Source organism: Coccinella septempunctata, chromosome 3 (assembly GCF_907165205.1).
Source record: "Coccinella septempunctata chromosome 3, icCocSept1.1, whole genome shotgun sequence".
In the NCBI taxonomy this organism is placed as follows: Eukaryota; Metazoa; Arthropoda; class Insecta; order Coleoptera; family Coccinellidae; genus Coccinella; species Coccinella septempunctata.
This window is the reverse complement of record NC_058191.1, coordinates 21,813,222-21,874,169: the sequence shown is the minus strand read 5'-3', so window position 1 is coordinate 21,874,169 and position 60,948 is coordinate 21,813,222. Positions and strand designations below refer to the sequence as shown.

General features: G+C 38.5%; 4 protein-coding genes and 2 long non-coding RNA genes across 10 annotated transcripts; 3 read left to right on the top strand and 3 right to left on the bottom strand.

Annotated features, from left to right (window-relative positions):
• Positions 1-757: 757 nt before the first annotated feature.
• On the bottom strand, positions 758-18,703 carry LOC123309610 (ectonucleoside triphosphate diphosphohydrolase 5). Of its 4 annotated transcripts, XM_044892809.1 has the most exons (10): positions 18,122-18,697; positions 17,952-17,973; positions 17,670-17,796; positions 17,377-17,615; positions 16,385-16,640; positions 4,956-5,222; positions 4,648-4,896; positions 4,531-4,587; positions 1,172-1,278; positions 758-1,094 (listed from the first exon to the last, which is right to left on the bottom strand). In XM_044892809.1, the coding sequence occupies exons 3-10, from the start codon at positions 17,767-17,769 to the stop codon at positions 1,014-1,016; spliced, it is 1,356 nt and encodes a 451-aa protein (XP_044748744.1). In that variant the 5' UTR covers positions 17,770-17,796; positions 17,952-17,973; positions 18,122-18,697; the 3' UTR covers positions 758-1,013. The 4 variants fall into 4 exon arrangements, with proteins under 4 accessions (XP_044748744.1, XP_044748743.1, XP_044748742.1 ...); XM_044892808.1 differs by lacking the exon at positions 17,952-17,973 and having other exon boundaries at positions 18,332-18,703; XM_044892807.1 differs by lacking the exon at positions 17,952-17,973.
• A 2,531-nt stretch (positions 18,704-21,234) lies between these two features.
• On the top strand, positions 21,235-22,162 carry LOC123309824. Its single transcript, XR_006537293.1, has 2 exons — positions 21,235-21,329; positions 21,413-22,162. It is a non-coding gene; the product is annotated as an uncharacterized LOC123309824 (long non-coding RNA).
• A 417-nt stretch (positions 22,163-22,579) lies between these two features.
• LOC123309485 (ufm1-specific protease 2-like) lies at positions 22,580-25,653 on the top strand. The gene is made up of 6 exons (XM_044892635.1): positions 22,580-22,742; positions 22,796-23,501; positions 23,559-23,816; positions 24,692-24,841; positions 24,904-25,278; positions 25,334-25,653. The coding sequence occupies exons 1-6, from the start codon at positions 22,704-22,706 to the stop codon at positions 25,543-25,545; spliced, it is 1,740 nt and encodes a 579-aa protein (XP_044748570.1). The 5' UTR covers positions 22,580-22,703; the 3' UTR covers positions 25,546-25,653.
• Positions 25,654-35,027: 9,374 nt separating this feature from the next.
• LOC123309710 lies at positions 35,028-36,422 on the bottom strand. Its single transcript, XM_044892936.1, has 3 exons — positions 36,381-36,422; positions 36,137-36,163; positions 35,028-35,812 (listed from the first exon to the last, which is right to left on the bottom strand). The coding sequence occupies exons 1-3, from the start codon at positions 36,420-36,422 to the stop codon at positions 35,525-35,527; spliced, it is 357 nt and encodes a 118-aa protein (XP_044748871.1). The 3' UTR covers positions 35,028-35,524.
• A 5,532-nt stretch (positions 36,423-41,954) lies between these two features.
• LOC123310020 lies at positions 41,955-49,915 on the bottom strand. 2 transcript variants are annotated; one of them, XM_044893377.1, is made up of 5 exons: positions 49,283-49,352; positions 45,597-45,754; positions 44,339-44,954; positions 43,847-44,037; positions 41,955-42,671 (listed from the first exon to the last, which is right to left on the bottom strand). In XM_044893377.1, exons 1-5 carry the CDS (start codon positions 49,335-49,337, stop codon positions 42,462-42,464), a joined length of 1,230 nt encoding a protein of 409 aa, XP_044749312.1. In that variant the 5' UTR covers positions 49,338-49,352; the 3' UTR covers positions 41,955-42,461. The 2 variants fall into 2 exon arrangements, with proteins under 2 accessions (XP_044749312.1, XP_044749313.1); XM_044893378.1 differs by lacking the exons at positions 45,597-45,754; positions 49,283-49,352 and adding an exon at positions 49,801-49,915.
• A 22-nt stretch (positions 49,916-49,937) lies between these two features.
• Positions 49,938-51,787, top strand: LOC123310021. The gene is made up of 2 exons (XR_006537314.1): positions 49,938-51,199; positions 51,383-51,787. It is a non-coding gene; the product is annotated as an uncharacterized LOC123310021 (long non-coding RNA).
• Positions 51,788-60,948: the final 9,161 nt, after the last annotated feature.

Sequence of the window (60,948 nt, the reverse complement as noted above, 5' to 3'; positions counted from 1 at the left end):
CCTAGTATCTATCTATCCACCGTTTTGATGGATAGATAGGTTATTGAAAACGGCCGTTAGTCGTTAAAACTTCGTATCTGACCGACACGAAGAGTTGCGGGTGGAGCCGAATGACTGTCCGAATGCAAGAATTCGCGGCTATACCATTCATCGCCCATGCAGGGACGAACTGCTAGATTATGATTGAAATAAACAAAACTGAAGGAGTCGCATGAAAGTTATACATTAATAAATCATATAAATAACCGTGGAATGTAATATTTTCATTAAAAATCGTATGGGAAGGTAAATAACATAAAAGGATTGATTTCTTGTATGGGGGGCTGTAGCCCTATAACCCTCAAAGACCAGCCGCCACTGACTGACGAAACACTTCGAGATCTATCAGTTATAAAATTGTCCAAATTTTTCAAATGAAAAAAGTACATGATGGGACGGCAATAGAAGCTTCTGTCTGTTCCTCGTATTACTTACATGCCCGTCCATTCCGTGTCGTTTTTCATCGGGGTGGCAAACCATGGTCAGCATCTAGTCTTCTTTGATGAAGTGTGGAGTGTAGTGGTCTAGTTCTATTCAGATCATAGCATTTGTTGATATATCTATATTGACGGATGTAAGGCATCTTAATTGATTCTGATTTCCATTTTATGTCATAATTATTATTATTATAAAAAATTTCATGCTACTAAGATGAAATTAAAGTCCTTGAAAAGGCCAATGTAATAAATATAAGGGGTAAAGAATTAAAATAAATAAATTCTCAACAAAACATTTATTGGAAATTCAATTCAGCTTTCGTTGTGATTCTTTGCAAAGTGCATGGAATGGAAAGGCGTTGGACTAGGAAATATAAAAATTCTTGTATTCCAAAATTCACATTGACACTAACAAATTTTGAACTATTATTCAAAATTTTTCCTTTAGGTATTCACAATCCTAACACACACAGTCTTCGGAACTACAAATTCTATGAAGGCACATTGGTTGACAAAATGTGCGGAGAATCAGAATCTTCAAAATTTTCTTTGTTTCAATAAATCATATGCAGCACCTAGTGCCCAACTAATTTCATGACCATTTATTTTCTTGAAAAGCTGAAATAAAGAATATATACTCCTTGTAATCACTGAAAGGTATTAGTTTCATGTTATTAAACGTTTCAGGAACTCACATTAATGGGCGTTTTCAATTGAAGCCCCAAACCATCTTGAAGTAGTATCCAGATAAAAGATAAGTCAAGGCACAGGAATGGCTGTTCTGTATTTGGAGTCCTACAAGCTGAAATCAGATCAATTTTCAAATAGTCCGAGTTCTGGCACTGAAAATAATTTCCTCATAATAAACAAAGGTTTGATTCAGCATGTCGGCTCTGAATGTAAATTTAAGTTAAGACTGCTGTCTGTTGAGCGTGAATATCGCTTTATTAAATTCAAAATTGAAGGAAAAAATTTTGAAAATATATATCTTAAAACTACCAAAATGTATGTTTTGTGAGAATTGCCAAATATCTTAATCAATATCGAATTCCGCCATTGACAAAACTGGTGCGCACTGAGTGCATATTTCAATGGCATCATGTCAAAAAACGCCAACAACTTCCGCACAGAGGTTATGAAAGTTATTTTGAATGTAAACTTATGTTGCCTCCTGAATTTCCGGAAAAAAAATCCCAGCGCTTTTTTACGCTCCATTTGTACTGACTAGTGCCGATTACCAGAACAGTTTTCAATATTTCCTACCAATGGTTGAAATTAGAATAAGAACACTTGTTGATATTCATATCAGCGGGTGGTATGCATCTGAATTTATCCTTATTATTGTATTCATTGCCTCACCGTTTAGGCGTGATCTTTCTTATTATTATTATCATTATCATTATATTTTCCTGATTCTCCATAGGTACCGAAGTATCACTCAGAAGCTCTGTGAGCTTGTACGAGTTCGGAGAACTAGTTGTGTTTTCTGTAGGCTTTGTTACTGTGTCCTTTGCACGTACCCGTATCGACTACAAAATTTCTTCCCTATTCAAAAATAAGTTTTCAAATGACATCCCCACGATTCGTTTATGAGAATGAAATTGAATTTTTGTACATGAAAGTTTAAAGGCAACTTATCAAAATCTTAATATTTCGAAAAATTTGTAGGATTTTCGATAAGATTTTAACGGTACAAGTTAGCACAATTTGATGCATAAGTTTTCATTGAGAAAAACGAAACGAATGTGTTGAGGAAGCTATTTTCTTTATTATTGATTTTCAACAATCCTGATTAGAAAATAATTTTCCGAACAAGGGGAATGCCACAAGAAAGAAGAGGACAGGAGGAATACAATCGCGCACTGCGAAAATGATTTTCTGCAGGGGATAAATAATCCAATATTCCACTGGACCGCTCCCATATTTGATTTGCCCCACTTATTTTCGAGTGGGCTCTGCCTTACACATCAGTTACGAGGTACAACCTTACCAGATCCAACAGCCAGTATTAATCAGGGAACTCGATAAAGGGAACTCTTTATTGATACATCTGTGAAGTTTTTCAGTCATAATCTTTCACCACCCTCGAATTCGCGGTCTCCACTTTAGTGACAAAGAAGTGGACACTGATTCAGAGAGCGGTCCATATTTACATTCTATAATTAATCAACTGTAATAAAATTATTCCGGCACTGAACGATTGCATTTCTTTTGTTGTATTCTTCCTCATGGCAAACCCTGAGATTGTAATTATATTTTTCGTAATCTGTATTCTATGTCTATTTCAGATGTTCAAATCCACTTTTTCAAAAATGTTGTAACGGGGTTTTCCTCGGCGGACTCGAGCGCCAGCTATTCTTTAAGGGAGAATAGCAAACCTACCCTGGCAGCTGCTAGCCGGAGACAGGGCTCCCTGGTGTCTAGGGTGTTAGCGACGCACAATGATAGGCAGAATCAACGTATACAACTTTTATTCGTCGAAAAGGGGAACACAAATAGCACTGCTACTAAATTTTACAGTGATTCGAAAGACGGACGGAATAGCACGGGATCCGATCTCAAGCGTTATACGGGGGTTAACGGACTTGTTCGCCAGCCAGAACCTGAGACGTACACTTGACGGACAGATATCGGGTCTTCAGCCAGGTGCGGGGATGAAAGACGGCACAGATTCACAACAGCTCACCCCTAGTTGCGCTCTTCGCCCCCTGAGTGTCCACGCCAGCGGGGTTCTTCGATAGCAACTGAAGTGAGCGTCGAAACAACGGGGAAGGGAAGAGGGTTCACCACTCCAAAGTGCCTCCGCACCCCCTGAGTGTCCACGCCAGCGGGGTGCTTTAGCAATAGGGGTGGAACTTAACCCGGGTTAGGAAGGGATGAAAGGAGGCTGAAGTTCCAATATAAAAGCAAATAACGGCGTGTCGTCTTACACTTGCCACTTGCACTTCGGGCAATCACCCAATACGGTGAACAATAATTATAAGAAAAAAAAAACTAAAGAAAAATTCTATCCCGGATGAATGAACTTAAAGAGAAAAAAATTCTGAACTCAAAAATACTTTTCTAATACTTGGAGGCAACGGCGGACGGTAATTAACGGCAAGCGTACTACTTCGGCGAATAATTAGTCAATCGTAAGCGAACAGATAGAAAATAAATCGTAAGTGAAGTGGCCTGCGGGGGAACATCTGATTTTATACCCACAGGGGGGGTGCGGAAATCAGATGTGCCCGACAGTCGAAATTCGGTAATTTTGCGTCGATGAAAACGTCTTAATTTCGACTTATCTGTGCTAGCGAACAAAAAAACTCGGTTATCTTCCAATTCAGGATGTTTTATACGGTGCGACATCGTTTTTAGGAAATAAAAACGGAATAAAAACGGTGCGGTATGTTTACAATTCCGAACGATGTCGGAATCCTGAATTGGAAATTCGAAAAGATTTCTCGGAAATTAATTCGAAACAAAATTATTTAAAAAGGAAAACTAAAATGATTATTCTAAAATGAGGGAATAGGTTGGAAAACCCATTTTCTCATTACAATGTTATATTTATAGTTTGTGAAATTTCTTGTGAACCGTAACTGTAAGCAATGAAAAATATTCAATTTTCAGCGGCACAAACCCAAAAGAACGGAGCACCAACTCTCCAGAATGGAGATTCTGATATCTCATTGAAAAAGTGAAAACAAAAATGTTTTCCAAAATTTAAAAGAAACTAACTTAACCTCAGCAAATAGAACAAGTCTGGCTATACGCGATACGTTCTCCGCTAATGAAAAATTACCTCCGATTGTGAACGAAATCCCCACACATTGTCGGTTTGGAACTAGAACAGATGAACCGTCGTTCCAAAAATCAAGCTCCGACAGGTATTTTAACCGACTATTCGGCACGCCGGTTTTTCACCACACACATCGGTTTTTGGCGCTTTTGGTACACGAATATTTTTGTCATATTATTTGGCATGGTGGGAAACGGCTCTAAGAGAATTCATCAGATTAAAAATTTGGAATTTTTTTTCGTGGACAAAATCTTTTATCAATAAATTTACCTTCTGTAGCTGCATTCTTGAAGTCTTCTAGTTCTATTCTACCACCTGTATAAGGATCTAAAAAACAAACATAATAAGAAATGACAGCAGAATGTTGTAGTTTTTATATAAATATACCAATTAATCCAGCTTCAGCAGCCTTATCGAAGTAATAACTGAAGGCAAATATGATTTTATTAGGTAATTCTTCGGGGGGCTTTGAATTATTTTGTATAAAAGATTTAATAATGGGTAGGCACTTATCCATATTAACAATAGGTACTTCGGAGCTAGTTAGGTAACCAACAGATTCATCCACCATTGTCAAGTAGTTCCATTGTGGCCCACTCACATAATACACTTCAGAACCATATTTGAATTTATGACCTATGAATTAAGGAGAAAATTAAGAGAATGAAAATGTAAAAGTTCACAAAAGTCCTGACCGTTTATAATGTGATTCACACATTCACTGGTAATGTTACTTGTATTATCTTGGCCATATGTCAATATAGCCTTTCTTGCTGCTTTCAATCCTAAACCAAGGAAACTATGTGTGTATACTGGTATGTTACCAGTTGGTGAGGAAGCCAAATGTATCCTGTCTCTGTGTTTCAAACTGGAGGGAGCGAGAGCAGCAAATGTGACTTGAGTTGAGCCACCCCCAAGATCAAGGGCGGCAACTGTATTTGCCGGATTTCCATTTATTCTACCTAGGGTACAAAATATATAAAAATAATTAGTTGAATTACATAACAAGATAATTTTAAAAAAGATGAGGTTCTTGCTTATGATGAATCCTGAAGAATTTCAAATGTCCTAAATGTTATAAATTCTTTACCACGACCATGTATACAGGATACAGGTCATATTCTTTATGTCGTTTATAGGCACTTCGAAAACGGTAAATTATACGAAGTTGGTTAAATTAGACAAAAGTTGCATACTACTAGAAATATGAAAAATTGCATCGATGCAAGCAAATATTGTCTAATCTTTGGATGCAAGCTGACTGCTCTTGAGTCCGCTTAGCGATCAGTTGCGTTGTTGAGAGTAGCTATTATAGATAATATTATATGTGGAACGGAAAAATTTTTAGAGCGACATAAAAAGAAGTTGGGATGTTAAAAACATCTTGTTTTCTATCAGTATTTTTTTACGTGTAAAATGTAAGGTATTGTTTTCTTCAACAAAATAATTGAATTTTCAAATACAATTTCAAGGGGAATGACAAAAAAGAATTATGTAGTACTCTCAATACCTCATAAACGAATATTTCGCTAGTTGACTGTACAAGGTGGGCAAATTTCGATGTTTTAGCACTACAGTTTTTAAACCAGAGGAGATAGACAAAATCTGATACCCCATTCTCTTTTTCTGAGAAACTAACAATAGTAGTAGTCATTTTTGGCCACTTTCTCTTGTTTTCGAGTTATAAGCAAAAATTGGAAAAATGGCGATATCGAAATAAATTTATATCTCCGCTAATACTGATTATACAGCTCTGAAACTGAAACATTATACAGGCACTTTTTTACGTAGAATCCAGTGGCGTGCTCGCCTTTTTAGCGGGATTTTAAATTACGAAGCTATGACCCAAAGTTATGTTTTTTTAAATAGGAACACTTGTTTTCTGTGCAATTCTTTGAAAGCTTAATTTTTACTGATTTCAAAAATATAAAACATCATATGGTTTGTATCACTTCAAATAATAGAAAATGGTCAAAAACCTTTTTTTCTCAATATTTCTATGGTTTCAACTTTTGATGAGCATAGAAAAATATAGCATCGTATGATTACCACTGTCTCCTTCTATAAGTCCTTTCATTATTATGAAAATTTATGAAATATATCTTGATTCTAATTTTGTGAAAATTGGTAAAAAGCATGAAAAGAATGACAGTGCCGGAAGGAGACTGCTTTTGTTATAGGAAAATCTATTTTTCAAAAGTTGAACCCATAGAAATATTGGGAAAAAGTGTTTTTGACCATTTTCTATTATTTATATTAAAACAAACCATATGATGTTAATATTTTTGAAATCAGTAAACATAAAGCTTTCAAAAAACTGCACAGAAATCTAATGTTCCCATTTAACCAAACATAACTTTGGGTCATAGCTTCGTAATTAAAAATCCTGCTAAAAAGGCGAGCACGCCACTGGATTCTACGTAAAAAAAGTTCCTGTATAATGTTTCAATTTCAGAGCTTTATCATCAAAATTAGCGGAGATATAAATTTATTTCGATATCGCCAAAAACCCATGAACCCATAGAAATATTGGGAAAAAGTGTTTTTGACCATTTTCTATTATTTATATTGAAACAAACCATATGATGTTAATATTTTTGAAATCACTAAAAATAAAGCTTTCAAAATATTGCACAGAAATCTAATGTTCCCATTTAAGCAAACATAACTTTGGGTCATAGCTTCGTAATTTAAAATCCTGCTAAAAAGGCGAGCACGCCACTGGATTCTACGTAAAAAAGTGCCTGTATAATGTTTCCATTTCAGAGCTTTATCATCAGAATTAGCGGAGATATAAATTTATTTCGATATCGCCATTTTTCCAATTTTTGCTTATAACTCGAAAACAAAAGCAAGTGGCCAAAAATCACTACTACTATTGTGAGTTTCTCGGAAAAAGAGAACGAGAATGGAGTATCAGATTTTGTCTATCTCATCTGGTTTAAAAGCTGTAGTGCTAAAACATCGAAATTTGCCCACCCTGTAAATCCACCTATAGAAGAATGCATTTTGATGATCCATGAGAAAAGTACCGCCGTGAACCGAAGGGCTTTTGCGCTGCTTCGCTTGCAGAAAAAAATAAATTTTTCAATATTTCTAAAAATGGTTATTGTTTTTAGACTACCTATCGCTATCGGGCTATCGGATTATTTTTTTATATTTTCTATTGACACGATTTTCAAGGAATTGTGCACAGGTTTGTTTTAAAATATTAGAAAAGAATTTAGATGCCTATAACCCCGGAACCATTGGGCGCATTTTTCCGATTATTACTAACTAACCCATTCGGACTCCATAACCTATACTGAAAATGTATAGTACGTAGTTACATTGTTCTCGGACATAATTAATTATTGTTGCTTGGAGCTAGCGTGCACTTGGTGACGTGAAGGTGTAGAAAACATTTGTATTTCATGCAGAATTTTTTTCATCAATTCATAGCAGGGTAGTTTCGACTATTCAATATAATTATCATAAATAAATGTCTGCAGGTAAGTGAGTTATATTATACATTTTTAAAAACTTTTGGTGATATCATCAAATTGAATTAATTTTTGAGGCTACTTGCTCATCAGATAATGCAATAAAAAGTTCATCATGTATATTAATAAAATTATTAAAGTATAGGTATTACAAAACCTCTTGATATTCAGCTACAAGGGTTGGGTTAGGTGAAATCTCTAAGATTCTCCGAAAGGGAGAATTGCTCTTAACTGATCTTCAGTGGTTAAAGATGAAGTGTCGGGAAATTACAGTATTTTTGACACTTGCCGTTGATTTTGACACCGAGTTTTTTATCATCTTGCATTGTTTGTTTTCTTAGAGGTGAAATTCGCATATCTTCTTTCCTCAGACTCGTGTCGCGTCGACGGTCTGAGTTGATTTCAATTGTTCCCGCCTCCATTAGTGGCCGGCACTGAAACGCTTGTTCGTTCGCTGTACCTGCATCTTGCACGAGATCAGTACAGCGTAAAACCCGTTCTTGCTCTGTATTGGGAGCAGAACTTTGAACTTTGTGTGGATTCAAATTGTGCCTCGCTCCTCCTCCTTATCCCTATTTTTTTTTCACGATCATGAGTAATTCGTCAAAATGCCGAAGTGTCATGTATGTTCCAAGCAGACAGCATCCCAGCGCTGTGTGAACTGTTTGAAATGTGCTTCCGGTCCGCCTACACTTTAGCGGAAGTCGATTTTTTGTAATTTTTTGATTTTATTGTGTATATTTCGACGAACTGAGTTCAAAAAAAGCGGTTTCACTTTTAGGAAACCAGTGGCTCAAAGGTTAAGCCACTTTGAAGGTTCAATGTTAAGTCTGACCTGAATGACATTTGACAAAATAATGTGAACCGCATCGAATGAATTTAAAAACTTACAATTCAGTTATTTGGTGCCTTGTTATTATGGTCTATAATATTTCACAACTGATGGTCATACACGGCTGAAAATTCATCAATCACTTAGTAGACGACGAATCCGAAGCTCAATGATCAACCAATTCCTATCAATGTATTCACGTTACTTTTTCGATACAACACTACAGTACAATTCTTTTCACTTTTTCATGAACGAAAATGATCATGAATTCTTTATAATTGACTTGAATTTGCTCTTTTCATTCCAAATTGTGTACGAACTTCTGAATAAGTTTTGGCATGAATCAAAGTGACAGAGACTAACTCGAATTCATGTTATCCATTGACATAGATTAATCTATGTCCATTGATATATTTTTCGACAGATTTGGAATGAAAAAAAAATCATATTGGTTGATATAGTTCATGCAAGTTGAATTTTCATGTGAATAAGGACTTGACTCTATAGCACAATCGTAATACATACTGTTTTTACCGTGCTTTCCCTATTCATTAGGTTTGTTCCTCAACTTTACCTTGTATAAGAATTCTAAGGTACCTAGTAAATTCTCCGAGAATTGAGATTGAAATGCCGATCATTTGATAATGAACGTTTACTGTATAATGTTTTAAATATAATCTATATAAATATACCAGCTATGACGCTAAGAAGTGATAGCTTAAGAATGGTGGTTTCAAAATGCAATTTACGACACCAGCCTCCGCGTATAAATTCTTAGAAACTTAACCCTAAAAAAACGACAACTTTACCAAATCATAATAAAATACTTGGTTTTTTGCTGTTACATATCATGGCTAACCTATGCTAGCCTAACGTAACCTAACCCAAACTAACCTAAAATAAACAAACGAGAATGAAGAATTGTATCAAAATGAATAAAAGTATCTTATTTCATTTAAATCTTCCATCGTGTGAATATGACGGTGCCAAAGAAATCTGACGTTAATTTCCCTGAAAAATAATTCTGTCATCTAATATTTTTCATTGTATGCATACAAGTGACAAACATAAAATAAGAGTATAATGAACATTACCCAGAATACTCTTAAGATTGAAACTTCAAGGTGGCGTTACTTTTGAACAAATGGTTTCCTAATGTTGATGCCACATTTATTGAACTCGCCTCGTCAAATTTCATAAGATAGGACTCCTCCTGAAGTCAAAGCAGCAAATAGAATACACTTAACATTGAAACTTTAAAATGGCGTAACATTTGAACCGATGGTTTCCTAACGTTGAAACAACTTTTATTGAACTCGCCTCGTCAAAATACATAAGATAGGACCCGTCCTGTACAAAAAATCGACTTCCGCTAAAGTGTAGTCGAGCCTGGCTGGAATATTGTTGTTGGTGGTTTTCAGCCTTTTCCACTCGACCCAATAATCAATTCGCTTTACTCATGTCCGAGCTTAACGAAATATCATCTGACATTTCCACTATCAAAACCACTCAATTGACACTCCGGTCTGAAATATCTGTGTGCTAGTCTATTTTACAGAGGCATTCCGCAGAGATTAGTTCTCACAGCAGGGTTCTGGTCGATCACTCGCTGATCCTTTCCAAACACGACGATGAGATTCTGCAGAGCAATAATAAACTTAGTATTTTGTCTGCTGATAACGATCTTATGAAAGCAGGCTTGGACACCGCATCCTCTTGATTGTCAATAGTCGAGAAGGCCTCCAGTTCAGCTACTCGGGATCCAGCGCTGGCAGGCTCTCTACCTGGACCTGCCGAGGTGCTCGATCGCATAACATTCTGGTCCGTAACATCCCTGAATCGGCTTTAGAAAGCGACACCGCACTCGTTTCACGAATAATCTATTACATTACTCCAAAAGCTGATGCTCATCGTGTCTCTCTTGAGAGAATTGGTCGTGTCGGGAGAGATCGCCCTAGGATGCTGGGGGTCACTTTCAGCAACCCAATCACTGTTACCAAGTTGCTGCGGAATAAAAAGTCTGTAAATGATGTGCCTGCTTGGAAGTAGTTCAGTATTTCGGATGACAATACACCTTCTCAAATTGAAGAACTATGCCAGCTGCGTGAGGAACTAAAACGTAGAAAAAAATGCAGGGCAGTCCAACATCGATATCAAATATGTTTCTGGTGTTCCTTCAATAGTAAAAACTTCAGCTCCAGAGAACCCGAAAAACTAAGCAGTCTTTACGAGTGGTCAGTTTCTTGTACCAACTCCCAGTCTCTCCGCTCAAAATACTTGGAACTACTTGCGTTTGCTAAAACTTACCACCCACCATTTATTCTTGTTGCTGAATCTTAAATCGATTTCAAGCGAATAACCTGTAATAACCGAGGTTATTGCTGGTTTTGCCCTTGGTTATGTCCCTTCACTACTTCTAACCTCACTTCAATAACCCAGCTCTCGAGTATGGTTATCTCCGGTTATCTGCGGTTAAAAATGAATTATAACCAATAATGACCAAAAGCGCTTGAATGCAGTTGGTTATTGTTGGTAATTACCAATGATAACCAGGTTATTCGCTTGAAATCGATTTTGGTTGCAACCTGGGATCCCAGATAGTTTGGTCGTTATACCTGGCTACTCCATTTTCAGATATGATGATGAGACAGCGATTGGTTATGGGGGAGTATGTATTTATGTCGTGGATGATGTTCTTGACTCCTTCTCTGTTCGTCCCTTTAGTCCGAGCTTACCTGGTGTTGATAGTCTATTCATCGACCTTCAAAACGGGAACAACTCACCCTTCTTCACCATTGGATGTGTCTATAGGCCTCGAACTTCCAACTCTGACATCGACATGGCTGCCTTTCTGGGTGATCTGTCGACGACGAAACGAAACCTCTATGTTGCTGGTGATTTCAACCTGGCCGATGTCGACTGGCCACTCTCTGCCAGGGTTTATAATTCGCTATCCAGTCCATATAGTCTAAGATCCCGCTGCAGAATCCCTACGTTCATTACGTACAGAGTCAAACACACATTTTTACATACGTTTATGGATAGGAGTATACACTGATAACACCGCAGCCTGTCAAAAGTGGCCGCAAGTAATTTTATTTAAATTAATGTTAGTCAATATTCGAAGAGAAATTTCGTTCACTCCGTATTGAAATAAAATATTATCCACATCATAGCAATGCATGTAGAGTTGCACACTTGGCCGCAACTACCTCGCAGCCAGGTGTAAGCAGGTAACATTTCGAAGTATTTCTACGTTCATAACGTACACGGATGTTTTCGATATCAAATTAAAGCTAATTTTTTTTCGAATTTGATGATATATGGCTGCCTGTGAAAAAATGGTCGCAAGTTAGGTCTGCCATCTGTTGAAAACGCGAGATATCCGAAATAAAGTGAAAGAGATGGCGCGCAACGCCACTCGTTAGATTAGGAATGTGTATGCTAGCCGTGTAAGTATTTAAAGCCATTGCGCATATTCATATTTATATATATTCATATTCATATCATCCGGATTCTCCATAGGTACCGAAGTACCCCTCAGAAGCTCCGTAAGCTTGTGCGAGTTCGGAGAATCAGTTGTGTTCTGTGCGTCGATAGATAGGGTTTGTAGCAAGGGGTTCAAACAATAGTAGAAACGACTTTACATTTAATCCAAAATTATAATTACCTAATGGATACTATGAAAAAAACTTAAAGTATAAAGAGATTTATTTTATAACAAAAATTGTTCATTCACTAAGTATCACTTGAATCAAGTGATATTTCAAATCAGTATATTACGTTTTCCTCCGATTCCTCGCTGCTTTCATAATCGCAGTTGTCATTATCGTCGTCGCCATCAGACTTATCTTCATCATCTGAAGATTTGTTAGCTGAGGTACGTAATACATTTTCAACCTGTATGGGAGTTGAACTTCCCAGAAACCGAGTTTTTAGCGGAAAACAACCGGATGACAAATTATTCATCAGGTTTTATCCGTACGGTGGAAATCTCGCGGCCATAAGCGCCGCCGAAAGTGCAATCCGGTTGTTTTCCGGTGCGAAACTAAACCGGAACACGTGTGAAAGATCCCATTATATCAGTGTTAAAGCGGCTACACACTACCCAACTCGGTCGGGCTAACTGTCGGGACGACCAGATTGGGCGTTGCGTACAGACGGCACGACCGCCGTCCAACTTGGTCAGTTGAATTTCACGATCGCTGGAGTATACATCGCTCGGATCAATGGTGACGGCAATTTTTGCAGCAGCGAATACCTCTCCAGTCAACATCTGAATACAGAATGAGCTCGTTTGCCTCGTTTCCACACGATCCAACTTGGTCGGTCGGTCGTGCGGTTGGATCCGACAAGACCCGACAAATCCTCTGTCGGCGGTCATAGCTACACACGGACCGATTTCACATCCAACCCAACCAAGTCGGCTTGTCGGCCCGACCGAGTTGGGCAGTGTGCAGCCACTATAACTCGGAACATCGGGTAAAAACCCGATGGTGTAGAATGAGTCCAACTCTCTCTTACTTTATTTCGGATATCTCGCGTTTTCAACAAATGGCAGACCTAACTTGCGGCCATTTTTTCACAGGCAGCCATATATCATCATATTCGAAAAAAAATTAGCTTTAATTTGATATCAAAAACATCCGTGTACGTTATGAACGTAGAAATACTTCGAAATGTTACCTGCTTACACCTGGCTGCGAGGTAGTTGAGGCCAAGTGTTCAACGGCAGCCATGGATTTTAGTATTCTCTACATGCATTGCCATGATGTGGATGATATTTTATTTCAATACGGAGTGAACGAAATTTCTCTTCGAATATTGATTAACATTAATTTAATTACAATTACTTGCGGCCACTGCAAATGTTCTTGATGGCACTTTTGCTCCAGATTTCACCCAAGAGACTGGTTTACCTCCTAGAATTTCAACCAATCGTGTCAACACTGGTTTAACGAGCATTGATTTTCCCCCTTCCCCTGTTGGAAACATCTTTCGGCTCTTGACGCATCTTCTGCGCCTGGTGGCGATGGAATTTCATCAAAACTCCTCAAGAAATGTGCCCATTCCTTGTCTTTTCCCCCTTCAAGAATATTTACAAAATCTTTTGAGACATCTTCTTTACCTCTATCATGGCGGAGTGCTCTGGTCACTCCTATCTTCAAGAAGGGTGGCAAGCTGGATGCATCAAAATATCGTCCCATTTGGTTTCCATCGTAGCCGATATTTGCGAGGGATCATACTTGATCCGCCCTAAAGTTTGCTTTAGAAAATAAAATCATTCCCGACTGCGAACACGGTTTTCTTCCTGGTCGTTCTGTAGTAACAAACCTACTGGAATGCATTGGTTGAGAGCACTCGTCAGAAAGGATCCCATAGACGTGGTATACCCGGATTTTTCCCGTGCCTTTGATCGTGTCCCCCACATGCGGCTGTTGTACGTGCTTGAGCATTTTGGATTTCGGGGTAACTCATTTGCATGGATTGCGGCCTTTCTCTCAGAACGATCATTCCGGTTTAGGGGAGTCAACTCCTTATCATCTTCTAAGTCGGTCACCAGTGGTGTACCACAGGGCTCAGTTCTGGGACCATTTCTCTTCCTTATTTATAGAGCCGATTTACCCAACCGTATTGAATCTCAATGCGCCCAGTTTGCGGACGACACGAAGATATACGCCACTCCGGGTGAGGACAACAGGACTTGGTTTCGATAGCACGTTGGTGCGAAGATTGGCAGCTACCTCTATATTTCGAGAAATGTTCAGTCTCGCATATGGGTACTAACAATCCTCGACTCCAGTACAGTATCTGTGGTCGACCTGTCTCTTCTTCCAGCGGCCACTCTGACCTCGGAGTTGTCATAACAAAAAATCTAACCTGGTCCGAGCATATACTATCTGCAAGTAACAGATCGAGAACATCCCTTGTTTAATTCAGAAGACCTTCGGTAGGTGTGATCCAGCTGCATGCAGTGTTCTTTATAAGACGTATATTCGCCCCATTCTAGAATTCGCTGGACCAGTTTGGAGCCCAGTGTTGTGCCGTGACCGTGACATCCTTGAGAAGTTTCAGAGACGGGTTACGCGGATGCCGTGCGGGGTGGTTCGTCCTGACTACGTGACAAGTCTCGCGATAATGGGTCTGTCGTCGTTTAAAGCCTGTCCAGATGCAGCGAGAAACGCGCGATTCACTACGCGCGTTTCGAAACGCGCGTGTCGAGATACTAGAGCACAGTAGATCTCGTCCACATGCACACGCGCGTGCAATAAAATCGCAAGTTCGACGCAAGCAATCGCAGGGATCTCGACTCGCGCGTTCTACACGCGTGTCGAGATACTAGGGTCCCAATGGTAGCGTCACTAGCGTCCAGTACACATGCGTTGGTTGCTGCGTGAGGACGGATTAAGTGAAATTTCGAAATGGAACTCGATAACGATATTGAACTTTTTATCGATGAAGTTGAAAGGCGAATTCTGTTGTGGGATATGGAATCACCCGAATATTTCAATCGTATTCGGAAAAAATGTTGGGAAGAAATTGTTGATAGATTTTCTGAAGAAGGTGATTCAGAAGAGAAAAAAGAACTTTGGATAAGTAAACCATTTTTATTAGTGCGCGAAGTAAGATTATACGGAATAAAAAAGTACTGCGTTACTTGGAACAATACATAAATTATTAAACCATTTGATTTTGTCAGGGCAGTTGACTCGTTTACAAAATATTCAGCAAATCGGTGTCTTGTATTACGTTTCAAGCGTCAATGAGTTCTGAAAAGTGCCACTATATATGTCAGAATTGCAAAAAGATAATTCTGTTGTGGGATATGGAATCTCCCGAATATTCCAATCGATGAATACCTACTAAAATTACATGTTGGGAAGAAATTGTTGAAATATTTTGTGAAGGAAGTAATTCAAAAGAGAAAAAGACCATCCACAATGGAAACCGAAGATTCAATAATAGGGAATACTGGACTGGAAACTCGCGTTTTGACGCGTAGACAAACACTACATGTGGACGCAACATGAAATGATACGCGCGTAGTCAATCGCGCGTTTCTCGCCGCATCTGGACAAGCTACTGTCCGTTGCACGCGCGGCGATCTTAGTGTCGCTTTCCGGTGCATCCGTGGACTTTTTGGCGCTGATTTGCGGGACCTGTTCGAGATTAATCGAGACGGAAGATTGCGTTGTCAATCGCTGAAACTGAAGAAAGAAAGTTTTTCCTCGGTCTGCAGGCAGCATTTCCTTCCAAACCGCGTGTTTGACTCTTGGAACCGCTTGCCTGAAGGTTTTGTCGGTTTTGGCACTGTGAATGCGTTCAAGAAGTCATATGATCGATTGCTTGGGCAGGGATAGTGTAGTTTAGTTAGTTCAGTTTGTACTTTAGTTAGTTTAGTTAATTTTTTTTTTTTTGAACACTCAAATTTGTTTTTTGTTTGTGAGTTTATAGGTTTTGCCTGAACTCTTGTTAATGTTATAATAATAATAATGAATAGTATAACCTATCAATAAATCTGATATTCTATGGTATCAGTACACAACCATAGGTAGCCAATGTGTTCATCTCATATTGGTGTTTCAACAAGAATTCGGAAATGTACTTAGTATTCCTCCGAAGTACTTGGGAGATCTTGAGCTTTTTGATAATAATAAAAAAACTGCTATAATATTTTCAGCACAGCACTGATATTTGGCTGTGAAAAAAGCTGAGACATTCCCTGAGCTTGCTGAAGCATACTAACTAGAAATACCAATCCAACATCCAGGTATATCACACCAAAATATTTCATCAGATTTATACATACCTAACAGAAAGTTTACAGTGAACCAAGAATATATTCCTTCATCTGTCCCATCCATTATTTCCACAGAGTCTTTTCTGGTGAGGAAAGGAACTTTCTTAAATAAATTCCTAACACTGTGTAATAGCTTTTCAGCCTTGTCGGTAGGCAGTAATCGAAGACCTGCAGTAGCTTTCAAAAGAAGTGAAGTATTTGTCCAATGTTTTTGTGGTATCTCATTCTTAGCCTCTTCAAGCAAACTTTCGATAGATTTTGCTCCCTTAAAATTGTGAGAAATTGAGAAACAATGAATAACCAACAATTACTGTACTGCCGTCCTAACATGAAAGGTCCTATCTGCAAAATTTAGGTTTTGAGAAAATACGGGGTTTTTGTTTCTTTTCCTTGTATAAAACACATATTATTTTAACAAACTCTTTATGCTTTATTTTAGATATTATGTCGAAGAATAGAACTTGATTGCAAAACATAATTTAGATTTATCTCTTCCCGGTTAGTAGATGTTTGATTATATTATATTACATTCATCACATTTTGCAGATAGGACCTTTGTTGTTAGCAAGGCAGTGTAGTCTACCTAATCTGGCACGATTAAGAGTGGTGAAGAATTAATTATATTGGAATATTTTAATTATGTACTTGATTGCATCAAAAATTTAAAGCAAATGAAGCATTTCACATGCGGTAGTAACAAATTTGTTTATACAAGATTATAATACAAATACAAAGGTTGCTATAAATGAATCAAGGGCTCATTTAGAATGGATGCAATATTTACATCTCTAAACTAGGGCTGCCAGATTTCTATGAATGAAAAGTGGGAGAAGGATTTCATAATTCCATTCCACAATAAAGTAATACCATATCATATATTAAAAGATTTAATTATCTAAAATAAATCAAGACTTAGGAAATGGTGCAAAAAGAGACATTTGAGGGGATGGAAGAAACAACAGAGTAGAGTAGTGTTGGATTTGTCATTTCACTGTACTTACATCCTCAGGATTCTCAGCAAATGAGGACAACCCTTCTTTGTTATATTTAAATAGTTCTTTATCCAATACCAAATGTGAACCTATATATGATTCATGGAATGTAAATGCTAGTACTCTAGAACCAGTACTTCCTGCATCTATAACAACAGCATATACTGGTTTATGATAGCCAAAATTTACAGCTAGTTTATCAATTGCGAGGGTTCCTATATGCCATGGAATGTTGTCCAAATATAAAACTGAAAAGAATTCAACTTGTAGTTGCACACAATGATAGAAAATACTCAACTCACTTCCAAAAAGGGTCAATATTGATCCACTGAGGATAAGACATAGTAAAGAAGTATGTATAGAGAATCCTTTCCTCGAACTCTTATGTCTTCTAGTATGCATTTGTGAATGAACATTTTGTTCTTTGAGCTGGAAGTATGAGAATTAAAGAAAACTGAAGAGAATAATGTATATTTAAACAAACTAAAACCAAACCAAAATATTAATGGTTAACATCATATAAATATAAATAAAACATCCATTATATTTGGAGGTTATGTTGATCAAAAATTAAACAGACTTACTGAAGAGTACTCTTGTAATTCCCTAAAATTGAATAAAACCATGAAATTAATAATAAATGACATGTAAAAAAATTACATCAATAACACTGAAAACAGATTATACTGGGTCGAGTGAACAGAAAAGAGCGGTGAAAACGTAAAATACATATGAACGACAAAAAAAATCATACCTTTGTACGTCTACGGAGTTCGCTAGTCATGGTTATTCAGGTTATTTTAGATTGGAATATAAGCTATAATTTGTCGGATATTCATTCAAGACACTTGGCTTATCGCAGCTAAGATATCGATTATATAATATAAAATAAAACGCAGGTAGAAAGGCCCTCGTTAAAAAAATGTCATTTTCAAAAATTCCTTCCTATTAATTGACTATTTACCATTCTAATTTGCATCTTGAGTCGATTATTCGAATAAACATATTAACCATATCATTACCAACAAAATTATTTTCGATAATTTTCATTTAGAGCTGAATTGTGGATTGCGCGACTCGTCTACATTATTGGTTTAGTAAACAATTATTGATAAAAACATTTATCAGTAGAGATATTGTAGATAAAGTGGAGCGTCTGCAAATATAATAATGAAAATAATAATTCATGTTATTCAAGGCAAAGATTTAAGAGGATATCAGAGACATTGTCTCTGATAATTATAATTTTTGATTCAAGGATGACTGTAGACTTGAGGCATTGTATCAAAGAGTTTTGTACGCTTTCTTCGGGTTAATAAGGACCAAGATTAACTCCAAAGTTTATAGATCTATATTATTAATCTTTGATTAACTCTATAAGGCTATAATCAGAGACTCTGCTAAAATCTTGGGTATGAGCCAGAGACAACTGTTGTCTCTGGATAATCTAGAATCGATTTCAAGCGAATAACCCGTAATAACCGCGGTTATTGGTGGTTTTGCAGTAGATCCTCTATCTACGGGTTTTGCCCTTGGTTATGGCCCTTCACAACTTCTAACCTCACTTCAATAACCAGAAGTTTAACCCAGCTCTCGAGTATGGTTCATGGACCTATAATACCAACAGGTTAGTATTATACATCTATGGTATGGTTATCTCCGGTTATCTGCGGTTCAAAACGATGACGTTGAAGGGCTAGTTCATGACGTCACGATATTATAACCAATAATGACCAAAAGCGCTTGAATGCAGTTGGTAATTACCCATGATGATCAGGTTATTCGCTTGAAATCGATTCATTTCGAGCGAATAACCGATAGTTGGTAATTACCGCGGTTATTGCTGGTTTTGGTTGCTTTTGTTTTTTTAATTTTTAGTGTTCTGTGGTTTTGCCCTTGGTCGATAGACTAATATAATAGGGAATACTCCTTTTCTAAAGAAAATGATGTATTTTTTGTGAAATATCTTTAAAACGTCACATTTTGAAATCACCATTTCAACCGTTCCCCAAATAAAATTATTTGAAGTACTTAAAAATTAAAAACAAAAATGGTAGTTTAAAATTGTGAGTTTCGTTTCTATTGTACAAGTTGGCAACATCGACTGAAATATGCGTTGATAATAAAGGACAACAAATACACTATGCAAAGATTATAGAGTTACTCTATAATCTATACTATATATACTTTACACTATATATACTATACTCTATATACTATACTATATATACTATACTATATATACTATACTATATATACTATGCTCTATAATCTTTGCATGTATCTATGTTCTAAGGTCAGCACAGTTTGGAGAGTAGAGAGAAAGCAAAGATTATAGAGAAAGCAAACCTAAAGTCGATTTAATTTTAAAGCTTCCTTTATCCCTACTAAAAATGACACTAAAGAAAGCTTAAAGTGACTTTAAATTGGATTATGAAACTGGACGTAAGACGCCAAAATATGGCTATGATAATCGCCAAAATATGGCTAAAATTTTGCCATCCAGTGGTCGCCACTTTTTATTTTATTAGGTCTATGAAGTAAACAAACAAATGACAAAAGTGCCTTAACTTTTTATTTGCAAAAATAGCCACCAGAGGGCGTATCGCTTATTTTGAATTCCCAATAGACAAACTAGCACATATTACCAAAGAGGAACTCTTTCTCTGTAATCTGTGCATGTCAGTAGGATGCATAGACTATGGAGGGTATGGGTATGGAGTATGGATATGGCATTGATGTTTATGTTCTGTGGGGTATGGGTATGGAGGTCTCTACCCTCCATAGCATAGACCCAATAAAATTGTATTATTGTATGTATTAGAGGGATTTTTAGCCAGATATCGTTAGTAACCGCCAGTAACAGGGGGTGGGTAGTCTGTAGACTCTATGACTGTATAGTAACCGAGCGGTTACTTCCCTACTATTGTCATTCTTCACCACCTACTCTGTAATCTGTGTTCTTCACCTCCCCCCACAAAAATGAGTTAACGGTTATAGCTCTCAATAAAATCCTACGGTTACCTTTAACTCTACCTTCTACCCAAATATTATCAAACATTAACCTCCTCTTTGTAGTTTGTAGACCCTATGACTGTATAGTAACCGAGCGGTTACCAGAGACAAGAGAATTCCTTTCTCCTCCTCTCCTTTCTCTATGTGATAACCGTTTCTTCGCTGAAACATAGCGGTTATTAGTGTTCTGTGGTTATTACTTTACAGTTACCGTTTATGAAACGGTATCTCGCTGAAAAATCCCTTAGATCATAGAGTCATAGAGAAAGTCTCTGATATTAGTGTTCTGTGTTATTAGGTCTATGGACGAGGAGCTAAATGCTCATATCCGTACCGACGTTGCCACGTCTGTCGTCTACTTTTTAAGCCACAGAACATTTGAAAACTGTCAACTGTTCATCTCTGACAGCCTGTCAACTCATTTCACATGTCTTATTTATTTTTATTTTGTTATGAGAGACCGTTTATTATTTACATTTTTCATTAATATTCTTTGTGAAATTGTGGTAATAGTTATATCAGAAAATCTGTATTGAATAGATGACCAATGCAACACAAATAACAGGGTTGCAATCACTTACAACATGATTAACAACAAGAAGTTTTGAGCGGAACGTTAAATTAAACTGATATATCTACATATAACAACATAAGGGTCCTGTAACGTTCCTCGAACAACTGAAGAACATTAGAATCATTACTTGGAAGACTGAACCTGGTCGAAAGACCCTCTCGGTCAAAACAAAGATTTGGACCATTATAGGCCCCTCCAACCTTCTAGCCTAACAAAAATTGTGGAGGCAAGCAAAAGCGTCATTACAAGTAAAACTCCTCACTTGACGAATATTTTCGTTGTTCCAAGGTATAAAAGAGTGGTATTTTACTTCATCTAGAACTCTAAGAATATTTATTTGGCAATCTGTAATAGATGAATAGATATATGAAAAGTAAGTTGATATTAAACTTTTGATATGATAACTATCATCATCATATATCAAGATTTCTGAATTAACTATAAATTTTCTTTCAGTGAATACAAAGAGTACCTAATTTATTGAAATTTTGAAAACAAATCAAGAAGTGGCGGATTTTATTCCCAGAAGATAAGCCAGATGTACGAAAGCATTCAGAGCATAGCAGCCTACAAATACTTTATAATTAGCCTTTTACCTAGGTTACTCTATAAAATATTTGGAACAAAATATTCGAGGAAAGTGTTTCACAAAAGGATTAGCACAGATGAATTGATGTATATTTAGAGAAGGAAATAATGACCAACCTGTAATAAAATACTGATATGAGGATTGTGAAACTCTGGATCCATATGGAATGCGTCTGGTAGACCATTGTTCCTGGCCTTTATTTCTACAGCGTTTGTACGGGTAAAAAGAGATGGAATGAATATTTTCTCAAAATGTAAATACGTAATATTATGTAATTTAGTTGTATTAAATATTCTTGAAAAGATGCACTGTTTCATTGAAAAGGTGTATTCAATATAGGTATATCTAAAACAGGAACACTATAGTAGTAGTAATAAACTTTATTGAAACAATGTTTCCAAGGGTTAACAACTCAGGTCTTCCTGCCCAGGAACACTATAAAAATATAATCGATACAAAATAGAACTAGTTAGAAAAACAGCATAAATATAATGAGTATAAATAATAATATAACTAGTATAAGTCAGCTCTCCTAATAATAGCAGTTTTGTTGTCTCCTCGTCAAGTAATTTAAGTGAAGCTTCTTATGCTGAAATACAGAAATTTCTTCCGGAATAGGAACAAAACTTAACACTGTTTCCTCGGCCTCCACATCCAACAACACAACGAGAAAATGGCATAATTATTCACTTCCTGCTAAAATACTGTGTGACTTTCCCAAGATATTGAATACTTTCATTACCATTACTGGCATTAATAACGTACATTTAACACTAAAGAATGACTAGGATTAACACCACCATCAAATTAAAAACAAAAATAATGCATTTCAATGTACGTATTTTAACTAAAAGTAAAATAATATTCCAAATTATGTGTTATTTTTGCCCACACAACACCTCACAATTTTATTTTGACATCTATCTGACAGCTGGTTGAAGTTTCAGTACTCAGTACCGAAGTTGACAGTTTCAGAATGAGAGGTAGACGTGGCAACGTCGGTACGGATATGAGCATTTAGCTCCTCGTAGGTCTATGGTAGGGTAGGATGTTAGGTTAGGAAATAGGAAATCATTGAAATCGAGTGTAAAAGGGAATACATTATTTTATATTGTTAATTTTTATTATTTTATTTAAATATCTAACAAATAAAGCGAAATGAAACCTACGTTGCAAATTTCCCAATATCTTATTGAAGTGAGTATATAAATAGCGAAAAAAAATCTGAAACTTATCCCTTATGGTTTCAGAAACTTTCTAGGATAACTGAACCAAAATTCGCAAAATTGTATGGAGTTTTCTTCGATAACATGACTATTCTTTTGGCAGTGCAAATGGATAGTATGCTCGTAAATGATTTAGAGTATTGTCTGCCTACAGAATTTGATTTATATGGAATTGTTGAAATTAGTAATAAAAAAATAAACCAGAGTGAAATAGTGAAAAAATTGCAACAAGAAGTAGATGTTACAGATAATCCAATATTTTTATCTTGTGGCGTGGAAAACATAAATGAAATTACTGCATATATCTTAATTCATGGACAGTTACAGGAAACATCATTCAAAGTCGTTTCAGAGAAAGAAATTTATGAACACCTAATGTATGTCCGCTTAACAGGAACTCTTCCAATTACATGTAATGCAGAGAGGTCCAGTTATGATGAGGCAATTCTAGATTTGAGAAATACAGTAACTTCTGGAAAGTTGGCTTTCAATATTGTAGGATCTCCAATTTATTTGCTCGGCAATGAAACTGAAACAGGAAACTCAAATGGTGAACCTACCTTTTCTGATATTTTCAAACATTCTAATGAGATTAATGCATGTGAAAGGAAAAAAAATAATTGGTCTTCACCTTATATAATCAATATGAAAATAATGAAAAAAGTCTCAAAGGATAATACATTGAGTGGTGATAAAGAGCAGCACGCCCCAATTTGTTTTTTGACTAAAAGTAAGCTACTCTCAAATGATGATGCATTGTAAAGATCTAATATTTCATTCATTGCAGAACAAAAAAAAACTGCTTTCATTCCTGTTAAAATTGACGTATTATCTCTTATAAGCAAGCAGACAAGCTTGATAAGATTGTATGCTATTCTTGTTGAAAGCATTTTGAAAAATCTAAAAGCATACCACTTGACACTTTTGAAGAATCTAACAGAGAAAGATGCCCTTGTGGTGCCTGAATGTTATCATTTTTATCCAATAAATTGTGGACATTTCATATCTGTTTGGATGCCAACAGGAGTGGACCAAGGAAAATTTGGTGAGTCATCATGCCCTTAATTTATTACATAAGGTAGGATTATCTGATAAAATATAGGTGAATATTCCCATTTTCTGTATTGAATTGATCATAGGGTGTTAAAACAATTTGGGAATATAGCCACAAGTTTCTTTATAAATTAGCCAAAAAAATTCACCTTCTAATTCACAGTTTCCTACGAAAATACGTCAAAAATATTGAAATTAGTGGCATTCCCAGTATTAATGAAAAATGCCTTGAAAAAGCACCTTCAACTCATGAATGGGCAGTGCTCCACATTTAATTCAGTGGCATAGCATAAGATTTTCTTCAGTCTGCCACTTCAGTGATATAATAGTAACTTTTATTTTTTTAAATAAACACTTTGCTTGGGTTGCAGTCCCATATTTTTTTATGTTTCCAAATATTTATTGTGCCCTACCCCCCTATACACAACAATAATTTAATTATTCAATATTATGTAAGCGGTCTGCGTGCGATCCCTTATACCCCCTGCAGTCTCTCAGCGAATAGTTGTACTATCGTTGACTGCAGGCCACGTGGTATTGTTTGTGAGTCATGCATGTGTGTAGGATTCTACATAGTAAGCTAGGCTTGGTTTAGCCTTGGTCGGACAGGTGTCGCGTCGTGATGATAATTGAAAAGTATCCCTCATTGCGGGCCTCTTTTCTCGCTTAGGGACGCCATCCTCCGGTTGAGATGTGTCTCACTGTACTGATGAGGGACAATAATCCCGAAACCAGTCTACAGTTTGTGTACATATGTTTTAGCCTCTGTGGGAATTTCTTCGCTGATTCATGACTAGCAAGCCTTGCTAGTGCATTCTTTGAATTGTTACTGAAATTATCAATTTTCATCCAAATTATTTTCTTCAGAACCAAGCAGAAGGGCTCTACACAAACAGTTCCTCCTCCCAATGCAGAGACCATTATTCAGGAGAGAAAATCGGTATTCATTCCAGAATTCAGCACTTGAAGATGGACCTTTAGTTAACCCTCATGAAGTATTGAAAAATACTAACAACGGTAAGATGTGACTTGTCATGGATCTTTGGATGAGGATTCGATAAACGTGTAAAAATTTTCAGATGGTAAAGTAGCTCTTGTCAAAGGAAAGTATAGCTACTATCATTATAATCAGAATAACATTAATGACAGTGGTTGGGGTTGTGCCTATCGCTCCTTACAAACCCTAGCATCTTGGTTTAAATGGCAGGGTTATGTAGATAGGGAAGTTCCAACTTTTGAGGAGATTCAGAAGTGTCTTGTAGATATTGGAGATAAACCAGTCAGTTTTATTGGTTCGAGGCAATGGATTGGATCTATGGAAGTGAATTTTGTGCTGAATTCTTTATTAGGAGTGACTTGTAGGATTATAAATGTTAGTAACGGTTTAGAAATGGCTTATGAAGGTCCTCAACTCGTTAGACATTTTGAAGAGTATGGTACCCCCATCATGATAGGTAAATAATCTACTATGATCTAAAAATTGTTATTGAATTGAATTTTATTCTTCAGGAGGTGGAAATCTTGCACACACAATTTTAGGCGTTGATTATAATGAAGGCACCGGTAACATCAAGTTTTTAATATTAGATCCACATTATGTGGGACCCGAAGATTTGAATGTCATACAAACGAAAGGTTGGTGTGGATGGAAAGGACTGGAATTTTGGAGTAAAACATCATATTACAATATGTGTTTACCTTTGGTGCCTACTGGCATTTGATTCGTCAAAATATGTGATAATCTGCGGAGTATGGGTTTCTTATTACAGTTTCGTCGTAATTTTAAGTGGATAAAATATATTGTTTTTGCCTAAAAATGAATTCTTCACTTTTTTATTCGTGATACCCCGAGTTATGGAGAGAAGAGATAATGAAAACGATCGCTGTTCATAAAAGTGTCCGTAAAAATTTGGCGGTGCGGTCGCTAAAGACCTAGGACGGCCTTCGTCCGTTGCGTCGTGTTACCCGATTCTCAAATGTCAAGTTATTCTCGCATGCGGCATTCCTATGTTGTCGAACGAAAGCAATAATCGGTAGATTTTATTGGTCAATGTTGTCCCGTGTAACACTAATCTAATAGATATTTGAGAATTCTGGCCTAGGTCTATAGGTTCGCTAGAATTAAGAATGATTAGTTTGGCGGCTACATGTGGAAGGTTCGCCGTTAATTTTGTGAGTGGAGATAATACGAATAGAAAAATCACAGCCTTCTCTATAGACGGCTGTGAAGAAATTGATTGTTCTGTAATTGCTGAAAGGAGAAGAAGAGGAACTGGTACTGGCAACCCCCAAAGATTCAAAACATGAATTATTTTTGTAACGCCATACAGAAGGTGTTTTCAATGTCACGGTGCACAAGAAGCTTTTTGGGAATAAAATTAAATTCTGGGAGTATTCCGTTCAACTTTACTCGAAAAAGAAAACTTAAGTCGACAAAGGCATTTTTAGACTTGTGACATATATAGTAAAAGTACAATCATAGTCAAGATGGCTGCCGAGAGTGAAACGGGCTCACAGACTGTTGAAAATGTTGGTGTTTTCCAAAACTCAATTATTGAAAGAAGTTTTGCTTGCAGTTCCAAAAAGTGCAGGGTATTCGTATGTGCATATTGTTGAAAAGTTTTTCATAAATCATGCACAAGAAGAATGGAAAATGTGAAGCATATTGACAGTTTTTATGTGAACTGCTTTCGAAGTCAAGAATTTGTTGAAAGATTACCCAGAGTATCTGATGGCGAAATTCTATCAAATAATCCCGAAAATTTCGATAGAAAATTAACTAACTCATTACTACTATAGATAATCAACATTTGAACAGACAACAGATTTGCAGAAAAAACTTACAAATAAACAAAGGTAAGGCAGGAGATCTCGCACATTGTGATAGACACAAATAATCAGGAAGATGTAACGGAAGATCTCACGAAGGCGAAAATGATAAATGAAATTTTCTCAAAGAATGCAGATCTTGATGTAAATAAGACGTACCCAACCAAGAAGCTCGGACAGGCTTGAAGACTGAAAAGCAATGAAACAATTACTGTCGAACAGGAAAATGAAGGCTCATTAACTAATTCAAATGTCGAACAACAATGAGGTCCAACGACGTTTCCTCGGGTACTCCAGCACCAGCTATTCTTTCGAGGGAAAATAGCAAACCTACCCTTCAAGCTTCGAGTCTAAGACAGGGTTTCGCGGTGTCCGGTGTGCTAGCGACAACCAGTGAAAGTCAAAATCAACGTAGACAAATTTTATTCGTCGACTCGTAAAAACAAACACAAAAGGAACTATTACAAAATCCTTCAAATGAAAAGCGCAATACAAAGGGTTGAATAGAAACAGTCTACTTTATACACTTGAAAAGGTTTTCCTCGGAATGAAATACAAGCAACAATATTAGGTAGTGAATTCACGGAGTGAAAAAAAGGGTGGGGGGATCTAATCTCAAACGAGATACGGGGTTAACGGACTACGGACTCGTTCGCCAGCCTGAACACAAGACAGATCTCCGACTGATGTCGGAACTCAGCAAGGTTAGGGTTTGAGCAAGACGGCGTAGACATACGACGGTTCGCCCCTAGGTGCTTTCTGTTCCCCCCGAATTTTCATATCAGCGACATTCGTACTAACAGTGAGGGTGGATACTGGGAAATTAGGAAAAAAGAGGAAAGGCAGTTCACCCCTTAGTGCCTGCACCCCCTGGGTTTCCACACCAGCAGGGTATCATACTAATGGTAGGGGTAGAACTAAAAGTGTGGCACAAGATGGGTGAGGGTGGCGGCTGAGGTTCCAAGAGAATAATACTCAGTGTTGTCTTACACCTTGGAGTGTAAGGGGAAAGGATGCGTTTCATAGCCTTTCCTCTCAAATGCCAACCTCACATACTCGCGGTGCACCCTGTTATTACGAACGAGGCTCTGGCGACCGAGCATGAGCGGTATAACTCTGTTTCCATATACCTAGCCTAAGCATTGGCTTGAGCAGGAAATGGCTCTCTGCGTTGCCTTAAGTTACGTCTGAGACCTTGTCGTCTCAGCATACAGTGCCACGAGATAATCTAGTCGAAACCGCAACCAAAGTTGCACTGATAGCGTTACCAGTGCAGCTTTAAAACACCTTCTAATGCAGCTCCTACAAAAAAAAGTATCAGTCGAACAGGACAAAATTTGTATCCGGAGGTAAAATACCCTCCCATTCGGATCTCTGGGGGAGGGTGCCTGAGCGAGTGAATCATCGTACAACAACCAATGAGAAGCACGTAGATTTTGCAGCATGCAACGTAAGAAACTTGTTAGACAACCCCAAGGCCGACCGACCAAAGAGGCGTACTGCCCTAATCAATAAGGAACTGCAATGAAGTAGATGTCAAGACATAGAACTGTGGCCAGGAATAATAGGGAAACACGGCACAGACTGCATAAATTCGGAGAAAGTCTGCTGGCTCTTTGTGAAAAACACAATCTATGTATAAAGAACAACTATTTTATTACGACATCCAATTCAAGGGGAACCTGGCGCTACCTGCGCACAGGGCATTGGCGTACTCTCGACTATGTGGTCGTCAGAATAAAAGATCTCAAAGAGGTGTTGGTCACTAAACCTAGAGCAGATCTGGAGTGCTGGACTGATCTTGACTGGTAATCTCGAGAATGAAGATCTCAATGCTCCCAAAATACCAACGCAAGCCAAAGTTACTAAGAGAGCGCCTTCAAATCTCCAAACTTCAAAACTCTTCTACAAAGGAAATATTCACAGCTGCCGTCAAAGATAGCCTAACACCACCGGATTATAATGACGACATTGAGAGCGAACATCGGCTCTGCTTCAAATAATCTCTTACAAATACAGCGAAAGAAATACAGGGCACATAACGTTGCCGAAAATCCTCAGACTGGTTCGCCGACAGCAAAACTCATATCGAACCCCTTTTGGAAGCAAAACACAAAGCGATGAAAGCAGCAATTAAGAAGCCTGGCGATGTTGCAGCCCAAAAAAGCCTTATAAACATAAAACGCGAGGTCCGTCAAGAAATAAGAAAAATCAAATATAGCTGGTGGTAAGAAAAAGCTAGGGACGTATCGGTTGGCCCCTCGACTATTTTGGATGAATGTGTGGCAACAGCGGCTGATGTCGACGACAGCGCCGGTTCATCGGACGTATCGGTTTGCTCCTCCACTATTCGGGATGGATGTGTGGCGCCAGCGGAGGACATTGACGAAAGCGCCGGTTCATCGGACGTATCGGTTGGCTCCTCCACTATTCGGGATGGATGTGTGGCGCCAGCGGCAGACATTGACAAAAGCGCCGGTTCATTGGACGTATCAGTTGGCTCCTCCACTATTCGGGATGGATGTGTGGCGCCAGCGGCGGACATTGACAAAAGCGCCGGTTCATTGGACGTATCAGTTGGCTCCTCCACTATTCGGGATGGATGTGTGGCACCAGCGGCGGACATTGACGAAAGCCCGGTTCATCGGACGTATCGGTTGGCTCCTCCACTATTCTTGATGGATGTGTGGCGCCAGCGGCGGACCTTGTCAAAAGCGCCGGTTCATCGGACGTATCGGTTGGCTCCTCCACTATTCGGGATGGATGTGTGGCGCCAGCAGAGGACATTGACGAAAGCGCCGGTTCATCGGACGTATCGGTTGGCTCCTCCACTATTCGGGATGGATGTGTGGCGCCAGCGGCGGACATTGACGAAAGCCCGGTTCATTGGACGTATCAGTTGGTTCCTCCACTATTCGGGATGGATGTGTGGCGCCAGCGGCGGACATTGACAAAAGCGCCGTTTCATCGGACGTATCGGTTGGCTCCTCCACCTTTCGGGATGGATGTGTGGCGCCAGCGGCGGACATTGACGAACTCGCCGGTTCATCGGTCGTATCGGTTGGCACCTCCTCTATTCGGGATGCATGTGTGGCGCCAGCGGCGGACATTGAAGAAAGCCCGGTTCATCGGACGTATCGGTTGGCTCCTCGACCATTCTGGATAGATGTGTGACGCAAGCGGCGATAATTGACGAAAGTGCCGGTTCATCGGACGTATCGGTTGGCTTCTCCACTATTCGGGATGGATGTGCGTCGCCAGCGGCGGACATTGACGAACTCGCCGGTTTATCGGACGTATCGGTTGGCATCACCACTATTCGGGATGAATGCGTGTGGCGCCAGCGGCGGACATTGACGAAAGCACCGGTTCATCGGACGTATTGGTTGGCTCCTCCACTATTCGGGATGGATGTGTGGCGCCAGCGGCGGACATTGACGAACTCGCCGGTTCATCGGTCGTATCGGTTGGCACCTCCACTATTCGGGATGCATGTGTGGCGCCAGCGGCGGACATTGAAGAAAGCCCGGTTCATCGGACGTATCGGTTGGCTCCTCGACCATTCTGGATAGATGTGTGACGCAAGCGGCGATAATTGACGAAAGTGCCGGTTCATCGGACGTATCGGTTGGCTCCTCCACTATTCGGGATGGATGTGTGTCGCCAGCGGCGGACATTGACGAACTCGCCGGTTTATCGGACGTATCGGTTGGCATCACCACTATTCGGGATGAATGCGTGTGGCGCCAGCGGCGGACATTGACGAAAGCACCGGTTCATCGGACGTATCGGTTGGCTCCTCCACCTTTCGGGATGGATGTGTGTCGCCAGCGGCGGACATTGACGAAAGCCCGGTTCATCGGACGTATCGGTTGGCTCCTAAACTATTCGGGATGTATGTGTGACGCAAGCTTCGATAAATTGACGAAAGCGCCTGTTCATCGGACCTATCGATTGGCTCCTCCACTATTCGGGATGGATGTGTGGCGCCAGCGGCGGACATTGAAGAAAGCCCGGTTCATCGGACGTATCGGTGTGCTCCTCGACTATTCTGGATGTATGTGTGACGCAAGCTTCGATAATTGACGAAAGCGCCTGTTCATCGGACCTATCGATTGGCTCCTCCACTATTCGGGATGGATGTGTGGCGCCAGCGGCGGACATTGAAGAAAGCCCGGTTCATCGGACGTATCGGTTGGCTCCTCGACCATTCTGGATGGATGTGTGACGCAAGCGGCGATAATTGACGAAAGCGCCGGTTCATCGGACGTATCGGTTGGCTCCTCCACTATTCAGGATGGATGTGTGGCGCCAGCGGCGGACATTGACGAAAGCGCCGGTTCATCGGACGTATCGGTTGGCTCCTCCAATATGCGGGATTGATGTGTGGCGCCAGCGGCGGACAATGACGAAAGAGCCGGTTCATCGGACGTATCGGTTGGCTCCTCCACTATTCGGGATGAATGTGTGGCGCCAGCGGCGGACATTGATGAAAGCGCCGGTTCATCGGACGTATAGGTTGGCTCCTCGACTATTCTGGATGTATGTGTGACGCAAGCTTCGATAATTGACGAAAGCGCCTGTTCATCGGACCTATCGATTGGCTCCTCCACTATTCGGGATGGATGTGTGGCGCCAGCGGCGGAAATTGAAGAAAGCACGGTTCATCGGACGTATCGGTTGGCTCCTCGACCATTCTTGATAGATGTGTGACGCAAGCGGCGATAGTTGACGAAAGTGCCGGTTCATCGGACGTATCGGTTGGCTCCTCCACTATTCGGGATGCATGTGTGGCGCCAGCGGCGGACATTGACGAAAGCACTGGTTCATCGGACGTATAGGTTGGGCTCCTCCACCATTCGGGATGGATGTGTGGCGCCAGCGGCGGACATTGACGAAAGCGCCTGTTCATCGGACCTATCGATTGGCTCCTCCACTAATCGGGATGGATTTGTGGCGCCGGTTCATCGGACGTATCGGTTGGCTCCTCCAATATTCGGGGTGGATGTGTGGCGCCAGCGGCGGACATTGACGAAAGCCCGGTTCATCGGACGTATCGGTTGTCTCCTCCACTATTCGGGATAGATGTGTGGGGCCAGCGGCGGACATTGATGAAAGCGCTGGTTCATCGGACGTATCGGTTGGTTCCTCCACTATTCGGGATGGATGTGTGGCGCCAGCGGCGGACATTGACAAAACCGCCAAACCGCCGTTTCATCGGACGTATCGGTTGGCTCCTCCACCTTTCGGGATGGATGAGTGGCGCCAACGGCGGACATTGACGATAACCCGGTTCATCGGACGTATCGGTTGGCTCCTTCACTATTCGGGATGGATGTATGGCGCCAGCGGCGGACATTGACGAAAGCCCGGTTCATCGGACCTATCGATTGGCCTCTCAACTATTCGGGATGAGGGTGTGGCGCCAGCGGCGGACATTGATGGAAGCGCCGGTTCATCGGACGGATCGATTGGCTCCTCCAATATTCGGGGTGGATGTGTGGCGCCAGCGGCGGACATTGACGAAAGCCCGGTTCATCGGACTAATCGGTTGGCTCCTCCACTATTCGGGATGGATGTGAGGCGCCAGCGGCGGACATTGACAAAAGCGTCGGTTCATCGGACGTATCGGTTGGCTCCTCCACTATTTGGGAGGAGTGTGTGGCACCATCGGCGGACATTGACGGAAGCGCCGGTTCATCGGACGTATCGGTTGGCTCCTCGACTATTCTGGATGTATGTTATGTGTGACGCAAGCGGCGATAATTGACGAAAGCGCCTGTTCATCGGACCTATCGATTGGCTCCTCTACCATTTGGGAAGGGTGTGTGGCACCAGCGGCGGACATTGAGGGAAGCGCCGGTTCATCGGACGTATCGGTTGGCTCCTCGACTATTCTGGATGTATGTTATGTGTGACGCAAGCGGCGATAATTGACGAAAGCGCCTGTTCATCGGACCTATCGATTGGCTCCTCCACTATTCGGAATGGATGTGTGGCGCCAGCTTCGGACATTGACGAAAGCCCGGTTCATCGGTCGTATCGGTTGCCTCCTCGACTATTCTGGATAGATTTGTGACGCAAGCGGCGATAATTGACGAAAGTGCCTATTCATCGGACCTATCGATTGGCTCCTCCACTATTTGGGAGGGGTGTGTGGCACCAGCGGCCGACATTGACGAAAGCCCGGTTCATCGGTCGTATCGGTTGCCTCCTCGACTATTCTGGATGTATGTGTGACGGAAGCGGCGATAATTGACGAAAGCGCCTGTTCATCGGACCTATCGATTGGTTCCTCCTCTATTCGGGATGGATGTGTGGCACCAGCGGCGGACATTGACGAAAGTCTGGCTCATCGGACGTATCGGTTGGCTCCTGCACTATTCGGGATGGATGTGTGGTGCCAGCGGCGGACATTGACGAAAGCCCGGTTCATCAGACGTATCGGTTGGCTCCTCCACTATTCGGGATGGATGTGTGGCGCCAGCGCGAATCAAGATTCTTTTTTATGTAAACTGATAGTCTGTAGAATTGAATTAGAAATTTACTTTTCAGAAGTCTCAGAAACTTGTCCTTGTGGTCGCGATTCAAAATTCATCTTAAATGAATTTTATTAATCAATAACTATGTTAAAAATATTAATAATGAAAATCATTTCTGAGCAACCCGAAAAGAAACGGAAAAATTGGAATAATTAGAATAGAATCAAAGAATAACTCTTTAGTTACTCTTAGATAGAATTGCGGACCGTCTTTAAATAAAAGCATAAAATTGGAAACTTCGATATGAAGGACAATGTCAAAATTTTCATTCGTTAGTTTTATTTCTGTTATCGTTGAGAATTATTTTATATTTGAAAATCTTTTATAGATAATACATATTATATTATTATATTAAGAATAATGTTATGTTTGAGTATACTTTCTTAATTAGAAGTAGTTTATTGAGATTATTATGAAAGATATGCAACTGAATTTGTTCGACCGAATAGGCCGATTCATTTATGCAATAAATTCACATTCTTATTAGGAGTGTATTTCGAGGATGTATTGATATATTTATCCTAGACCGGTTGTCTTGGTTTCCACAAACATTGCACAGTTTATGTTGTTGTTTTCTATATATTGGCGTATCAATGCTTTTTTGTTATTGATACTGTTTATATTACAATAGACTGCTTTAATCATCAATAGCTTAATGGAGATTGACGAAAGCCCGGTTCATCGGACGTATCGGTTGGCTCCTCCACTATTCTTGATGGATGTGTGGCGCCAGCGGCGGACCTTGTCAAAAGCGCCGGTTCATCGGACGTATCGGTTGGCTCCTCCACTATTCGGGATGGATGTGTGGCGCCAGCAGAGGACATTGACGAAAGCGCCGGTTCATCGGACGTATCGGTTGGCTCCTCCACTATTCGGGATGGATGTGTGGCGCCAGCGGCGGACATTGACGAAAGCCCGGTTCATTGGACGTATCAGTTGGTTCCTCCACTATTCGGGATGGATGTGTGGCGCCAGCGGCGGACATTGACAAAAGCGCCGTTTCATCGGACGTATCGGTTGGCTCCTCCACCTTTCGGGATGGATGTGTGGCGCCAGCGGCGGACATTGACGAACTCGCCGGTTCATCGGTCGTATCGGTTGGCACCTCCTCTATTCGGGATGCATGTGTGGCGCCAGCGGCGGACATTGAAGAAAGCCCGGTTCATCGGACGTATCGGTTGGCTCCTCGACCATTCTGGATAGATGTGTGACGCAAGCGGCGATAATTGACGAAAGTGCCGGTTCATCGGACGTATCGGTTGGCTTCTCCACTATTCGGGATGGATGTGCGTCGCCAGCGGCGGACATTGACGAACTCGCCGGTTTATCGGACGTATCGGTTGGCATCACCACTATTCGGGATGAATGCGTGTGGCGCCAGCGGCGGACATTGACGAAAGCACCGGTTCATCGGACGTATTGGTTGGCTCCTCCACTATTCGGGATGGATGTGTGGCGCCAGCGGCGGACATTGACGAACTCGCCGGTTCATCGGTCGTATCGGTTGGCACCTCCACTATTCGGGATGCATGTGTGGCGCCAGCGGCGGACATTGAAGAAAGCCCGGTTCATCGGACGTATCGGTTGGCTCCTCGACCATTCTGGATAGATGTGTGACGCAAGCGGCGATAATTGACGAAAGTGCCGGTTCATCGGACGTATCGGTTGGCTCCTCCACTATTCGGGATGGATGTGTGTCGCCAGCGGCGGACATTGACGAACTCGCCGGTTTATCGGACGTATCGGTTGGCATCACCACTATTCGGGATGAATGCGTGTGGCGCCAGCGGCGGACATTGACGAAAGCACCGGTTCATCGGACGTATCGGTTGGCTCCTCCACCTTTCGGGATGGATGTGTGTCGCCAGCGGCGGACATTGACGAAAGCCCGGTTCATCGGACGTATCGGTTGGCTCCTAAACTATTCGGGATGTATGTGTGACGCAAGCTTCGATAAATTGACGAAAGCGCCTGTTCATCGGACCTATCGATTGGCTCCTCCACTATTCGGGATGGATGTGTGGCGCCAGCGGCGGACATTGAAGAAAGCCCGGTTCATCGGACGTATCGGTGTGCTCCTCGACTATTCTGGATGTATGTGTGACGCAAGCTTCGATAATTGACGAAAGCGCCTGTTCATCGGACCTATCGATTGGCTCCTCCACTATTCGGGATGGATGTGTGGCGCCAGCGGCGGACATTGAAGAAAGCCCGGTTCATCGGACGTATCGGTTGGCTCCTCGACCATTCTGGATGGATGTGTGACGCAAGCGGCGATAATTGACGAAAGCGCCGGTTCATCGGACGTATCGGTTGGCTCCTCCACTATTCAGGATGGATGTGTGGCGCCAGCGGCGGACATTGACGAAAGCGCCGGTTCATCGGACGTATCGGTTGGCTCCTCCAATATGCGGGATTGATGTGTGGCGCCAGCGGCGGACAATGACGAAAGAGCCGGTTCATCGGACGTATCGGTTGGCTCCTCCACTATTCGGGATGAATGTGTGGCGCCAGCGGCGGACATTGATGAAAGCGCCGGTTCATCGGACGTATAGGTTGGCTCCTCGACTATTCTGGATGTATGTGTGACGCAAGCTTCGATAATTGACGAAAGCGCCTGTTCATCGGACCTATCGATTGGCTCCTCCACTATTCGGGATGGATGTGTGGCGCCAGCGGCGGAAATTGAAGAAAGCACGGTTCATCGGACGTATCGGTTGGCTCCTCGACCATTCTTGATAGATGTGTGACGCAAGCGGCGATAGTTGACGAAAGTGCCGGTTCATCGGACGTATCGGTTGGCTCCTCCACTATTCGGGATGCATGTGTGGCGCCAGCGGCGGACATTGACGAAAGCACTGGTTCATCGGACGTATAGGTTGGGCTCCTCCACCATTCGGGATGGATGTGTGGCGCCAGCGGCGGACATTGACGAAAGCGCCTGTTCATCGGACCTATCGATTGGCTCCTCCACTAATCGGGATGGATTTGTGGCGCCGGTTCATCGGACGTATCGGTTGGCTCCTCCAATATTCGGGGTGGATGTGTGGCGCCAGCGGCGGACATTGACGAAAGCCCGGTTCATCGGACGTATCGGTTGTCTCCTCCACTATTCGGGATAGATGTGTGGGGCCAGCGGCGGACATTGATGAAAGCGCTGGTTCATCGGACGTATCGGTTGGTTCCTCCACTATTCGGGATGGATGTGTGGCGCCAGCGGCGGACATTGACAAAACCGCCAAACCGCCGTTTCATCGGACGTATCGGTTGGCTCCTCCACCTTTCGGGATGGATGAGTGGCGCCAACGGCGGACATTGACGATAACCCGGTTCATCGGACGTATCGGTTGGCTCCTTCACTATTCGGGATGGATGTATGGCGCCAGCGGCGGACATTGACGAAAGCCCGGTTCATCGGACCTATCGATTGGCCTCTCAACTATTCGGGATGAGGGTGTGGCGCCAGCGGCGGACATTGATGGAAGCGCCGGTTCATCGGACGGATCGATTGGCTCCTCCAATATTCGGGGTGGATGTGTGGCGCCAGCGGCGGACATTGACGAAAGCCCGGTTCATCGGACTAATCGGTTGGCTCCTCCACTATTCGGGATGGATGTGAGGCGCCAGCGGCGGACATTGACAAAAGCGTCGGTTCATCGGACGTATCGGTTGGCTCCTCCACTATTTGGGAGGAGTGTGTGGCACCATCGGCGGACATTGACGGAAGCGCCGGTTCATCGGACGTATCGGTTGGCTCCTCGACTATTCTGGATGTATGTTATGTGTGACGCAAGCGGCGATAATTGACGAAAGCGCCTGTTCATCGGACCTATCGATTGGCTCCTCTACCATTTGGGAAGGGTGTGTGGCACCAGCGGCGGACATTGAGGGAAGCGCCGGTTCATCGGACGTATCGGTTGGCTCCTCGACTATTCTGGATGTATGTTATGTGTGACGCAAGCGGCGATAATTGACGAAAGCGCCTGTTCATCGGACCTATCGATTGGCTCCTCCACTATTCGGAATGGATGTGTGGCGCCAGCTTCGGACATTGACGAAAGCCCGGTTCATCGGTCGTATCGGTTGCCTCCTCGACTATTCTGGATAGATTTGTGACGCAAGCGGCGATAATTGACGAAAGTGCCTATTCATCGGACCTATCGATTGGCTCCTCCACTATTTGGGAGGGGTGTGTGGCACCAGCGGCCGACATTGACGAAAGCCCGGTTCATCGGTCGTATCGGTTGCCTCCTCGACTATTCTGGATGTATGTGTGACGGAAGCGGCGATAATTGACGAAAGCGCCTGTTCATCGGACCTATCGATTGGTTCCTCCTCTATTCGGGATGGATGTGTGGCACCAGCGGCGGACATTGACGAAAGTCTGGCTCATCGGACGTATCGGTTGGCTCCTGCACTATTCGGGATGGATGTGTGGTGCCAGCGGCGGACATTGACGAAAGCCCGGTTCATCAGACGTATCGGTTGGCTCCTCCACTATTCGGGATGGATGTGTGGCGCCAGCGCGAATCAAGATTCTTTTTTATGTAAACTGATAGTCTGTAGAATTGAATTAGAAATTTACTTTTCAGAAGTCTCAGAAACTTGTCCTTGTGGTCGCGATTCAAAATTCATCTTAAATGAATTTTATTAATCAATAACTATGTTAAAAATATTAATAATGAAAATCATTTCTGAGCAACCCGAAAAGAAACGGAAAAATTGGAATAATTAGAATAGAATCAAAGAATAACTCTTTAGTTACTCTTAGATAGAATTGCGGACCGTCTTTAAATAAAAGCATAAAATTGGAAACTTCGATATGAAGGACAATGTCAAAATTTTCATTCGTTAGTTTTATTTCTGTTATCGTTGAGAATTATTTTATATTTGAAAATCTTTTATAGATAATACATATTATATTATTATATTAAGAATAATGTTATGTTTGAGTATACTTTCTTAATTAGAAGTAGTTTATTGAGATTATTATGAAAGATATGCAACTGAATTTGTTCGACCGAATAGGCCGATTCATTTATGCAATAAATTCACATTCTTATTAGGAGTGTATTTCGAGGATGTATTGATATATTTATCCTAGACCGGTTGTCTTGGTTTCCACAAACATTGCACAGTTTATGTTGTTGTTTTCTATATATTGGCGTATCAATGCTTTTTTGTTATTGATACTGTTTATATTACAATAGACTGCTTTAATCATCAATAGCTTAATGGAGTTGTACCCCTTCTGAGGGCTCAGTGTCAATTGATCTGGACTCTTTATTCATGTCGAACATTAGCACATAAAGACGGTTCCCCACAAAGGTTGGGATGGTATTCATTCTATATGTTTTCATGAATCGCCTCTGCAGTTTCTGAATAAGTGTTTGTCTATCATAGTTCTTACAGGTTTGTTAATTTTTGTATATATGTTTCAATTATGTAATCGTGTATTGTGATGCTTTTGTGGATTCTACTCGTTTCAGTTTTGTCTTTGTCCATTTCTGAGCTTTTCTTGTTGATTGATCTTATTTTCACGTTAGATATCATATCTATGGACGATGACTTATGACTTGCAAAATCCTTGCCTTGTTGTTGTTATTATATCTGTGTTGTCGGGGAGTATTTTTATCTAGGCGTTCGCAATTTGTATTCTAGTTGTGTTGGGCAGTGTATTCATATGAAATAAATTGTTGAATGTTTTGTGCCTTGTATTTGGTCTCGTAGATGTTTCATTTTCTCTTGTATCCTTGTCAGTGTTCATGTTTCGAGTTTGCGTGTTTTGTTTATGTTTTTTCTGTTTGTTGTGTATGTGGGAGATGCGTACCTACGCACCCATGTGCCATCTTCGGAATTCCCATCGGGTGTTTTTTTATAACCTATGCGATAAACAGTCGCTGGTGTCGCCAATGCTGAGTCAGATGCAGATGGAGTTGTTTTTTTTAAGGCTACGCAATGTTGGAGAGTAAGGATTCCTGGTTTTTCTCCTTTTATGGCGTACCTTCCTACATGTACCATTGTCGTCTATCTCCATTTCCGTGTACACGCCGTTACTTGTTGAATCCATGGTGACACTTCATTGATAATATCAATATCTAATATATAAAATTCTCGTGTCATAGTTTTCGTTACCGTACTCCTCCGAAACGGCTTGACCGATTTTGATGAAATTTTTTGTGCTTATCCGGTATCTATGAGAATCGGCCAATACATATACAATACATACAAAAATACATACAATCCTCAATTTTCACCCTTCTACGATCAACCCTTATTTTTTAATAGCCATTTTAGTAATTTAATCATTAGGAAATTATTTATATGGCAAAACAACGTTTGCCGGGTCAGCTATCTATGAGAATCGGCCAACATCTATTTTTCATCCCCCTAAATGTTAGGGCTAGTCCACCCCTAAATTTTTTTTTGTATTTTTTAGACAAAATTTTTAATTTCTATTTTTTTATGATACAACATACAAAAATACATACAATCCTCAATTTTCACCCTTCTACGATCAACCCTTATTTTTTAATAGCCATTTTAGTAATTTAATCATTAGGAAATTATTTATATGGCAAAACAACGTTTGCCGGGTCAGCTATCTATGAGAATCGGCCAACATCTATTTTTCATCCCCCTAAATGTTAGGGGTAGTCCACCCCTAAATTTTTTTTTTATTTTTTAGACAAAATTTTTAATTTCTATTTTTTTATGATACAACATGGAAATTATTTATATGGCAGAACAACGTTTGCCGGGTCAGCTAGTATTATATATAAATAACCAATTCTGTAGAGCGTCGCAAGAACAACCGTCCGCGGCAGATGCTACACGTTGGATGTATGTATTATAATATTTTAAAATAAATATTGAATTTTAAGGATACTCATTGCGTGCCGTAGGTTGCCACCCCTGCCCTAGACCATTCAAGCATGTTAGGAAGTTGTCAATTTTGCATTGAAATATTGACCCAAATCAAGGGATTATCAAGAGAAGTGAATTTAAGAATACTGAATGTGTTAGTTACTTCGTAATGGAAAAGTTAAATAAGGAAGAACAACAATAATATAAAAATATAAAATTTATTCAATTCAATAAATAGGAAATAAATATGAAAACAAATTATCGAGGGTATAAGCATATACACAAGACCTTATTCCATTGCATAAATAAATATAATATGGACGCCTGAGCGAAAACACCTTTATACGACAGTTACACTTTAATTAAAGTACACATTAATCACAGATATTCCATCAGAGAAAACGGTGGAATGACGCTCAGCTGAGCGATTCTTCGAACTTAGAAGCAACAGAATATTTTTTAGCTTCATTCATCCATCAGTAAGCAGTAATGGTTAGATTGTTTTCAATGAGTACACCACTTTAAAAATTTCTTATTGGAAAAAGTGATCAAAGGGCCCGATTTTAACTCATGTGCGGAAAGTGTTGCACGGGTCTGTCTTTGACCCGAACGACTCGAAGATTACTTCGGGCAAGCATTAAAGGACGGGAAAGACACTCCACATGTGTTGGTTTCATTATTTTTTCTACGACCAAAGGTTTGTTCCGATATTCCTGAATCGTACCTAGTGCACAATGAAATTAGTCTCGGATTCTACTACAATTCACTGGCAATGTCTCGCGCCAATCAAGAAACTCTCTTAGAAGCTAATATTTACTGTTGCTGCTGATGCCGAAGTGGTTATACAGTTACAGTATTCTTTGCTATCAGTAAGTAATTTGATTCAACAAATAGCTCCTCGGCTATTTGCGGTCATCTATTGATAGATTGATAAATACACACTCCTGAAACTTAAATGTGAGAACGGAACTGGAGAAAAAAGGTCGTAAAAAAATAGTGTTTCCAACTCATGCGCAAAGTGTCTTACTCGCACTAGGAAACTTTCCGTACTTGTTCGGCAAATAATAATTTCACAGAAATATTTTTATCGATTGTCATTCCATAACTCGATTTTGACACTTAGAACATAGATACATTGAATGGACATTCGGTGCTACGAATGAATTTTTGTAGTACACATATTCGATGTTTCCCTGTCTAGCTCGACACTAATAATGATGCCTACAGATTACTCTGAAGTGACGTGGGACCACGACATGACTCAAAAATCGAACATACGATTTTGGGAGGGAGCGTTAAAATTGTTCTGACGTGACGTGGGAATGTACGTCAATTTCAACGCTTCCGCATAAAATCCTATGCTAGATTTTTGAATCATGCGCATTATGACATGGTCCCACGTCACGTCAGAGTAATCTGTAGTCACCTTAAGGAAGTGGCGTTATATTGAAAAATTTAAGATACTTCTTATCTATTCGTACAGAAAATTTGTTGTGACAATTATGTCCGAGTCAATTGTGATTGGCGACACTGAGCAACAGTCTTTGGAATGTTAATTTTCCATTCCATGTATCCATGTTCTAAGTTTTGACTAGTACAGATCCATCATTGGGCTTTTATGTATCTAGCATTTATGCTGATATCAAGTCCTGAGTCCGCTCAGAACAACTTATGAACTTTTATATGATTGACTAGGGCGTAAAAAAAGCAAAAAGTTATTCTTTCTCGGAACTACGCTCAAAACTTTCGTTTAAATGCCAAAATAGACCTCTGAATATATGAGCCCTTAATAATGTTTAGGATGTCCGCATCGCACTTTTCGATTTCCCATGAGAATTTTTCACAAATTCTGATTCGTTTTTGAGATATTGAGGGTGGACGCTTTTAAATGAGACATCCTGTATAGTAATGATAGACGGGGTACTTAAAACAAATTATCAATGACAGTTAACTCTTTTGAAAATTCTAATTTTTGAAAATTAGCATCAATTGTTCAATAGGATTTTTTTTAACTCTGAGAATTTAGAAATAAACTTTCAGATTGTTTTAAAACCTGTTAACTTTTATTATTAATTAATTATTAATTATTAATCAATAATATTAATAATAATTAATAATATTAATTATTTTTGGTATGTTAAAGAATTTTTTTTTCCTGTGTTATTCTTATGGGAAATCGAAAAGTGCCATTGTATAAATTATATTAAACATTAATATTAAGGGCTCATATTTTCAAAGGCCTATTTTGGCATTCAAACAAAACTTTTGAGCGTGGTTCCGAGAAAGAATATATATTTTTTTTTTGAAACGCCCTAATGATTGACTCATCTAAGCAGCGTATGACTCCTAGCCCATTAATTTGAAAATTGATACAATCCAGAGAAGATCGTTTAAATTTTCTATCGAATGAATCCGAATTGGTGGCATTTTTCCAGTGCTTCTCTTAACATTCTATTTTCTTGCAGCATAAGTATTCGCTCTTGCTCCAGATAAGCACATCTTATAGCTATTTCATCTTCTTTCCTCCTTCTGGCGTCCCTCGAACGTTTTGCTGCTTCGTTGTTTTTCTTACGTTTTTCCCAATATGCTGGGTCAGTTATGTGAGTATTCTGTAAAAAATAACCACAATCTGAAGTGATAATATAGTTGGCAAAGTTGGTGGTACAGGAAAATGAATACCACATTTCGATTATATTTTTTCGCGAAACTCATAATGCCCAGATGTAATTTTACCCCCTTATATTTTTCTAAAAAAGATAACCACAATCAAGAAGACATGGGGAGGAGTGAAAGGGTGATGACGTAGAAGGTGGCAAGGTTTCAAGGTTAAGCTCACTATCAGAACTCGGTTCGTAAGCAGTGGCGTCATAGACGATGGATGAAAGTTGTAAAGAAATTGTTTAAAATAAATTCAACTTTTATGCGAGAATGTTGTTTATCTAATGACTACGTATTGGAGGTGCAAAAAATACTTTCACGAGTTAGTCGAGTTGGTAGATGAGAATTGAATATTCAAATTTATTGCACGGCATCGCCTAATTTTATGACAGCTACGCTAGTGTGACGTGGCATATGGCAATACTGAAGTGTACTCCCGTTGCACCTCCTTCTTATCGACCACATAATCGAATAACTCTAAGGCAACCTTATAAACTCAACCACCGAAATAAAAGAAATCAGCACCTTCTACTTAGTAATTTCAATCTTAACAGCACAAATTTCTACAAAACAATTTCAATTGCCATATCACAAGTAGAAACGAGAACAAATGAAGAATATACCGATGATTTCCTAACTAACAATAATATAGTACACGGATGGGAAATTTAAATCATTGAAATTAAGAAATTCTATCAAAGAAAAGAAATGGATGTAGTGCTTTTGGAACATACATACATGGAATCGAAAATAAACATTTGTTGTTTTCCAAAGAGTGGAATGATATAGTTGCTTACGTCCAGTTTCATAATCAAATTGAAAGTCACTTCAAGCTTAAAGCTTCCTTTAGTATCATTTTTAGTAGGGTTAAAAGAAGCTTTGAAATTAAAGCGACTTTAGGTTTGATTTTGAAACCAGCCTTTAGTGTCGCCAATGACAATTGAGACAGTTGACTCGGACATTGCTGTCACATCAATTTTCACTGCCTTAATGAATCGAATGTGTGGACGACAACAAAAGCTTTTGTAGCACTGCAATGGCCAATCCATGTATCAATGGTCCAAGGTAGTGCTCATAATATATTCTGAAACGTCAGAATGAATCTCCTCTTTTCGATAATACTCACAGCTGTATTCCCTTGTCTTCGCATATTGCTATTGGTCGATCTATTGGAGCCCACTTTCGACAAGATATTTTGTCTGAAGGTTTCAAAGTCTCCCAAAGGGCCTTTTAATGGAATCGGATCTATAATCATTCCACTAGTTATAACTTTGAAGGGGCGTGTTGATGTGTATCTGCCACTTGAGTCACAGTGATCTGAAATATAGAACAAAAATTCAGTTTGCTACTTACTATTCTGCACCCTCCTTCAGCTAAATGTGAAGGCTGAACCAAATTCGATGCTAACTGAATGCATCTCGAGAACTATGAGGATTGAAGGAAAAATCTTCAAGCACTCCCCAACACTTTTCTCTAATGATAAGGTATCGGCAAGCAGATCATATTATTCGGAAGCCAATTTACAAGGAAACTTATTGATCCAGAATTTCACGAGATAATAATTAAAACATGGACAGATCGGATGTGGCAAAAAGTGGGAATTGAAAAAAGAACTCACCTATTTCGCTTGCGCAGGAAGATGTTGGAGAAGGACCTAGTCTCGATTGTTCTGGGGTAGATATTTCCGTTTTCAAAAATGCTCCTTCATTATTTTCAAAAATGGTTGTCCTTGATTTCTTTTTCTGTGGTGATAGTCTTCCATCAGTTTTCTTTGTAGTCGATTTTTCTAATACCACATTTTCATTGTTATTTGAGTCATTGCTAAAATTCGACAAGGAGCTCGATGTGGAACAGTTTGAAGATCTACGTTTAATATTTTTCATTTCGAAATTTTCTTTCAATGGATTGCTTTGAATATTTGTCGGCTCCAATACTTGAGGACTTCTAGAAGAGTTATCTGATGGCATCGATCCTTCGATGATCCTGTTCATTTTTACCGGATCAGAGGGAATGGATTCTGTTCGTAGCAGCCAATGTTCAGTAGGATTGAAATTAGGTTTCGCTGTAGCGTATTTATTAAAACTATAAATCAGTTGTGCTTCCTTCGAGTAATGTGGAGAAATTATAGGATTCACTGAGTTTCGGGGATTACAAGTTATTTCTGAACCGAAGCTGGTTGATTTCGGGACACTTAGATCAATAGGGCTGGGCAAAGAATTATCAGTCATTTTCATCTGTAAAAAAATCATGTCTTAAGTATTTTATATTTGGTTTCATCCGTGTAAAAAGTGATCGTTGGAGAATTTTTTCATCGGAATACCAGGGGACTGTATTAGAAACCCTACAATTGTTATGAGTCTACAATTGTAATAATTTTTGGAATTAATAATTTTATTGTGTAGTACTCTATCTTACGATTTCATGAGAGCGAATACTTACTAACTAGCTTTTATGGCTTGCGCTCGATATGTTCATGAAAATAATTAAAACACGTCGGCAATTTCAACGTAAAACGCAAAGTTAAAGTATATGTGGTTTTACATGAAAGTGTTCACAATGCGAAAGATGAAATGTTGACATTTCGTGAGGAAAAGTTACATTCAAGTTAGTGGGAGCGCCCACCAAAGTAGCGTAGCACTGACATGGCACATACATGACAGAGGCGATGCATAATTTTCAGATTTGAACTGAGAACGACATATTTAACGCGACTGACACTTCACACATATGTGTGATATCTGAGAATTATGCATCGCCTCTATCATGTATGTGCCATGTCAGTGCTACGCTACTTTGAGGGGCGCTCTCCCTTACGTTTACATTGTTTACTTCACGTATTACGACAACATTGCATTTACAACAACTTAACGGCTTACATTTATTGTGAATGGGCACAGTCCTAGAAATTCTGATACCTCTGCACCACTGCACCTACAATAATTGAGGAAAACGGTACTCGTCCATACCACAGGTGAGGTTGTGCAGGATGTATCTTGTATCAAACTTTTTAATAAATTACCGGAGAAGTTGAGGACTGGAAAAGTTTACCAAAACAGGTTTTCAATAGAAAAGTAAAAGATACCCTACCTACTAGGGAGAACTTTGTTTACTTCTACTGAAGAATAAATAAATTTGAGACTTGTATCAAGCTTTATAATGAGTTACTGCAGGCGTTGAAAAGTCTACCCCCATCAAATTTTCAATTGAAAAGTAAAATCTATTTTACTAGAGAGGATGATGTTTACTTAAACTGATGAAGGAAATCCAATAAATCATACTGAAAGGACGGTTGCAGCAAAATTACTATTACCTATCTTGAATAATGTTCCGAAAACACAAGTTGTTGAAAATTCTTTGAACCTCTTTCTGCACTGATTGACGGTTGTTGTAAACCCTATTGTAATGAGCCGCCCCTGAGCTGAGGGGATTATAGGAACAGCTTATCTTGGTATATTCTTCGAATATTCAGAATGAGGAAATATGAGTAATAAAATGACAGATAATATATTTCCAAGTACGGTTTTATTCTTCAAATAAGACACCTCATATAAAATGTAAATCATTAAAAAGCTCGTTATCATAACAGTGGTTCTAATAAAAAACACGACACTCTAAAACCAAGAAAATAAGCAAAGGTGCAATTCAGCAATTCGTCGTAAAGGTGATGGCTTATGTCAAGTTAAATTGACTCAACTGGTAAGCAGTGGCGGAGTATGAAAAAATTGGCAAAGTAAGAGAGGAGATAATGAAAAATACCCTCAACTGCTCTGCGAAAAGGTTATTGTTTATCTGAGGAATAAGTCACAGGAAGTGCTGCAGATACTTTCAAGTTAAAAAAGTTAGTGGGGAGGAAGTAAAGTATTCAAATTTATTGCACGGCACCTGCTAATGTTATATGAGATACGCCACTGTGCGCCTAATATCATTATATTGTGGCATGGAAGCAAAACCCGAGTGTCCGAGTATTTCCGATCTCCTATTGCGCTTCCTTTACTATATCTTCTTGATTGACACCTAAAAGCTTGTTTTGTTTCTTGTTTATGTCATTCGCTCAATTTAGTAGTTAACGATGGATCTATACTTCATTCACTTTTATTTTAGCAGTCGGTTGGCCATGGAAATTTGACACATTTCACTCTGTATAGTACGAAAATGTGGGGTTATGAAGCTTGTCAAAACATTTTTGGGTTTTAAATCAACGCTATGTTGCCCGTTCTACGTAAAAGTTTCTGTTATTACGTATTTTATCACAATATCGAATCTTTTCTGAAAATATGCGACGAACATAATTGAAGTTTATGCAAACTGATTGAAGGCATACCAAATCCAGTTATTTGCATGGAAAATACAAGAGATCAGTATAATATCATAATATGCACTAGCTTGAGGAGAGTTGATGTTCGTTATCTTCTTTGGCTTACATCATTTGTAGATTTCAAAAATATTAACTCGAAGATGAAATGCATATGATGCAGTAATTGGGAATGGGTATCTCCCGAAGGAATTAACAGATAATTACAAGAATGTTAAATTCTTCAACAAAAATTATCTTGCATCAATATAAGGATATAATATAAAAGGAATTGAAGGAAGATGAACTTCACCTTCGAACAAAAATTTCACATGAATAAACAAGTAACAGGGTAACTTGCGCGTATTTGTGGCTATTCATCTTAATACATTGATGTAATAATAATAATTATAGGTATTTATTAGTTCCTTAAGACATTTACATTGTATAGGACAAGTCAAATGAAAAATAGAAAAATCCATTTCAGGGAACTTATTCTCCGATGACATTTATCGAAAATCCTGTAGTAAACTTTTCGCATTAATTCACTCAAATATAAAATTCTCGAATGCCACCACTTTTTTGGGTCTCCCAATAGAAGGAAATTCTTTGTCATCCTCTTCATTCACAATCTTTCTGATTGTGGAAATATCCAGCTGAAATATATGTCGTTTAGATTCAGATGAAACATTATATAAATTCTCTTATATTGAATATGTTCGCTACCGTCTGACGTATTGTGGATTTAAGAATATCAGGGTATAACTATTTGAATGAGCGTAACTGAATTCTAAATAGCACTTCCTGAAACCCTGTCTCTTTTTTCAATCACTTTCGGCATTTTCGTAATATAAATTGATATTAGTTGTGGCAACGGCGTTATGACATTAACGACATTTCATGAGTGCCAACTTAACTTCGTTCTAGTTACAAAAACTTGAGAAAATTATTTCATGGCCAACCGACTGCTAAAATAAATTTGAATGAAGTATAGTAGATCAGGTGAAATACAATTTCAATTAGTGTCCAAGAAAAGGTTGAGGGGTAGGGATTTTAAACAATACAACAATCAAAGTCTCTGACTAAGCAGTTAAGAGTCGCATGCAGTATGTATATTAATGCTTGTGTAAGTGATCAGTCGACAATCCATCGACAACATATCGATGACGAATTCGAAAAGGGGTTGCCGGCAATCTAATTATTATATCTGACAGTTTTCGTGTCAACAAAATGTTCAAAGAGCAGAAATCGATCACATGTGTTTTCATAACTGATAAGGACGTGAGTATTATTCTATTGTGGTACCAATTTTCACCTACTCATGGAATTTGTCTAGTCGTGCGCTTGTCGTGAGCTTGTGGTACTACTGCAGATTTCGTGGTAGATCCAAAAATGGATTGAACCATTGAATTGAGACCAGTTCAGGAACGCTTGTCAACCTTGTAAACAATCAACAAAACGCTTACAATGAAAACGTATTTTTTTAGGTTCTGTTCGTGCCTCCAACTTAATCATTTAACAATCCTTGGAGAAGGGCTAGTTATCCAATCAAACTTTGACAACTTTGACAGTTCCTGATTTATGGCCGTATGGACCGTTGCCTTGAACGAAGATTAAGCTTTTAAGCGAAGTTTAAGCATGGAATATCTATGAAAGAAAATGCGTTTAAGGATTTAATCTCGCTATTATATTTATTTGATGTTCTGTGACGAAACCTCAATGTTATGCATAAAAGACAGGAAAAATCCCTAATTACGTCAAAAAATCACTCGGATTTCATATCCGGCGCTTTTTCAGGGAATGTTAAATGATATAGGCAAGTGAAAAGCGTAAATATAGACTAGAATTAAATTGATTAAAAATATGTTTCGTCAAATATTCACCTGTTTGGTAGGCATTTCTGAACTCATCGTTATTAAGTTGATGTCATCTTACGATATCAAAAATGCCAAAAATAATTTATTTACTTGTATTTGATACACTTAGGCCCAGTTGTTCAGTTCGCGATTACAGTTGATCCTAGATTAATTTTGACATTTCAGTTCAATTTTGTCAGGTTTAATCTAAGATCAACTCAAATATCGGCTTAATCCTGAACTGAACAACCGGGCCTTATTGTCAGGACGCCACTGCTAGGAAAAACCTGCAAGGGACAGAGAACGGGACTTGAAATGCTTCACCAGGCGGATTGACATGTCTGTAGTACTACTGCTTTTATTTCCATTTTTTCTCGCAAACGGCCAATGCAGGCAATGCAACACTAACAACTACCTTCTTTGATAAAAATGAGCCACTTCGAAACTTTGAAAACAGTAGATCGGGACATGCAAATATAACACACTGCCGAGAACACAGATAACAGAACAAAACAAAGCAAAACAGATAAGAGATGATATCTATAAATTCAAAGAAGTCGCCACCGAAGAAATTCAATCGATGAATAAAAACCTCATCGTCAAGAAGGCACCAGGGATGAACAAAATTATTAACAGAATATTAAAGAACCTTTCTAAAAACACAATACAGAAGATAAAAGACGTTCTTGAAATAAGAATTTTCCCAACTAGATGGAAAATAGCAGAAACAATAATGGAAAAGAAATTTTCATGTCTGCTAATAATCGCGACATATTATGTTTTGACCCTCATCTTCAGGCATTTGCAGTTACCAAATAACAAAAAAAAACAACAGAAAAATACACGGAAAGAGAAAACACCAGTATGAAAACAAAACAGTAGATCGACACACTATAACAGTCGAATTAAAAAAAGAATTTTAAAATAACTTACAAGTTGAACATTTTGAATCAACATTATTCGTCAAGAAAGGTCAAATATAAACATGTCATATTATTAGGACTCAAAAAAGATAGACAGATTGAGCAGAAAGAAGTACAGAAACAACAGAAACCACAGAAATGACTGAGTTCCCGTTAAGTGTCAAATAACGGGTTATGTGAAATATTAAAATTGGGAAAAGGGAGGAATGGAATTGTTGGCAGAGAGTTCTCTAAAATATCTTGAGGCTTAACTCAGAGACACTTGTCAGAAAACATATTCTGCTTTGGAGAAGCTATGTTGATGATTTTTTCGTCTTTCTGGGGGGGCCAATCTGACCTCAATTCATTAACACACTACATCCTAGAATTGCTTCACTGTTGAGACACAAGCGAATGGCACCCTTCCGTTTTTGGACTTGAGAGAATCAGAAGATACTATCAAATTCTCTATCTACAGGAAGCCAACAACAACTGATCATGTGATCCTTTTCTCATCGAATCATCCACTCCAGTGCAAGCTTGTCGCCTTCCGTTCCTTCTGTAGACTATTGACAACTCCGTTGTCCGCTGAGGACTACGAAACAGAATACAACATTATACTTCATACTGCAGATAGCACACAACAATGGCTTCCCTATAGACTTGGTCCAAAACACTTTTCACAAGATTTCCACAAGGTCATGATTAGATATAACACACAATTAACCCCTATAACAAATGAGAACTTTACTTAGCAGTATCAATTATATTCCTAAGGTTTCTGAGAGAATACAAAATACCTGGAGCAGTTCAATATTCAGATATCTTTCAAAGATGATAACTCTCTTAACTTGATCTTCACCAGGGGTAAAGATCCGATCGAGAAAATGGGAGTCTAACAGCTAGATTGTTCATGTGGAAGTTTATAAATAGGCCGATCCTTCAGAAGCATTGAAACAAGGATCGATGAATACTTTAGAGCCATCAGGACCAACAATCCCAACAATTCTACTCTCGCAGAACACATCCTCTCGAATTCCGGCCACATTCCTTTGGTAGAGCCACGCATTCTGTCTCTTCCTTACCACAGAGGTTCATGTGACTCATTGGAGAAAATACATAAAACAAAGGCAAAACACAACACCCCAAGTAAACTTCTGAATACCCAGCAGGATATCCCTGGACTTCTAATTTACCCGCACTTGCTCAGCTTTCTCCCATGATGATAACTCAATTCCTCCCTTTTTCCAATTTTCATATTTCACATAACCCGTTGTTTGACATTTAACGGGAACTCAGTCATTTCTGTGCTTTCTGTTGTTTCTGTACTTCTTTCTGCTCGGCCTGTCTATCTTCTTTGATTCCTTATAATTGACATATTTATATTTGCCCTTTCTTGACAAATAATTCTGATTTAAAATTTTCAACATGTAAGTTATTTTAAAATTCTTTTCATGTAAGTTATTTTGAAATTTTTTTTGCAATTCGACTGTTATTGTGTGTTGATCTACTGTTTTGTTATCATACTGGTGTTTTCTCTTTCCGTGTATTTTTCTGTTGTTGTGTTTTGTTATATGATGACTGTTTTCTTACATCTTTATATTTATCTGCAGATACCTGAAGGTGAACCTATTTTTGTGAGGGTCGAAACATTTGTCGCTATTTTAATAAAGAAAATCTGGAGCAGACATGAAAACTTCTTTTCCATTATCAAACACCTCCAATGAATAAGATGGATAACAGATTTGAGAATTATAATGATACCCAAACCGGGCAAACCCAAATAACTACCGACCAATAAGCCTACTCTCAAGTATGAGCAAGTTGGCGGAAAAAATTATACTAGTAAGACTGAAGAAAATTGTTGACGAAAAGGAAATAATCCTAAAAATTCAGCACGGCTTTAGAAAGGGTACCGCAACCCAACTTGCCAGAATAATGGAAACAATCCTGCAAGAAAAACAAAGAGGATATAAAACAGCAGTAGTATTGATGGATATATCGAAAGCATATCATGACATCAAGGACTCATTGAATAGAATGCTCAAAGCTAAAAGTCGACTTTCCGACATCATTCGACAAACTTATGAAATCTTACCCGACATGGGAAATTTTACGTAAAAATCAAGAAACATCAGATATGAAAAATATAGAAGCAGGAGTACCACAGGGATCCTTACTAGGACCCATTTTTACAAGCGACATACCAACAATTAAAGAGGTCACATTAGGTCTCTGCGCAAATGGCAAAATGAAGTAAATTATCTAGGATTAACAATGGATAACAGGATAACAACACAAATGTGAGTAACATTGAGAAAACAGCAAAAAAAAAATCGAGAGAATTATCAAAAGATATCTCTATCCCCTCATAAAACGAAAGAGCAAACTGGATCCAGAACTGATCAGATTTTGAAAAGCAATAATTAGACCGACTTTGACACAGCGAATACGGAAGTGAAATTTCAATAATGAATAATAATCAACTCAAAAAATTGGAACTATACCCCATACAAAATATAAAATATAACTCTTAGAGAAGCCCAAGTCGCAGAGTTGTACACAAAAACAAAGAGATCAAAAAGATGACAGGAACCAAAACAATCAATAACGGCACTCGTACAAAGAGCCTACGAAATAATTGTAAGCCATGAAAACAGTGATGATGAAAACGAAAAATCAAGAGACTGAGAACCAGGTTGAAAGAAAACCTGGAGGAAAAACAGTGAGAGAATAATCTAAAATGAAACAAAATGAAAAACCACCGGAAAACGATGCAGCAAGAGAACCAAGTTCTAGTCTGCAAATACACAGATACAGGATGCAGGATTAGAAGTCTAGGGTTGTTGAAAAGATATGAATACATCGATATATTTTCACTTCGATGTATCGATTTTTTTTGCGATATTTGATTTTTCGATATATCTATATAAAATTGGAATTATCGAATCTTTATAAAAAATCGATATTTTTACAGACCGACAAAAAAATTCATCATATGGTGATATAGAAAAACAAACATAAGAAACGCTGCAATTTTCACTGCCCACTTAGTTTATTATCACTTATTTTTCACTAATTTTATGACCTAAATTTCGGACATCCGTATTCTTCATCAAAATTGTTGTACTGGAAATACATATTCCAAATGTCTCCAATAGATCCTAATCGTAAGTAATTTTTATTAAATATATTATGAAACAATCCTACTCACCATGTTGTAATACTGCCCCCGTAAGCCTCCGTTATATCACAAAACTTTTTCCTTAACCTGTGCTTCGATAGAAAACTTCACGATACTGCTAGGACACACCTTGGAGTTCGGATACAGACTGACTTAAATTCGCAAAATATTTTTGAAACTTGCAAGTTATACACTTTCGAGAAGTCGACCGTTTGCTGACCAATAAGTATTAACTGAGAATTGGCAAAGCCAATAGCGAAGCTAGTTGAGAATTAGCACTCCCACCACAATCATTCTTTCGCGACAATTCTGTACCTGCCTAAATTGCAACCCTTCCTGAAATAATACTATTCTTTTATACTTCAGTATTATGTCTTCTTTGGAAAAGATTACGAAAGAAGTCATTCCTGGAATTATGAACTTTTATAATTTAAAGATAATGCTGTGCTGATTAGTTTCTGTAAATTTAGGTATTTGAGGGGAGATTCTTTCATTCAAATAGTTACGGCTTATCTTATTCAGGTAATATGCCTAGTAATGAAATTACGAATGCATTAAGGAAAAATATAAAGTTAGCAGTGAAATGATCGAATATTAAAATCGCTGTTTGAAAGAAGAAGAAGAAGAAATCTAAAAATGGAATTTGAATTAACGCAGTACATATAACTTTCATTAAAATACGTTTTTACTCTCGACATAAGTTTCTATCAAATTCCAAATTTTTTCTGATTAGGGGAGACTTTACAATATTTTTATATTGTTCGAAATTAAATTTGTAAACATTTTATTTTGTTTGTGACCTGTATGTTAATTTTTAAGCTATGTTAATTTTCGCACATCTTACCATATGAGGCCATTCTGTGAAAATTAATTGGGTGTTCGTTTGAATAATAGTGCATCTCCATTCATTAAGCATGCCTTCAATTTTTTAACTCGAGGTGAATTTCTTCACTTTTATACCGGTCCTTACAATTCAAGATGGAATTTTTTATCTAATGGAATTTACTCATACTTGAATTCTTTCATTGCTTATTGAATTCGAGAATTCGAATATCGATTTAACGTTTGTGAATATGTAACATCATATCAATTTATAAGGAATTGATTAATATCTTCAAATTTAAGTCTTTTCTATTTCATCAATATTGATTTTTGAATATAACGAAAGATGTAACTTCCTAGATTTCCCTTCGAATGAAACTGATATTCTCTATCTATATCCATAAAAATTCTTTCTAGATTTCTTTTTTCCAAGGACATAAGCAATTTTCTTGACGTCTTGGTAATTCAGAGAATATTCAAGTGAAAGATTAGCACAAGAGACCCGGCGAATCTTTAAATGTCGGGAAAAAATCCTACCAACTGCTAAAAAAGGTTTGTTAAAAGCTGAGTGACAAAAATACGAATTGCGGAACGAATAGTTTTTTCGTAACAAGAGTAACCGTGAAATTTCGGTAGACGGATTCTGTGAAAGTCTAGGGTGCACAATGAATAAAAAACTTCGCAAATTCTAATTCGTATGCCGACATTCCAAAGACAAAACATCCTAAAACTTCTTCCTGGTTCTGGGTAGTCATAAAAGTACCTTTTTGAGCCCTATAAAAAGTCCAGGTTATATCCACTTGCGGAACTTTCTACGAAGGTAGATTTACATATTTTATGCGGGGTGCAGTTGACGGGATAACCTTAAGATGCTAGGTCAAAATAAGAGAATTGCCTAACCTTTGGTTTTGATATTGTGAGGTTGTTGATGAACAGATTTTATATTTCTTATTTTGTTATATGGCGAATATTAATGTATGAAAATGTGTTGAAATAAAGAGTTCAGTTGAGTCTCAGAATTGATTCGATCTCCTAAATTTATAACTTTGGCGATGAGGAAAATGATTTCTTGAATAGATATTGCTAAATTGAAAATGTCGGTACGAAGAATCGAATAATTCAAATTAACAGCCAACAAGTGGAGTAGGTACGTATAGAAATATATATGTATTTAATTCAAAAGTTATTGATTATACAAGGTTGAATTCGTCAAGGAGTAAAAATTACCTACGAAAATTCCTTCAAATCATTAACCCCCGGTTTCATGAAGCTCGATCGGGGAATCAACGCTTGATTGGCGGATAAACGTCAATTGGTTTTCAATCAATAATTGAGTCAGGAGCATTTGGAATACCATTCTCCCACCGAATTATGATCTATATACGTCCATTCAATGATTCTCAATTGCTACTTCTTCAATATATGTAGGAATGAAAAAGTTATAGTGACTTCGTTTTTGAAACCGAGTAACTGTCAAATCTTTGATCGGGCAATAAAAGTTTCATGAAACCCGCTGTAAGCCTCATAAGAGATTTTAAGCTTTGAACAGTTTTAAGCCCATATAGTGAGGTGATTTTTTTGTTGAAGTGTGACATGGACACAAAAAAGTTCAGCACGTTAAGTTCTGTTACAATTTTCAAACCTTTCAAAATAAATTGGATGGGGATACATGAATATTAACACTTTATATACAAATAAACCATGCAACGTGGGAATCCTATTTTTCCTTAAATTTGCTCTACTTCAGGGTTTCTCAAACTTTAATCTCCACTTACCCCTATTGAACTATCGAGACAATGTGAACCACCTTCAAAAAACAACTTCAAATAAGACAAAAGATATTTATTGAAATATAATTATGGAGGATATATGATAAGATAAGTAACAGCGATATACAGAGTCAAAAAATTAACGGACTATTTTGTAGGAAAATGCTAAAACAGATGGATTTTTTATTGAATTACGCAATTTTCCATGAATCATTGAGGAATGGAGGGTACTTAAGTTTTTCCAAAACCCTAACATTTGTTGCTGAGGATGATTAGATCATTAATAGATTTTTTATCAACCTTTTTTTATCATACGGATGTTATGGTCAAACTTATTGAATTCTGAAGTTTTTACGTATTTTGGAATCTGTATTGTTTTATGGAGAACTTTTTTGAACTTTTTTTACGCACTTGCTTGGCGGCAATTCATTGAACAATGTTAATATGGATGGGTTTCGATAGAATGGATACCCGATTTTTGCTTGACTCGATGCTGAAAGCGCACTTTATTGAATGTTTTCATATTTATGTTTTTTTTCAGCCTTATTGTGTTACTCTTAAGTCTGTGATGCGGAGAGAGCTAATCGCTCGTATTCAAATCAAGGAAATCACGGCCATTACCTGAATTTTGTCGCTACATAACTGTAGCGACACTGGCTTACCCCTGTTCGCATACCACACTGCTCTACATGATTCCCGATACCTAATTAAAACATTGTATTGTTCTCAACATACACTTCTGTCTTAAAAACGCCAATTTCGCCAAAATATTATATCATATGAAACGACATATGATTGTCCAGGTTAAGCCCAAGAAATTTTGTGGAGCTTGATGCAGAAACCTACGCACTCTTCTGATCCGGAATTTTCGCAAAGATCGACAGCAGCGGAACACCAAACATTCAGTCTTTGCCATATTCATCACAATTTTCCATGCACCAAGCCTCCACATCTCTCAATATCGAATGAGCAATCTGAAATGTGAAGTGTAAATTGGAAGAACTCAAAAGTACATTAATATGAATAAGAAAAATGGGGAGCGAGAATGCTACCATGTGTTACACCTCCATCATTTACTTCCTGGAAGGACTGATACATATTGTTGTTCATTATCATTTCTTCAGTTTGGGGTCTATATTTCAACTAACTTTCAAGTTTTAGCTGCCTATCTGTCACTCCATATCTTTTTAGTTTTCTCAGCAATATGTCCACATCAACAGTAGCAACCGCATTCGACAAATCCAAAAATATTCCCATGGACAGTTCTTTCCATTCTGAAGCATCCCAACTCCAAAAAAGCTGGTTCTATATTCTTCCTCTTAACATAACTAAACATGTTGAGTTTCTGAAAGGATCTTGAATTTCCTGAAAAAATTAAGTATACACCATTCATTTTTATTTTAACAGTCAGTTGGCATTGAAATAATTTCCTCAAGTTTTTGCAACTAGAACGGAGTAAGGTTGGCACTCATGAAATGTTAAGTTAATGTCATAACGCTGCTGCCACAACTTATGTCAATTAATATTACAAAAATGCTGAAAGTGATCGTAAAAGAGAGAAGATGGGGTTCTAGGAAGTGCTATTTGAAGTTCAGGTCCGCTGATTCAAATAATAGATAACCCTGATATTCTAATATATCAGACGGTAGCCAACATTTTCAATGTAAATAAACATAAATAATGTTTCATATGAATCTAAACGACTTATATTTTAACTGAATGTTTCCATAATCAGAAAGATTGTGAATGAAGAGGATTACAAAAAATTTTCTTCTATCGGGAGACTCAAACAAGTGGTAGCATTTGAGAATTTTATTTTAGGGTGAACGAATGCGAAAAGTTACTACAGGATTTTCAATGAATATCATCGTTTCATATAATAAGTTCCAGAAAATTAATTTTTCTATTTTTCATTTGACTTGTCTTAGGTATTGTCTTAAGGGATCAATAAATATATAATAATTATTATTATATCTAAGTATTAAAAACAAACAGCCATAAATACGAGCCAGTTGTCCTGTTAATTGTTAATTCATGTGAAATTTTTGATTAAAGGTGAAGTTCCTCTTGCCTTGAAACTCCCTTTGATTCTTTTGAGTTCCATTGATGCATGATGATTTTTGTTGAAGAATTCAACATTCATATAACTATCCTTTAATTCCTTCGAGAGACACTCATTCCTAACCACTGCATCATACGCATTTCATCTTCAGGTTGATTTTTTTGAAATCTACAACTGATGTAAGGTATTCCACGTTCAGCTGAAGAAGATAACTGATATTAACTTTCCTCAAGCTACTGCATATTATGTGTAAATTATCAAATTTTTTCCATAGCAAAAATAAATATATTTAAAACTGATCTCTTGTATTTTCCATGCAAATAACTAGATTTGGTATGCCTTCAATCAGTTTGTATAAACGTCAATTATGTTCGTTACATATTTTCGACTTCATATTTTCCGAAGTGATTCGACATTGTGATAAAATACGTAATTACTGAGACTTTTACGTAGAACGGACAACATAGCGCATTTTCTTACTATACAGTGTGGAATGTGTCAAATTTCCATGGCCAACCAAGTGCTGCAATAAAAGTGAATAGAGTATACCTACTATTGATGCTTAAATTTTCTCGCATATCTTCGCAAATGTGAAAATGAGGGTCATTAAGCGATAGGAGTTGGGATCTTTTAGATCCCACTCCTTAAGTAGCGGCTTTATTAGGATAAATTTTTTTAAGAAATCAGGAAATACACCATCATTACATGAACCGCAGGTCTTGCAAGTCTATACATTGCTTAATAACATCAATCGATTTACCACCCCATCCTATTTATTTGAAGTTCCATTGATAATTTCGTTTTCAGATATTGTTCCGTTCTACAAGGGAGGTTCGAGTTTGACTTCTGATTCCGCAAGAGAATGAACGACAATAAAAGTTTATACAGTTTCATTCTCATCATTAAAACTAACATTCATGAATCAAAACGGTCTTCTGAGGATGGCAATTGAAGTCCCAGTTTGAGGAACGTGGAAAGCAACACGATCGTACAACAATCTTTCTGGGCTCCTGTGCCCTTGAATATATCAAAGATTGACAAAATTGAAATTGACAAAATAAATTGCACTTTTTCCTCCATATTTCTGAATCTATTCAGAAAAAGTTTAAATACACTTTTTGCTCATTTTAACCTGCTGTACATGATGATCAAGAAAAAAATATGGGTTGCCATTTGAAAAAATCAAGTTTTGATTGAACTTCTATTTGAAATCTTTAATTTTTGAAGGCTCTGTATATCAGATTGCTAACGTATGATTCAATATGTTGACAAGAGCTGGGCAAAATTTGGTTTTGATGCATTCAATAGAAAACTATTTGTAATGTTCAAATTTGAACACTACAATTTGAAAATTTTTTCAACCACAAGTGTGGGATCTGCTGTATTTATTTCAAGGAGGATAAGCATTCCAATGCTTATCACAACACCACTCCAGTGGTGTTGTGATCACCATTTATGTTCGATTAATTCGGATTTGAGTAATAATAAGGTAATCGAAGTAGGTACCTACGTGATAGTTAGATGATGTTTTTTTAACCTTTAATATTGTAGGGCTACTAGTGCGATTCTTGGTTTGGAAGCACCAGTCCGATTTTGGCGACACACTCTAGGATGTCCAAACTCAGCGGGGACGTTTGTCATCCCTTACACCCTAAGGGTCCCAGTGACCTCGTTGCTCCAAGTCAGCATTTGTGCCAATTCATGCTAAGTATAAATATTTTGATCAAGCTGATTGAAGCTTAACCTTCATACACTTTTTTTGTAAAAGAAGTTTTTTGTAAAGGAAGTCTCACATTTTATACCTATTTAGGTATCTCTGAAAGACACCCGATTGAATTGTTTAATTAAATTCGCAGTAAGGAATTAATATAACATCAAAACTCGATTGCACCGAATTATTTAACAGGATTAACGTTAATTCGGTGATTGCTATGGTAACTGCTATAGAAATCAGAGGAATAATCGAGTATTAACGTTAATCTCGCCTTAAATAAGTCGATGCATACGGCCGTAACTAACAACTAAATAGATCTAGAAATAGTGACTTGATTTGGATGGCGGTTATAAATAAAAAGATAAAAAATATAATAAATGAATTCTCAGTAATGTCCATGATGTGAATTTTCAGAAATAACAATAACTGAACTCCAACTACCTTTATTGAATTTCTTGTTAGATTGCCAACGGACGACGTTTCGCAACTCATCTAGTTTCTTTCTCAAGGCTAAAATGTAAATGATAACAATCAAATTATAGTCATCAACACGTTAAAATTTAAAGTATTAGGAAAATAAAAAATATATAACTCCCTGTTATCATATTGAACCTCACTCGAGTAGAGAAGAAAGCAAATATTGATAGATTCCTTTTGTTGTTTTTTTATCATTATTGTACGTAAGAACTGGAAATTTTGAGCTAGTCGGGATTCTAGCGTAACAAATTTTCAACTTGGAAGTTTTCAGTTATCCTTGAAATGGAAAAAGTCCCTTAGAAACATGAGAATCGCAGTGGAATTTCAGCCCTTTTCTTACAGAATGTAATCTGATAACAAAGTTCTATGACGAAACCCTTCTGATCATTGCTTATTACCTATACAGGGTGTCTCATTTAAAAGTGTCCACCGTCAGTAACTTAAGAACGAATCAGAAAATGTGAAAATACTCGTGACATGGGGACATGATATGGGATACAAAGCTTGTTTCTACTAGCAACCCCCATCAGGAATTTGATAGGGAAAGTGGGTAGTTTTGTAGCACAAATGTATGCATGGATTAAAATTTGTATGAACCTGCAGTTTGTGTTCTTATTAAGTGAATATTCACAAAGTTACGGAGTCTTTTTTATGGAATTATGGTACCGACAAAACTAAATGAAACAGAGATGTTTTTATGGATCGTATAATTTCTATTGAAAGAAAAATATTTTCATCCAACAGTATTAGTATTAGTGCAGCGATAAAACCGCTGCATGCAATCTAATGGTGAGAAATTTGTGAATTTGTGGTAAATTTTCGCTAATATGTTCGTTAAAAATATATTTCTCCATATAATAAGTTCTCGGGGACGAATAATGAGAAAAAATAATGAAAATAATATATATTAAATAACAAAACAAAAACATTTGAACAGAGGCTTCCATATAAAAAGAGAAATTTATCTTTTAAATAAATATGAATATGCAGCTTAAAATATTATTCAACAAAAATTCATTATCCTTGTATCTAGAGGTTTAATTGATGTGAAAGATATTTTTGTTTCAAAATCTCTCAAAAATTTCACTACCCGAAGAAAGATTAGCCTGCCATTCCATAATACAGAGTTATGAAGAACTCCGAAATTTTTT

Excerpts from the sequence above, each read along its gene's own strand:
- LOC123309710 (XM_044892936.1), bottom strand. The coding sequence starts at position 36,422 with ATGTCCGCCGCTGGCGCCACACATCCATCCCGAATAGTGGAG. Across the intron at positions 36,164-36,380 it reads ATCCATCCCGAATAGTGGAG|GAGCCAATCGATAGGTCCGA; the intron begins GAACCAACCGAT and ends CGATTAGTGGAG. Across the intron at positions 35,813-36,136 it reads TCGATAGGTCCGATGAACAG|GCGCTTTCGTCAATTATCGA; the intron begins GCGCTTTCGTCA and ends TCCGATGAACAG.
- LOC123310020 (XM_044893377.1), bottom strand. The coding sequence starts at position 49,337 with ATGTCCCGATCTACTGTTTTCAAAGTTTCGAAGTGGCTCATTTTTATC. Across the intron at positions 44,955-45,596 it reads TGTGCCCATTCACAATAAAT|ATGAAAATGACTGATAATTC; the intron begins GTAAGCCGTTAA and ends ATTTTTTTACAG. Across the intron at positions 44,038-44,338 it reads TTCCTGCGCAAGCGAAATAG|ATCACTGTGACTCAAGTGGC; the intron begins GTGAGTTCTTTT and ends TCTATATTTCAG.
- LOC123309610 (XM_044892806.1), bottom strand. The coding sequence starts at position 18,014 with ATGTCATTTATTATTAATTTCATGGTTTTATTCAATTTTAGGGAATTA. Across the intron at positions 17,616-17,669 it reads AATATTGACCCTTTTTGGAA|TTTTATATTTGGACAACATT; the intron begins GTGAGTTGAGTA and ends AATTCTTTTCAG. Across the intron at positions 4,588-4,647 it reads TGCTGAAGCTGGATTAATTG|ATCCTTATACAGGTGGTAGA; the intron begins GTATATTTATAT and ends TTTGTTTTTTAG.
- LOC123309485 (XM_044892635.1), top strand. The coding sequence starts at position 22,704 with ATGAAACCTACGTTGCAAATTTCCCAATATCTTATTGAA. Across the intron at positions 22,743-22,795 it reads TTTCCCAATATCTTATTGAA|AAACTTTCTAGGATAACTGA; the intron begins GTGAGTATATAA and ends TTATGGTTTCAG. Across the intron at positions 23,817-24,691 it reads AGTGGACCAAGGAAAATTTG|AACCAAGCAGAAGGGCTCTA; the intron begins GTGAGTCATCAT and ends TATTTTCTTCAG.